We start from the raw sequence: 71,395 nt of genomic DNA on the forward strand, positions 1-71,395 counted from the left end.
GGCCCCTTTATGGGCTGGAAGGCCACAATAAGGCCTCCCCAGAGCCTTCTCTTCTCCAGGCTGAACAACCCCAACTCTCTCACCCTTTCCTCACAGTAGAGGGGCTCCAGCCCTCAGATCATCTTCGTGGCCCTCCTCTGGACCCGCTCCAACAGCTCCATGTCCTTCTTATACTGGGGACTCTAGAGCTGGAGGCGGTACTCCAGGTGGGGTCTCACGAGAGTGGAGGAGAGGAGCACAATCACTTCCCCGACCTGTTGGCCACACTTCTGATGCAGCCCAGGATACGGTGTGCCTTCTTGGCTGCGATCATACATTGCCAGCTCGTCTTGAGCTTCTCGTCAGTCAGCACACGCAGGTCCTTCTTCTCCTCAGGGCTGCTCTACATCCATTCACCACCCAGCCCATATTTGTGCTTGGGATTGCCCTACCCAGATGTAGGACCTTGCACTTGGCCTTGTTGAACTTCATGAGGTTGGCATGGGCCCACCTCTCCAGCCTGTCCAGATCCCTCTGGATGGCATCACTCCCCTCCAGCATCTCTACCTCGCCACACAGCTTGGTATCATTGGCAAACTTGCTGAGAGTGCAGTCTATCCCACTGCCCATGTCTCCGACAAAGAGATGCGAACAGCACAGGTCCCAGTACTGACCCCTGAGGAACACTACCCATCCCTGGTCTCCACTTGGACATCGAGCCCTTGACCGCAACTCTTTGAGTGAGACCGTCCAGACAGTTCTTTATCCACCAGATGGTCAGGAAGGAACACTGTGTTGGGCAGAGTCCTGCTGCCATCAGCAGTTCTCCAAGGAGTTTGCATCGATGCATGACCAGCAGATTCCTTCCATCCACTTGCCCCAGCACCCATCCCACAGCAGTTGCATGGGGCACCTCAGCCCAGCTGTGGCTGTAGCCCCCAGCCCAGCTCTGCTGCCCAAAGGTGGCTCCTTAGCGCTCCCATCCCCAGACGGCTGCAGGGCAATGCTGGGGCTGCTCCTGCTCTCATCCCCAAGGCAAACCCCACTCCCTGAGCAGTTACAATCTCAATTTCCCCTTAAAGGGATCAGCGTGTGTTATGGTTTGAGAAACCCACAATTTATTATTATATAGAAAAGGACTTGGGAATAAAAAAGGATATCCAGGAGTTGAAGTATAAACATATTTAATAAAGTGATATTAGATAAATAACATGAATACCACTAAAGAACCAACACTGATCCCAAAACCAATACAGAATATGCAAAGATTATCCTCAGCCCATTCTGTCCGTAGAAGCTGTGCACAGCACCCCACACACACCCCTCCCACGTATTTACCGACCAGTCTATTTCTCCTTCCAGAACAGTGCAAAAGGGCTTTTATTAACAAGAATGTAACGCTCCACTGTGATTCGGAGACAAACTGAAACAGGACAACTGCCCCACAGCCACACAGAACACGTTCCCGGGAAGGGCACAAGACAGGGACCCCGCGATGCTGCAGCTGCTCCGCGGCAGGAAAAGAAGGTTCAGCCCAGCTCCCGAGTCTCTGCCGCCGCAGCAGCAGCTTTGGGCTCCCCCACCGCGGCTGCGCAAGACTCGGCAGCTCTCGGCGAAGGTCTTACGGTTTCTGGCTGGTCTTGGCACAGCCATCTTGCGCCGGCATCGTCTGCAGACGGGACAGCTGAAAGAGGCAAAAGGCCGAGCTCAGACAAGCCCACGCGCTTGGGCCCATGCGGAGCTCCACGGTAGCAGCTGTCGGGGAAGACGCACCCTCTGACGCCGGCCCCGACAAACACTTGGTCCTCCTGGAATGGAAGTCACAGGTTCCCAGAGTCACCCTCACCTGAGCTCACATTACCAACAAGTCCAGTTGCTTTCTGGCACACCATTCACACTGACAACACCCAGACCTTACGAGGAGACCCTTCCTCCTCCTCACCTGGTTCTGCAACTCAGCTACTCAACGACTGCACTGTGCGTTGAAGTCCTCCTGTGAAGGAAAGGTGAGGATTTCTTTTCAGTCTCCACTCTGGTCAGGGCCACTGTCTGTCTTCAACTTCTGTGAGGTATACCCTGGGGGCTGCTGCCACTGGCATTTCCCATCCTTCCTCCGTACGGCCAGAGCTGTCTCCACCAAGGAAGGGTCTGTTCTCACCTGGCTGGAAGCAGGCATCTCGTGCTGCTCAGCCTCAGCGAGAGAAACTCCACCTGCATCTGGCAGCGACCGACCTCTGCAAAGTCTCTTCAGTCTCCTCCGCTCACGCTCCACCTGCACGTTGCATAGCAGAAAGGGTCACAGAAACCTGCCACCAAACGACGAGCAAAGGCACCTCTGGACATCAGGGCAAGGAGCTGTCTGCTCACAGACTCTTCATTGCACCCCACAACACTGGGGGCAAAGAGCAAGCCAAGTAGCCTATGGAAGAGAAAGAGCAAGAGGAGCCCCTTCCTGACACAAGAGCGCCAAGTGTGTGTGTGTACGGGGACCCTGGGGCAAGAAGGGGGGTACCGCAGTGAAGGTGCATCTGCGAAGGCAACGGGGTGCCAGGAGAGAGGGAAAAGACAAAAGTGTGCGTCCACGGGGGAAAGGGGCAGAGGGAAGGAAACAAGCAGAGGACTCCAAAGTGCTGTCGGTGGAAAAGCGGTGTCTTCCAGGGGACCGGGAGCCTTTGCAGAGGCAGCAAAAGCCTGTTTTACCTCCTCAAGAGTCCTCCTCAGGTCAGCGTTGTAGATCTTCAGCTCCGTCTTCTCCAGGTCCAGCTCTGCAACTGCTCGCTCCAGACATTCCACCCGCTCCGACAGGAGTCTCTTCTCCGAGGGCCATGGTAGCTGCTGCCCTTCTGCAATAGGCTGCTGGGAATTCAGAGGGGACATCACGTGAGCTGGTGCCACAGAAAGGTTAGAAGGGCCACAATCGACACATCTCGGGGAGTGACCGGACTCAGGAATGGACAGTGTTACGTCCCAAAACAACACACTCCCTTCCTAGGGGCCCTCCTCCTCATCACCCTGGAGAAATTGTGGACCTTGGAGTTGTTTATTCTGGACTCGCTGCCTGCTAGTTTTGTTTAACGTCCCCCATTCTCTTCAGAGAGAGACCGGAAACATTCATTTCCTATTCCACCACTTCACGGTTTTACAAAGGTCTGCAGTATTTCCAGCTCCCTCTCTCAGCCATTCTTGTCCATCTTCAAGACTTCCACATTTACAGGTTCCTCTTAGGGAAACTATTTAACACCTTTGGTCATCCTTTTGACCTCCACTGTATACTCTCGTGCCCATAGTTCCACTCTCTGTCCTTGGACAAACAACCATGCAGGATGTGGGTCAAGCACGTATTTCTGCAGTCATAAAATACTCTGGGTTTGTTCTCCCTTCCCTTTACCCGTTACATCATCACTACAGAACTGCTCTTTGAAAAAAAGCACGTTATCAGCCAAGCCCTGTGCGCTGCTCTGAACCTACTCAAGAGGCACCTCCCCTCTCGGGGGTTTCTGGATGAGCTGCTCCTTGAAGCAATCTCTGACAGCCTCTATAAGTAGCCTTGATATCAGCACCATACCCATCTATACGGCTGCAACTGCATTGCCCCATCTAACGCTGTTGCATACCTGATCGAGATGGATGCAACTGAAATCTCCCATTGTTTTCACACTTCCTGCCCTTGTCACTTCTCTGCTTCCCATCAACAGAACACAATACCTGTCATCATCCGTATCAGGCTGGTAGTAATATTTCTCAAGTAATGCAGAAGTGTATAATGCCTAAATACAGTATTTCCTTAGCAGCATTATTTATACACCCATATACTAACAAAATGCTAAAAGTACGGGCAGGGTCCCAGGCAAGTTTGCAGGACGGGCTGTTGCAGCAGTTCTGCCAGCAGTACCCGGGTCAGATGTTGGAGAAATCCACACAAATTTGCCTCTGTGCTTTTTGGACTGCGGCACAAGTTAGTGCTGGATTCCCAATGAAGCCTTCAGCCTCACCAGGAAATGGTACGAATACCATTCCTTTAATACCCTGGAAAAGCTGTACCTCAGAGGTACATCCTCTAAGTATCCTCTAAGCACCAGCACTGTTGCTGCCCTTCAGCCGTCCTTACAAAGTTCTACTCTGTTTACTACATGAGTTTGCTCAGCTCTGCCCTTTCCTTTCCATGCCAATCCCTAACCATGACACGGTGGTTCAGCTTGCCGAGAGAGGAGAGAACCCATTCCCCACCCCCAACTTTGGCATTCCTGTTAATCTCAACAGCAGCTCTGCAGTTCTTTCCGTAGTTCTGGGCTTGACAGACCACAGTCGAGCAGGGGGATGGTCTCTGGCCGGAGCTCTGCAGATAGGCAAGCCTGCTGCCTGCAGTGGGGTTTCTTTGGCCAAGCAGGTCAGGTATTTACGGGAATATACATTCCCATATCTTGATGGGAAAGACCTTTAGAATCCTTCACAAACTTTGTAGTATAGTGACGATCAGTCACAGTGCCTACCTGAAGATGGAACCGGTCCCTGTCCCTCTCGGAAACCATACTCTGCAGGATGGCGATTTCTTCCCTCAGAGTCCCGTTGGCCGTTTCGCTCTTGGAAAGGGCACCAGTCAGTGCTTGTGCCTTCTCCTTCCATTCCATTTCTCTGCTTTCCGTCTGCTTCAAAACCACAATCACACGCTCCACTGCTTCCCGCTCATCTGCCAGTTGCTGGGTGAGCTCCTTCTGCCTTTGCAAGAGACCCTCTCTCTCCTGGAGAACTCTCCTCTTCTCCGCTTCCTCTTCCTCCCATTTTTGGAGTTTCTGGAGTTGTTTCTTTAGCGTCTCGTCGTCACCTTTCCATCGCAAAGCTGACATCAATTGTTTCAGGAGTTCACTCTGCCTCCTCAGCTCTTGTTCCCTCCTTGCCAGAGTCTTCTCTAAAGACCTGACTGTCTCTCTGGGACTCAATCTCTTCATCCTTCTTGGTCAGAGTCTGCTGAAGAAGTTTTAGCTCCCAATCCTGTTTTTCTTTAACTGCTTGCAGCCTGTCTCATTCATGCTGAAAAACAGGGAGGAAAAGACTCAAAAATTCCACCTACCTATCTTTGGGTTTCATCCCAAATCTGAACTCTCTCTTAGCTTTTTCCTCTTTCCGTCTCAAAAGCACATTCCTTCAGCCACTTCTTTCTGCTTTGCTCCCCAGCTCTGCTGCCACTGGAACCCCTCCTTCCTCTTGCTCGGCTCTGGAGCTTACCAGGCTCTGGGCTTTCAGGGCCTGCAGTAGTCCTCGCCTCCTCGGACCCAGGACTTGGGGTTTCTCTCCTTCCTCCTGCCCCTCACTCGCATACCTGCCTCTCCCAGCTTACGGCCACTTGCCAACCGCCTCTTCTTGCAACCTCCCCCACTCCTCACACTCACCTGCCCCTTCTCTTGCTGCTCTTTCACCTCCTGCCTGAGCTGCTCCACCTGCTGGTACGCTTCTCGCAGCTCTCCCTCCCTTTGCCGCAGCCTCTCTAACACAGCACTCTTCTCACGCTCCTTTTCCAGCAGGACCTGCACAAAACACACAGAAGACAGGTTGGAACTTCCCATACAAAATCTGGGTGCCGAGACCCAAAGACGCGTGGGCTCACGCCTTCTCCAAGCACTCCGCTGCTGGTCCCCTCGCCCCTCATCTGCCCCCTTGGAGACACCGCTTCCTAAGGGAGACTGGCAGGATAAACACGGTCCATCCACCCTCCGTCTGGGACTCAATCTCCCACAAACTCTTAGTCATCTAACAGGAAAATGTGTGGCTTTTCTCAAGTGTCTCGCCTTGCTGGTGAGGGTTTCTCTCCTGTTCTGCTGCATCCTTCTTATGTGGCTTCCTATGAGAGATCTCATTCCCGGTCCCAGACATAGCCCTGCTCACCTTTCTCCTCACCAAATTCCACACAGAAAACACAGAGGGCATGCTCCACGCAGCCCCATATCCAGCCATCTCCCACAGCTCCAGCCTTGCAAAAAAACATGCAAGTTCTCCTTTCACACTCTTCAAACACCAGCCTCTCACCTTGGATCACCTCCCTGGCCTGCGTGACTGTGTGCAGCTGCATTTCCAGCTACTCCTGGCCATCTCCAGCTGCGATAAGCGCTGCTGAGCCGCAAACAGGCGGGATTCCAGGGTCTCCTTCACTGACCTGCAAATGGCCAAGAGGGAGAGAAAGGAGGTTCTTGCTCCTGACACCCACAGGGAGGTTCTCCAGGAAGAAGCAGTTCCAGATCCCCACCCCTGCCTACGGAAAATGGCTCACACAGAAACTCTTACACAGAAAGCCCGTTTCTGCCATTTCTGCCACAGCAATGCAGCCCCTCCAAGGCAGTGCCCAGTCTTTCCTTAAAATCTCATGCTTGGAGCAGCACTGCTGAGAAACCACAACTCCATTTTATAGGAACCAGAAGTATCAGAGAGGAGAAACACCTATCCTTCTCTTTAAACTGATGCGACTTCCAGACAAAAACTGGGGCTGAACATTTCAGCACAGCCCAATAATGGACCAAACAGAATTCAGCTGCATCAACTAAGAGAAGGTGCAGCACGGAAGAAGCAGCAGCTCTCAAGAAACACACTGCGTCCAAATGGTGTCTATCAGCCTGGCTAACAACCTGCTTGGGAGCAGCAACGTAAAAGTCCAGAAGTGTGACAAACAATCTCTGAAACGAAACACCATTTGTACAGCTCTGCCACTTCAGGAGTCTTCTAGAAAACATCTAAGCAGAGGACAAACGTCTCCATATTTTTTCATTTTCATTTTCTTTTTTTCCCTTTTTTCTTTCTTTTTTTTTTCTTTCTGGAAAAGCAGAACTTGTCACATTTGATCTCAGAAAGCTGATACAGCAGAAGCACAGAAGTTCATTCCTTCCCTGTACAACCTCCCTGTGGGGTCTGTGTCTAACAGCAGGGGGTAAGGCATACAGGACCCAGATGGCAGTGAGGGGCAAGAACCCCTGAAGACTGGAGAGCATTCAAAAGTGCTTTCCCTGCTGCTGGTGTGACCGACTCTCGGGCCTGCACCATGCTTAACACAAGGTAGGTCCGAAACAGAAGGCCCTCCAGATTTTCAGCACGAGCCTCAAGTTTCACACTAAAGGGCAGTGTCCTAATCACAACATCTCCATGCCATAGCCCTGAATTCTGAAGATCCTAGGAATGTGTGATGGGGCATAACCATGAGCCCGAGGCTCAGGAGAGCTTTGCCAGCTTTAGCTGGCAGAAAATAACCTCCAAATCATGGCATAGTTTCTTTTCGGTTTGAGATTCTTCCATTTTCAGTCCATGGAAGTGAAAACCTCCGAAAAGCACACAGGAGGCAGTAAAATCTCGTGGAATGATTACCACTGTCATCTCTGCAGACACTACACCCTGCCCTGCCCAGGGTCTCCTCCCTGCCTTTACCTGGCCTCTGCCAGCTGCTCGGAAAGGCCTTGTCTGTCCCGCTCCGTGGCTGCCAGTCGCACCTCTAGGGCAGCCTTCTCACGCACCAGCAAGTCCTTCTCTTGGCACACCTCGGCCAGTGCCTGCCCTTGGCCAGAGGACTCCTGCCGCAACTGCTCCAGGCCACTGCTCGCCCACTCTAGCTGGCCACAAGCTGGAAAGCGGGAGAAAATACAGTGAGAGAACACATTGGTAGCACAACAAATAGATTATTTTAAGTCTCCCTTGGCTTAATGCTGCAAAGGCATTGGCCAAGGAGTGTTCACAGGGTCACAGACTCCTCTCACAGAGCATGATGAACTTCTTAAATCCCTTCAGGGTCCATCAAACACATGTCCCTTGTTATTCCTTGTTCTGAAGCATCAATGAGTCTGAACATCTCACTTCTGCAGATCCTTGTCATCTCGGATTATTTCTATGCCTCCCTCCGGCGGGACTAATACCTCACTCACGGACTCCACTTGACAAAGCAAGATGGAACAGAAGCCACACTTGTTTCGAAATAAGGATTGTGCCCACGATTACCTGGGACATGGACCGCTCTAAGGACCATGCAAAGCTTGGGGTATGTGGGGTGGGTGGGGAAGGTTCCCTGAATGAGATCTTGACTTTGGGAATGATACCTACTGAAAGAAAGGGCTGAGGTTCTTCTGGGAATGCCCTCCTGAGCTGTGAGCTACAAGAGACTGTAAGAGCTACAAGTAGGAGCTGCAGTGCCTCCATTGGAGCATCTCCCTTCTTCCCTCAGCTGTGCTTTTCACTGCAACCTCAGCCATCAACTCCAGGCAGTCCAGCAGGAACTAGAGAAAGTATCTGAGCTAAAACCAGGGCTAAATCTCTGGCTCAGAAAGAGCTCAGACCATAAACAGTTCACTTTAAAATCACTGCTTCTTGGAGATGTTTGCCTCTCCTGGAAGTTTCCCCTTCGCTGCTTTGACCAGTAATGCTCCTCCTTGGCACAAGGCAACCTCTGGGTACCTGGTGCCTAAGCCCTGGATGCAGGTGCCATTTCTCAGTTCTCCTACTGGTGTGGGATCTGGAAAAAATCCCATGTACTCAGGCACAGTGGCTGCTGTGAAACAAATGGGGACCAAGGGTGACCTGTTGGAAGGGGGACAGCTGAAGCTGATGCCACAGGTAATCTTGGAGCTCAAACACTACTAAGCACTGGATTGGGGATGAAAGCAAAACTGGATTTGGGGTGAAAGCAGGAGCAGGGTGGGTACCGGGTAACTGCTGTATCCCATTGAAGCAACACAGACATTTCGATGTCAGGAAGTACACAGAGGCATGACAGGGACTTGGAAGAAGGAACACTACTATGGAGATAGATTCCCACTGCTCCTCGTTTCTGTAGGGTAACAAAGCTCGGCAGTGCGGGGCTCACACCATAACGTTGTGTTCAATTGAGGCAGCAGCCTGGGTGTGGAACGAGCGCGCTGCCTGCCCGGACTAGGGACCAGGAGGTGTCAAAATCTCCCCTTTAAGGTGCCAGACCAAATCCAGAAGGAGCCTCAGATACCACTTCTGTGGAGTTATTGGGCTCCAGGTGTTCCACAGGCACGTAACACTACGGGACATGCACTTCCCCGTGTTACCCTCTTGCAGGTACAATGATGGTGTCTCATGCCTGTGTGCGGAAGACTTGGTTAAAGCAGTGCCCTTTGGTTCCCCCACTGCTCCCCTCCCGCTGTGCTCAGACCTGCTCCCTGCAGAGCTGCTGCTGACTCCACGAATGTGACTCACCGGGGTGAAGCCACCAGGCTGGCTTCTCGCTCTGCTGGCTGCGTGGTGGCAGGGAAGCAGTAACCACAGGGTGAAAGTGCCAGTGTCGGGGCAGCGGGCAGCCCGCTCCCCCACTCAGCTCAAGAACACTCCGAAGGGCTGGGAATGTCACCACGTCAAAGCCAAACCGCACCTGGGACAGAGCAACTGAGAGACGGACGTGCCCAGGCGGTTGTGTAAACAGCTCTTCTTTCTTTCTGGACAATTAAAACGTTTGCCTTACTGCACTGCTGTTAGCGCTTCGGTGGGGGGTTGTTAATGGGTGCCCAGCTCAGCCCCCCGCGCTCAGCCCCCCGGGCCGGGGCAGACGGAGGCAGGGCTGCGCTCACTGCCGGCTGTGTGGCATGGCAAGGAGCAGAATAAACCGTGCAAGTTTTAACAGCTCTAGTGTGCGCTGTGTGTGGGAGGGGGGACTGGGGGTGAGTGGGGGGCTCTGGGAGGCACCGAGAGGCGCTTGGAGGGGTTGTGAGGGGACTTGAAAGCGAACACAGGGGCCAGGAAGGAAAACGAGTGGCCCTGGGGCATGCCAAAATGCAAACACCTCTGAGGGACACTGAAACCCGCTCCAGTTTTAGGATGCGCCAGTTCTCCACAGCTCAGCCCCACAGCGGTGTGACTAAAGCAGAGGATGGGTAGCTGGGGCTATCTGGGGGCTCGCCATTTTACAGCCCTCTCTTCCCCAAAGCGGAAAGTAATTCACCCGTGAGGAGGGAGACGATGCTGACAGGAGATGGCAGGACTCAGCAGCAGCACCGTCCTCTGTCCCCAGCAGCTGAATTTGTTCCTGTGACTGTGCCCTGGGCCACACTCCCGGCTACCCACTGCCCCCCCCCAGCTAGGTCCATCTGGGTGTCCCGGGGAGCAGGACCCAAAGCTGGACTCAGAAGTGGTCCTGAGGAGAGGTAATGGTGGGACTGAGGAAGAGCAGGGGCAGGGACAGGGACAGGGACAGGAGCCGGGCAGGGGATGAGGCAGGGACAAGAGAAGGACAGGGACAGGGACAGTGCAGGGGAAGGGGCAATGGCAGGAGCAAGGACAGGGAAAAGGGAAGGGCAGAAACAGGAATGGGGAAGGGCAGATGCCAGGGACGGGGCAGTGTGGGGGTGGGGGCAGTGACAGGGATAAAGACAGGAACAGGGCAGGGGCAGTGCAGTGGCAGTCACAGTGCCGAGGGCCCGGCCGGGCAATGGGCAGGGACAGGGACAGGGACAGGGACAGGGACAGGGACAGGGACAGGGACAGGGACAGGGACAGACTCGGGGGCAGGAGCAGGGTCAAGGGCAAGGCAGGGGCTGGGACAGGGACAGGGACAGGGGCTGGGTAAATGACAGGGACAGGGACAGAAGCACTGGTATGAGCAGGGGAATGAAAAGGGCAGGGGCAGGGAGCGATGTTGGGCAGGGGCAGGGAAAGGGAGAGGGGCAGGGGCAATGATGGCCACCCTGTGGCTGCTCAGGCTGGGCGCTCCGTCCTGGCTCCTGAGCAGGGGCTGAGTCCCAGGGGAGGCTTTTGGGGCCACCAGGACCTCCCGGCCATGCTGGGCACCAGGAGTACAACGCTTCCAGCTGCCAACATGTGGTCACCGCTGCCACTAGAGTCTGGTGGGGACAGCGGAGCTGGCACCCATGCACCGGTGGACAGTCAGGACTGATGGGGCTGCAATGGTCCCTGCCATGGCAGTGAGGAGCAACCCCAATAATGCCTGCAGTGGGGCCAGGGCCTGGGCAGGCCATTGTGGCCATCATGCCACCATGCGGGGCACGCAGAAACACCTGTGTTGGCATAAAAGTGATGTTGTTATGGTTGGGCCCACAGGTTCATGGCCATGCTGGCTGCTTTTTGGCGAGAGGCCACCAGCGGTAAGGGGACACACCGGGGCACCACAGCCCCTCCCTGGTTTGCAGGGCAAACCGGGCCCTGAGGCACGGGGATGCCTCAGCTGGGGCTTCCCTCCTCCTGCAGCCACCGAGCCCTGGATCTCCCAGGGGTGCAGCTCCCCCGACCACAGGACGCCAACCCCAGCTGTCCCTCCCAGCGTGAGGGACATGTGCCACCATGTCCGCTGGGCAGGTGTCAGCAGTTGCCACAACCATTGCAACAGTCATGTTGCAAAAAGCATCACCGGCACAACCTGCCTGTTGATCCCAAAACAACACCCTACCCCCTGCCTGTGGCCTCGGGCTCCCCGCTTGGTGACCCAGAGCCCAGCCCAGGCAGCAGCCTGGGTGTGAAGGAGGTGATGGCCATGGGCCACCCGACGCCTGGCTGGAGGGGGATGCCTGCCCACCCATCTCAGTCCCACGCATGTCCCGGTTCTGCAAGGGCACATGTCCTGGACCCCCACAAGCCAGGGCAGGCTGCTGGCACCCCCACCCAGCCGTGTCACGCACAGGCAGCCAAGGAGGGGCCAGCGCGGGTGAACATTAACCCCGGGGCAGTGTCAAGGGCTCCCTGGCAGTGCGGCTCCCAGCACCTGCAGGCCTGTGATGAGGGGGCTCCGTGCCCGCTACCACCTTCTGGTAGGTCCGGCATGGTGTGGTGGGGTCCCACGTGACAGCAGGGGCGCTGGGAACAAGCAAGGGGCTGGGGAGGTGCGGAGGGTGACAGGCACGCTCAGGACCTGCCCCTTTAGCCCTGCTGCACCCTGAGGGCCAGGACACCTCCTGCTGCATGAGCATGGGGCTGCCCTCGTTTGACCCTCTCATCCCCTCAGGTGTTTCCTGCCCATCCCCACCAGCAGCAGGGACCCGCTGCCCACCCACCCTTGGGCGGGGGCTGCACCCACAGCCACCCTAAGCATGTGGCCAGCTGAGACACTTGTCACCAGCTGCCATTGGGAGGGACCAAGGCACATCCCTGGCCCTACACGTGCTGCGGCACCAGCCTGGCTCTGGGCAAGGAGGGGTGATCACGGCCAGGCTTCACCCCTTCTGCTGGGGCTGATGTTGGGCTGAGGTTGTGGAAGCATCCCCTGCTTTCTCTTCCTCCTCCTCACCGCCTCTTCTCCCCTGGGCAGCCCCACACCTTTGAACTTCCGTGTGCAGTGGTGGCATGGCCTGACAGGGTGCCAGGGTACGGCATGGCACTGCATGGCACGGCAGGGCTGTCAGCAGCTGCGCTGGAGCCATCAAGCACCCATCCTTGCACCTTTGGGCCCCTTCGCCAGCCCCTGGATGCAGGGTGGGAGCTGCTTCCTCAGGGATGCTGCTTCCTCAGTGCCACAGGGATGCTCACCTCCACCTGTCCCCAGCCCAAGGAGGACAAGGAGCTGCCCGTGGGCTGTGGGGAGCCGGCCAACGAGGTGCAGCGGGGCTGGGAGGGAGCCCCGGCAGCAGCCCCGGCCCTGGAGGAGCCATGCAGGCTGGTGCTGAGCACGCCGAGCAGCGTCCTGCGGGATGAGGAGATCCAGGAGGTGAGGGACCCTCCTGCCAGCACGGGGACACCATCCTCACCTTTCCTGCACCATGCGTCCACGGCCGCTGCCCTGCCAGGAACTGGTCCAGTGCGAGGCCAGATGGGTGACATCCCCCTGTCCTCAGGGACAGCCACCTCAGCAGCACCTCTTGGGGGTGCTGGGGGGAGGATGCTCAGGGAGACAGCTCAGCAAGGGTCTTAGGGTGAGGATGCTTGGGGGGAGCATCCTGGGAGGCTGCTGGGGGCCGGGAGCTTGAGGAGACCCCTCAGAAGCATGCTTGAGGGAGGGGGGGATGCTTGGGGACACCTTTTGGGAGGATGCTCAGGTGGGAGGAGGTCTCTTGAGAGGACACTTGGAGGGGGAGGGTTCTTTCAGAGATTTCTTGGGGCGATGCTTGGGGTGGGGGAGAGGATGCCGCTTGGGAAGAGCTCCTGGGGGGATGCTTGGGGCGGGGGCAGAAGCAGCCTGCCAGCCCCGACTGAGCCCGCTCTGCCCCAGCTGGGCCCCCACCTGCCCCCCCGGCTGACCCAGCAGCCCTGGCGCCTGCTGTACTGCACTGGACGGGACGGCTTCAGCCTGCAGACACCGTACCGCTGTGGGGGCCAGATGGGCTCCCCGGCCCTGCTGCTCATCAGGGACACGGAGGCACAGGTATGGCCGGGCCCCCCCAGCCCCGCTGCCCCACAGCACTGGGGCCAGCGAGCCTGGTGTCCCCCCGGGGCTGGCCACGGCCTTGCTGCTGCCAGCAGGATGGGGGATGCGTTCCGGCGTCGGGGAGCCCCACCGAGCACTGCGGCATGGGACTTCCCCCTCTCTGTCCCCCCCAGGCCTTCAGTGCCTTCTCTGCCACCACCATTCACTGCTGCAATGGCTTCTACGGGACAGGGGAGACCTTCCTCTTCTCCTTCTCCTCGGAGCTGAAGGTGGGGGCCGCAGGCTGCCAGCTGTGGGGTTCCATGGGGTGGGGGGGGAACCTGGGAACCAGCCACACCAGGGGGTCCCCAAGGTGCTGGGGAGGGGTCTGGGGCGATGGTCTAGGCTGACATGACCACACTTGGGTGAAGCGGCCGGGGGACCCTGCCTGGGGCCCCTGTAGTCCCACAGGCTCATCCCAGCTTGGGGGGTGTCAGGGAAGGGGACCCTGCCCAGCCGGGTGTCACGAGGGAACCTCCACGTGCCAGGGTGGTCACAGCCTGGCCTCGGTGGGACATGGAGGCAGCTCAGGCACATCTGGCTGCACCAGTGGGGGTCTGTGTGTGTGATGGGGCTGGTGGCATCAATGGGTGGCAGCTGTCCTCTGGTGGGGCAGGCCCCAAGGCTTGGCCAGATCTTCCTCTGGAGAAGCAGGACACAGTGGGGACAGGCAAAGCCAGCTTTGCTCAGCAGTCCCCTGCTGTCCCTCGCAGGACAGCGACAAGGATGGAGACAGGGGTGCTGTGCCCCAGCCTGCAGTCCCAGCTGACTGCTGTCCCCATGCAGGTGTTCAGGTGGATGGGCAGGAACAACTTCTTCATGAAAGGGGATGTGAACCTGCTGATGGTCGGTGGAGGCAGGTAGGAGCCGTGCCAGCAGCTTTAGCAGCCCACGGGGTCCCCAGGCCTCATAGCGCTTGGGGCCACGATCCGAGCCCAGGCTACCTCATGGAGCTGGGTCTGGATGTGTGCCGGTGGTTTGAAGCCAAAAACAGCAGTGGAGGTTGTCCAGCAACACTGGACCTGACCCTGCTGGCGGCAGGCCTGCCCGCTCCCTGCCTGCAGGCAAGGTGGCAGCCCCAGGGGTGGCTGCTGGTCATGTCTTGTCCCCATTTTGCCCAGTCCTTTTGCCTGGCATCCTCAGCAGGAGGGCACCCAGGAGTGAGAACAGGGAGCTGGCTCGGGAGATCTCCAGGCATGGAGGAGGCAGGAGAGGGGACCCTCAGCCACTGGCACCTTCCCAGTGGTAGATTTGGGCTGTGGCTGGATGGAGACCTGCACCACAGGGGCAGCCACCCCTGCTAGACCTTCGACAATGAGACCCTCTCGACCCGGCAGGAGTTCTGCGTCCAGGATCTGGAGGTGTGGGGCCTGGCCTGACGCCGCAGCCCACACCTGGGACCAAAGGTGGCATCGGTGGGGGCACTTTGGTACCAATGTCTGGTGCACAGCTGTTCCCTGCCAGCATCTGCCGAGCCTGCTGGATGGTACACAGCCTCACCCCTGCCTCCCTCCACCCTGTCCCCACCAACATCTCCATTTCCTAAGCCAACAGCCAGTGGGGGCAGCATGACGGGGACAGGCTGCAGGGGGATCTCAGCCCACCGCAGTGCTGTTGTCACCATGTCAGGGTCCCCAGGCTGGCTGCAGGACAGCTACCCACCCCCCCCCACGCCAGCATCGAGCACGCTGCCTGGCCAGGACAATGCTGAGCCACCCCAGGAGGAGGGCGCATGGCAGGGCCAAGCACTGCAGGGGCCCCAGGTGGAGGAGCAAGCTCTGAGAGCAGCATGATGCCAGGAGCACCAAGCAAGCCCAGGCAGCCTCTGCCCCACAGGCCACGGCCCCCAGGGGTGGCACGGGCAGGTGATACAGTCATCAATAAACAGGCAGAGCTGTGCTCCCAGCCTTGTCCTTGTGGTGGAAGAGACAAACAGCACCATGAAGTTGTGCAAAGCGAGTGGTGGGGAGCAGACTGTGCCCTGTCCCAGCCCGGTGCTGCATGCCCACAGCAAGCTCGGGAGGTTGGCCTGGGCACTGTGGGGACCCATCCCCCCTCTGCCAGAGTCCACACTCTCTGTGGGCTTCCTCCTCAGGGGCATCCAGGCTACACTGGGCATCTCGCCCCAACCTGCTCCCAGTGGGGAGGGGATGACATGAGCCCTCCTGGGGCCTCTTCCCACCCACAGCTCCACAACCTGCAGCCTCTCACATGGCTTCATCTCATTCCTGGATGCCGGGACAGCTCTCCTCCTCCTCCTCCACCATCCACCATTCCTGTCCAAGCAGCAGGACTGGTCCTACATGTGGGGTTCAAGGCCAGGGTGGGTGGCCCAAGGGTTTCCACAGGAGGAAAAGGGCTTGCCTGGTTTGGCCACATTTGATTTATTTATTTAGGGCCCATGGCCAGGCACTGAGCTGAAGCATCACCCCATGACTTCACCCACTGTCAGCTCCTACCCTAATCCTGCAATTTTATGAAGCCTGGACCCCACCAAGCCCCAGGCTGCAGTACTTTACACACGCCCCCACGCATACCTGCGTTGAACCTCACCAGCCATTTCCCATCTGATTCCGTCTCGCACAGCCCTATGGAGAAGCTCCGTGGCTGGCTTCTCTCTCCTCATGCTATTTGACTACTCGTTCCCTTTCCAAAGTCATTTACTGATTTGGTGAGCAGCTCCAGCGATGACCCTCCATTGCAAGAGCGGACACCGTCCTCCTGCTTCCCACTGGCTCACATCCCACCCAAGCCTCGCTGCCTGCTCCCCTCTCCAGGGCAGAAATTGCCCCAGACATGGCACCCAGCATGGCCCCGCTGGGCAGCAGGGCCTGGGGAGCACCTGATGGACGTCAGGAGCTGCCACCTCCTCCAGCTGCTCCAGTCCAGGACCCTCCTGCCCAGCCACTAGAGCCCACTGTCTACCCAAGGTGCCTCTGGAGGGCAGCATGACCCTCTGCCATATCAGCAACTCCCCCCACTTAGTGTCATCTGCAAACTTGCAGAGGGTGGACCCTGTCCCATCATCCAGATCAGTAATGAAGACTACTGCGACAGGACCCAGTACTGACCCCTGGGGTACACCAACTGACCTCCAACTAGATTTTGTGCCACTGATCAACCACCCTTTGGGCCTAGCCCAGTTTTCAGCCCAGCCCCTGTCTGCTCATTCAGACCATGCTTCCACAGCTTATTGAGGGAGACAATACCCACTGCTCTCCCCTCAGCTCCCAGGCCAGGCACTTCACCCTAGAAGGTGGTCAGGGTGGTCCAGCATGACTTCACTTTTCCTTTTCTGCCTACACAAGAGTTGGAGCAGCACCTAACATCACCCCGGGCACTTTAAGTATGCTTAAGTCGCAGGCCTGCCTGCTCTGCCCAGGCACGGCAATGGCCGGGTGGCTGCAGTTTCACTGCAAGGGAGGAGGAGAGGTTGGATCCTCTGTCCTGGCACAACATCCCCACCCCTGTCCCCGTGGTCCCTGACAGCCCAGCTGGCTCCACTGCCGTCACCACTGACACCGCACTTGAGTAAACATAAATGAAGAAACCATCTCCCCAAGCTGGAAGACCTGCACATCCACGGAGCAGCGTTCGTCCTTTAGAAATACATTTGGCTGTTTATAAGTAAGCAGTAAGACCATTTTTAATAAAGTTCATACACTGCAATTCCTTAAAAAGAATAGTAAAATCATTGCTTATAAATTTATTCTTAATTCAGAGAGGCTCAGATTAACATGTTTGAGAAAAAAAAAAAAATGGTCTCAGAACTTAACATTAAGTACGAATTTTTGCTTAAACATAAGAAAAAGATATTTCCCAAGTATAAAGTGCACCTTTTATAACAGATTCAAAACAAACCCAAGCAACAATAACAAAATTACATTATTCTGAACAATACTTGATTTTATGCAGGTAAGGAAGGATAAATGCTTTCGCTCTATGATGTTGTTTCTTGAAGCAGAATAATAAGTTCTTTAAAAAGCTTTTAAAGAGGTCGCAACCCCTTCTAATAGATATCTGGTACACCTGCAGATCTGAAATGCTGCTAAAGGTACAAACAGCAGAGGTTGTGCCACATCACCTTTAGACACACGAGCACAGGTACATAAGAAAGCAGCAGAGCGCAAAATGACTGCTGGTTATTTCAACAACTGAAATTTGAGTAAGCATGTGAATACTCACTGTCCTTCCCTCTGCCTAACAGCTACCATTTCCCATGATAAAAAGGGCAAAGGAAACATAATCGGATACAAAGAGTTCTGCAGTTCTCTCACAGTGACTTCCCATTGTGTTAGTTTCCAGAAACTAACCTCATTACCCACACTTGGTTGTCAAAATTGAATGCTGAACTTTTCTTTCCCCATTTCAGATATAAAAATCCAAAGCTCATTCCAATTTCTGAGCATTGCTGAACCTTTTGCTTTGCAATTTTAGTTTTGACGGTGGGATTTTTCAAGCTTTTATGTTTTATTTAATGAAAGCAGCCTTCTTCTTAGACCTGAGTAAGAGATGAGAGGAAAAATCTCTTCCTCATTCACTTTTTTCAACTGACATTTGGCAATCCTCACATTAGTACTCCCAGTAAGGGAAAAATGTGAGAACCCTTATAGTTCTACAAGGGGGAGAAAAATTAGACAGTAACAGCAATCAGAGATCTAGGAGAAACAGGGAAGGGATACAAGAATGGAAGAGTTCCTGAAGAGCCTGTCTACCTAGTACAGTGTAATGCAGCAACAAGGTGCACTTGGTGCAAGAACGAGCAGAGCCAATGCAGCATCCTGCTGGGACTCATGAACCGTGCCAAGAACTGTGTGCACGTCCACTCACCTCCACAAACATTCAGGTAGCTCTGCTCTCCTGCAAGCGCTCAAACAGTGGACGTTTCGAGCAGTTTTTGCAGTTCAGTGTAACGGTAAAAATATAACATTCAATGTATCATAAATACACTATAAAACAAGTAAAGGCTGCATGGCACTGCAATGCATTGTTACTTCAATAAAAATTGTGGTCACACTCGTAGCAAGAGGCCTGCATCTTATCAGCTTTCTGAATACCAGAAAGGTAACCTTTGGTTATTAAAAGATTCTCCTGTCCCCTACCTTTTATTTTTTTAAATTAAATTCGTTTTGCTATTTTTGAAGATGCCATCAATGGTTATTTCAAAGTTCTACTACCTCACTGCATTTTCAGAAGCATACTTACTCCTCTGTTCCTCAGGTACTGAAAAAAAACAACCCAAAACGACAAAAACCTGAGCTGGAAGTTTTTCTGCTAGCTCATGCAATATCACAATCATAAGAAGGGATCAGGACTAGAAGGAACAGTAACGTGCCTTCAGCACTTCTTGTAATAACGATGAATTGCAATTTTTAAAGTTACTCTTGCTACAGAGTGTCAATACATTCAAAAATAAATGAGAATTGAATTTGTTCTGCTGTAATAAGTTGTTAATTTTTTTAAAAGTCCATTTGCAATATGCACTTTAAGTACCTACATTAAAACATACTGTATTGTAAAATGCATGTCTGCATTGTTCTATACATTTTTAGAGTCCAGACAACTGGCTTTTAAAAGAGTTGCTGCTCAGTTTTACTCATCTTCTGAAGAAGCAGACTGAATAGTGCAAAAGTAAAAGTGTTACTTATCAAAAGGAAGTCTTTGTTTGCACCTGGGTTCGGAAGCTGTCCTGTGTTCATCATCTCTCATGTTATTCCAGCTTTTCTTCATTGGAGTTAGATGAGGGGCAACCACATCACTGTCCTATTATTAAAAGTCAGGAAACATTAATGATAGTACATTCCGTTTTGATTTCTGTCTTAAAGCAGGGGAAATGCAGCTCAGTATCAGACTTAATAGAAAAAAATAAATGCAAGGTCCTAGAAGCATAGCAAATTAACGAACACTGAAGATATCCCTGAGATGGAAACTGCTGTAGTCAGTGGTAGCATGTGGTGGGGAGAAGAGAAGAGGAAAAAAAAAAAAAAAAAAAAAAAAAGTCCCCCACATACCTGAGAAGCTTTCACCTTTGACAGTTCATCTCTTCCTAAATTGTTACCAGCAAATCCAGGAAGACCAGTGGGCTTGTGTTTTGCTCATTGGTATATGAACCAGAAACATTATTCTAATTGTTTCCTCTGAATTTGCCACAGGATCTCCTCTAAAACTGTTGCAATCTACCAGGTACAGGCACTTGGATGTGCCTTTCACTGTCTTAAGGTACTTAACGTTAAGTAACTGGTATGGCCGAAGGCAGCGGTGCTTATCCTTGTCAGATAGATACCTTAATCTAGTGGTCAGGCACTGCAAACACAGACAAGAGAGCAATAAGCTCTCTAAGCTTAGAAATAAGCTGGTGAGACACACGCTGCTAGGTTCTGCGACATGCCAGGGCCTGTGAGACGCGTATACCGGAAACAGGAGGATATGCTTACAGGAGACAATGCTCTACAAGCTACAAGCAGAGAAAGCTTGTTGCTCAATCTGTTTGTGAAAAGCCTTGTGGGATGGGGCCTGAAGAGCAGAGCCCTGAGCACTGCTCAATTAACAAGCGGGGATGTGTTAGAACTTGTAGGCCATAAACCTTGGGAAACTTGACAAAAGGTACAACACTGAGATAAGCAAGCTCCAGCCCCCCTGCCAATTTTTTACTGAGAAAAAACTTACTGCTTCCCTATAACGATGGATGCACTGGAAGTATCAGCACAGAGTAATTTTTTTTAGATGAAGGCACCCACCTTCCTGCAAGGGGGATGCGATGGGAATGCTGTATTACACATCAGCAGTTTACAGCTATGATTGTTACAGTCTTCACCACCAGGAGAATGCAGAAGGAATGCAAAGCAAGATATAGGGACTCAGGTTCTGCTTTAGGTTCTCCATTTTACTTCCCAGTTCAGCTCTGACGTTGTTCTCAGAACAAAACGTCAGATGAACATACCCTCTTCCTTCCTCACAGCTGGAAACTTGCATGTTCTGAGAGTTAGCAGGAAAGGGAAACAGAGAGCAGGTAAGGCCTTCCAAGCACTCAGACTACGGACTAGTTGCCCAGAGAGTAGAGATTTGCAATCTTGTTCCCACAGATACTTTCACTCTAACCCAGAGCAAATGGACTGACAGTGAATCTCCTGAGGGGGAGAGTGAGTTTAACAGCTGGTGAACAGGGAAGGAAAGGAGGGAGAGCAATAGAAGAACTGATCTGAGCCTTTATATTAGGAAACCTGCATCCATGAACTAGTGAGTGTCTGTGTGGAGTGGACACTCACTTTGTTATAAAAACATGACGTTTCAAATTACGTAAGTTAAATCAATGCAAATCCATCACTATTTTAGTGAAACCAAAGCACGCCCAGATGCGAGCTGCAATAAAACCAGAAGTTTGGTTAGTGTGACCTAAATGCCAAGTTTTTTTTAATGAAAGAGCAAGCTTATGGACAAAGGTGAACAGTGCTAAGAATAAGAAAAATAACACCTGAATTTGTTACCTGTGGTTTGGTGAAATCCTTCTCTATACACCACTGAATAAAATACTGTTTTGCAGCTGAAACAATATCTGGATCCTGACTTCTGCAGTAAACCCGGATAACCTGCTCTGCAAACCTCATGGGTAAAAGCTTTGAAACCTTTGGAATAAAAAAAAAATAAGCTTTAGTATTTCTTGGAATTCAGAGTCCACTGAACTTCAGTTTTTTCATCTGAATACAAATCTAAGGCAGTAAAAAAACATCCCACTACAATCCACGAGCTTTACCGAAATCAGCTGTATTTCTTCCTAAGACTCCCAGTGTATTCAAGTTAAATACTGCTCATATGCAAAGCCTGTCGGGGCTCCAGACTGCTGTAGTACAACACACACTGAAGACCTGCAAGGCCATGGATACCACAACCTCTCCACAACTCTCTTCCAGAACTACTGCAAGAACTACTATGAAGGACTCTAATCACTTTCATCACAAGCTGTGAAGAAGATGCCCTTCAGAAGGGCAGTTGAGGAAAACAAAAGACTACCTGTTCTTTACTGATCTTGACTGCCTTGGAAGGATCAGCCTTGCAATAGAAGAGAACATTATCAATGGGATTCTGTTCTTTCATTCCATAATCCATATTGACAACCTTGCATGCAAAACAAAGAAAACGGCATTTGTTAATGTTTGTCGTTAGTTTTCTCACCATAAATACAAAAGGATCACTATACTTCTGTAAATGCCACTAATCAAATAGAACAGTAATTAATACATGATTACTTAATAAAACAATCTGGTATTTGCATTTCTTATCTTTTCTTCCACCACCTTTTGCTCTGAAGCTGACAAGTAAGTATTCGCATTTACACCAACCAGTTCCCAGTTGTGCTCTGAAACGCTCCAGTTTCAAACAGTGGAAGCATGCTGGTCCCCTGCCAGCCTGTGCCTCCCCAAAACACACAGCCTATGGAGGCAGTAGGAGAGCTTACAATTTTAAACATGAAGTTTAGACAACATTATTTACATCTGCTTGGTACACCAACAGTTTTGTGGTCAGCAGGGAGGAGCCCACTTCCCCATGACTTCAATTTGTGGGACACGGAAAACACAGTCAACTCTGCAGCAGTGGTTGCCAGACTGCTGACTTTACCACACATATGCTAAAACCCAAAGGTTTCCTTTCTGCTTCTTTTCAGAGTGAGGACAGTCATGGGAGAATACATTTGTCACTGGGAGCAGAATTGCCCGAAGGACAGCCCAGTGAAGCTGCCCGAAGCGTCTGCCCCAGGGCCCTCCCAGCCACAGCAAACCTCCCCCAGGGGAAGCTTGCTGCTCTCAGAGCCTTGAGCTGAGCAGCTTGGACGGCAGGCAACCCCGTGATTTTGTTTTTTCACTTTGCAGTGTATTGAAGCATTATCTCCAATTTTCACTACGGTATACAAGGCCCTCTGTGATTGAGAAGTTTTTACTCTGAATCAACTCTGACAGATATTTACATCAATTATGAAATCTTCAGCCTTTAGCTCCACATCTGGAGGATCCTTTTCTGGCTTGGAATTAGCAATGCTTTCTGCCAGGCTATTATTCTGAAAAAAAGACAGTAACTGATTACATTTATGCACCATCAGTCTAGACCAAGGCAACAAAATGCATGACAGAATATGTCACTAAAGTAAAGCTTTCATTTCTTCATGGCTTGACAGACTCTTCTTGCAGCAATCTGGTTGTTTGAATCCTTGTATACCTTAGCCATAAGTTTTCTACCAGTTTTTAGAAACAAAACAAGCTTCTATAATTGAGAAGACCCAAATACTGCCAGCCTCTGGGGGAAGAGTTTTACAGCTGATGACAATAACAAAGCAGGGGTTGGGGGTGAGGGTGGGGAAGAGAGAGAGAGAGAGAGAGAGAGTGTCCCCATCAAGGATGTTGAAGTCTTCACAAAAGCAGAAAATAACTATCTTCAAGCAATTGTTTTACTAATACAAATATTTTGCAATTAAGTTCCTCAAAGCTGAATAAGAAATGTTTTTAATGAAGTTTTGTTTTTTTTTTTAATGAAGGGCTGCAGTATCTCACCCTCTAATAAAGCTTTTGTATCTATACATTGAAACATATATAAAAAAAAACAAAACAACACACACGAGACAGAAGATGAGTAATGTCATTGATCACTACAAAAAAAAAAAAAAAAGCAAACAGCAGCAGCAAGCTCCTAGGCAAACTTTGGAAGGGATGGCGACCTACTTCAAAGGCTGAACCCACAAGGGGGTTTTGTCTGGTTTTGGACCTGAGAGAATATGCCCCGCCTATAGCTAGGCTAAAGCCAAATAGAGGAACGCGGTGTGACAGAGAGCAGTTGCTCGTGGAAATGTCTATGTTCTCATTAAAAGGCTGGGGCTGAGCAGGACAGAGAAGGTTGCCTCTTTACCTCTGTCCAGGGCTACTACGTTCTGGGGAAGATGCAAGATTTGATGAAGCAAGATTTCCTGGGATCAACTGAGCCTACTGGGATCCCGGAAAGCTTTGAGTGCAGCACAGAGCAGCCAGAAGACAGGTCCAGAAGGGAATGAGTTTAACCAGCAGCACTTTTTATGCTGCCGATTTGTCCATTGCAAAGATGAGAAGACTGCCAAGAAGAGCAGGGCAATCACACAAATTGCCAAGGTGATTTGTTAGGTGGTTTGTTGCAACTCAAGAAGCCAAGGAAAGATTCAGGCTGAGAGCAAGCCTAGAGGAAAGAACTGCTGGGAGGCAACCAGCAGGAGGCAGCCTGTTTATAAGCTATTCTATTTCTATTCTGTATCAGAATGAATGCTTTCTCCTTTTTTTGTTGTTGTTTGCTTGCCTTTTTTTTTTTTTTTTTTTTTTTTTTTTTTTTTTAAGTTAACTCTTCCAGTTTGCACTAACTGGAAACTTAGCTTTGAATTTAAGAACTCTAGCTATTTGGGATGTGTTCCTGGCTCTGGGATCACAAAACTGGACCGGGCTTTGAGCAACCCATTCTAGTTGAAGATGTCCCTGCTCACTGCAGGAAAGGTTGGACTAGATGGCCTTTAAAGGTCCCTTCCAAGTCAAACGATTCTGTGATTCTAAACATCACATCACTGCAGTCTCCGAAGGAGCAGAACACACACAGCTATGTCTTGTCTAGCCACTGCTCACCTCCAGCACTTCAGAGGAAGCTGAGCCTCCAACACTCCTGCAACAGGCAACTCCTGCAGTACAGGGGGAAAAATTCTCCCTCAGTCCCTCAGCTGAGCATCAGAAGCTGCAAAGCACTGCCTGGATATAATCATGGCACCAACAGTGACCCAGTCTCCCTTCACAACACCACACTGGATATCTCAAGACTCAACGCCTCCGGATGGACTTTTGAAGTGAGTTTTTCTTTTCATTAATCAAGCTTCTAAAAGAAACTGTTTTAAAGAGGAACACATGCCATTCACTCTCCTGCCCATCTCCCTGTCTGTTAGGCTATCTATCCTGAACTTCTCAGAAGGGCAGAAACTTGACGGTCCATGTACAACCATTTCACCTTGTGCTGACCTTTGTCTGAAGATGTTTTCCTTCCTCCTATTTCCTACTTTTTAATACAGAATCTCTTAAGGCTGCTTTTCCTTAGACAAAGAACACAAGCAAATCTTCTCTTCAAACAAATAGATGAACAGAGCAGTAAGACATCTATCTAGTAGTCCTTCTCTAACCTTTTTCTTTAAAAGAGCTGAATTATTTTCTGAATTATTTTTATTGAAGCTTTACAGATACAGTCAGCCACTTCTGGAAATCTGGCATGGAAAATTTTAAGCAAAAATGGCTGAAATTAAGATATAATTAACTGATGATTTGATAACATGGTACAGAACATTACAAGAAAACCTGAGCTGTCTGAAGTAACGTCAGCTCTAACATAACATTATTTCAAAATAAGACAACAGCAGTTAAACTGATGTCTGACGACAAGTGCTTTGAAAAGCAAACACTAGAAAAAAATACATGTATGCTTACGCTAAGTATAGAATTTAATACCAAGAAATTGGAGGTTATTGTCACTTTGATATTTGTTCTCAAAATAAAGCACATTAATTACAATTCAAAGCAAAAGTGTTCCTTATTATTTTGAAATTGTAACCAACACAAGATGATAGTAATAATCTTCTCAATCACTGGACTATAACAGCTTTTTATGCAATTTTGTATTTTTCAGAAAACAGTTTTTTCTCGAAATATTTCTGCAATAATCAACTTCTGAATTGCCATATCTTGCCGTTCTCCCGGCTGTTTGTAGATAAAACTCTTCCCAGTTTCCTATAGCATGTTTCACAGCTCAGCTACGTAAAGACAGGAGAACTTTTGACACTATTTTTGAATAGCAGTTAAGCAAAAAAAAAGTAAACAACAGAACAAACAAAACCCACACAGAGATAAAGGAAAAAAAGATGGTCAGCAACTTAAGAGAACATTTTTACAGGGACAGAATTCAGAATCTTCCACCAATGGACATTACCTGTACAACTTCCCTCATTGTTTCAGGTTGAGTCTCTCCTAAAAACTTGTATAATTCACGCCGTTCTATTTTACGCAAAATTTCTTGTGCCTCCTTCAGTTCTGAACAACTTGAGTGCAGAATCTCCAAGTAGATATTATCTGCCAAAGTTGCATTGAATTTTAAGTATGTCAAAATCCAGTGTCACAGCAAAATGCATGTACAGGGACAAAGGTTAAAGCAACAAGAAAACCTGCTGGTTCAGGGAAGACACTCACTTTCAGAGAATGACTGAACATACTAAGCCTGGCAACTGAGAAGTCACAATATCATCTTGGTTATCATCAGATTCGTAACAGATGTTGACAGAAAAACTAGCTCAATTCTCACCCTTGCAACAAGCTTTATTATTTCACTGGAAAGTTGCTTCCTATTCTTATTTAGCCAATCTTGTTCAGCAGAATATCCTAAACCCCAGCACTAACTGGCTCAGGGACAAGGGTACTCCATCTTGTACAAGAATAAAGTATTTCCGTTAAACCTTCAGAATTTCTCAGACTTTGGACGCTAGTGTCAAAGTCCCCCCTCCTGTCTCCACATGACAGTGAAGTACAGCGTGTTCCTCACCATCAGTACAAGCAGCAAGACACAGGTTTCTTTTCACGTGGCTTCAGAGCAGAAAGGTTGTTTCTGGCTGTCCTAAAGAAACTGCTGCTGTCGGGATGCTGCTCACCTGTCACAATCAACACAGCTGCACTCCGTATCTATTCCCATTTCCCAGGTCCTCCAGGACTGCAACTGCCTTAAGAAGCTCCCAACACACTCCAGAACCAAGCTATGAGCCATGTACCAAAACAGACTTAACTGAGGGTTGTTTTTCTGGACAAAGTCAATCAAAGTCAGGAACCTCTCCACAAGGAACAATGGACTAGGTCTCTTCAGACTGACAGAAGAGATAACGCAGGGAAAATAAAAAGCCCATGAACACATCCATTTTGCAAAAGTGACAAGGAATGGTTTGCTGTCTCATCCTTTACTAAAACTAGGATTTGCTGTCAAATCAGGAGTCAATAAATTAAAAATTAACGGTGGTTCTTCACCCCTCATGGAAGAAAGCTAGGGAACTTTCTGTTGATAAACCTCTGCAAGGTTCTGCATTTGCAAAGATCCAAGAGGGAAGTGGACAGTTTCACAGAAGCATCACTTATCATTGACTACTGAAAACAAGTCTATTGTCTTCTCAGAAGCCCCCAGCTACAATCACCAGATGCAGGGAAGGGAGTGCCTTGGTTTAAGAGAACATCCTTCGTGGTCCACTGTTACATCTGATGTTGGCATACTCCTCGCATCACTCTCCCTGCTGTTCAACTCTCCTTGTTGAGAACAGCACAACCCCGGCAAGCAGCTCCTTGCTGCGACAGACTGCAAGAGGCTGGGACAGTCCTGGTACCCTTGCCCTGAGCTGTGCTCCTCACCAGGTACCACAGGTCAGCAGGCAGTTACAACAGGACCCTGATGCTAACTTGCTAGCACAACTGATCTTGCAGTCCAGACAGCCCCCAGGGAACAGATCCCAGCCCACAAAGAATTTAATCTCAGTTCTTGCCTTTCGGCCCAGCCTTCCACAGCCCAAAACTGCAATTCATGCTCTCCAATCACTACTGCCACTCAGCACCAGCTGCTTCTCCCCTGGGGCAGAGGTATGGAAGTGTCAGAGGGGCCAGGCAGCTCCTCATCTCAGCACTCTATGCAGCCCCTTTACCTGCTCAACGCAGCAGGTCTATGGTCAGGCTAAATTTTGCTGTGGCAGATGGAGGATTGCCAGTGCAAAGACTTTAGCATGACACAGGTTAAGGCACACAGGATCCTCTGCAACAGTGCTCTCAAGTCTCTGTCACCTTGTCCATGGACCAAAGATAGGAATTCTTGAGTCTCTCTGTTGGCAAGCCAAGGCTTGGTGATGGAAACTCAGGAAAGTTGTCTTGCACTGCGGAAAGATGCCTTGGGAGTCCTCGTGAGCTGTAGCTCACAGGCACTGCAAGAGCAGGCAACACTTGGGAGCAATCTTCAGCAGGGTCTGCAGCATCCTCTACCCTGCAGTCAGTCAACCACAAACTCCTCAGTGCAGCAGGGTCTGCCTTGCCCACACTGGCCTCCATCCGCACGCTGCGCCAAGCTGGTAAGGGCATGCCGCAGCACTGAACACCAACCAGAGGAACGCTGGTGTGCCCCACAGAGGAGACCAGACGAAGCAGACAAAACCAAGATGCCATGGTGGTGTGAAGCCATGGAACTACATAACAACACAACTCAAGCCACTTTCCGTGAATTCAGTAATTTCTCCGTGTTTCCTCTTCAGAGCACTGAGCCAGACCTTGACAAGTGGCTGCCAGCACTTGTTTGCTTCACTCTGTAACCATGCTGGAGTTCCCTCACATGTCTTCAAGCAGGTTGCTGCTCTGTGTACTTAACCCTGCGAGAACCATTCTCATAAGCTCTTATCCAAGTAACCAGAAACTTTCAGCATTAAACTAAATTGTCCATATATTCTCTTTTCTTCTGTTATATTTGAAAGCAGGGTAGCAATGTCTCAAACAAATCAAATGAGACCACATGAGAGCCCTTTGAAACCTGCCTTGGGGTTAGTTTCACGCTGCAACACACACAGAGTACCTGCTGTAGCTAGACCTTAGAGCTGACTTACATCCCTCTTGTGACCAGTGCAACAAACTCAGGGCATAGACAGGACCTCCTGACAGCACCGCTTGCGATAATCTGAATTTGAATGTTTGCGGAACATAAGAAGTTTGTGCTTTTCTCTCTCTCCCTCCCTCCATAAAAGTAATTTAAACTAAAAAGTCTTGCTCTCCACGCAAGATATAAGAGCACAGAGATTGGACGGTCCCGGTCTGCCCCACCACCTGTGCAGAAAAGCAGTACTTGAGCAGTCATGGGCAAGGACCCAGCTGAACAAACAACATTCTAAGAGGTATTCATGTTCTTTTGCTTTAAAAAAAAAATAAACTCAAGAGTTCATACCAGTTAGCTTAGTGTAGGCTTCCATGTCCTCAATTGCTGTAGAAATCTGGTACAGTTTTCCTCCAGAGCCTTCTATTTTAAAAAATTTGTCTGCTTTTTGAAGGGCTTCTGTAATCCTAGTTTGAGACAAAATTAAGAATTAAAGAAAGCATCATTTTGGAACACCTTATTGCTCAAGAATCAAAAAAAGAAATGCATTAGTATGTTATAGAGGACAATAGATGAAACTACACCCCAAGCACACAGCAGACCCTGATTGCACTGCAGTATGTCCTATCTCCATACTGTCATTGCACATTTCAACAGTCGTTCCATTTACCGAAAACAGGTTCAGATCAGACCTTAACCTTCTTTCTATGAACAAGCAAGTACACTTTGTTCTGCTTCAGACTGTGAGCTTAACATTGCTTAGACGATTGCAGAACCCTGCAAGACAGTAACATGGTCACTCAGCTGCAGTGAGGCTGCCTCTTAGATGACTATATCGTTTTACAGACTCTTTGCTCCAGGAGTTAACAGAGAGAATACAAAGCATTCTAAAGGTAAAGCATCATGAACATGTGGTGTTTTCAGGTAGGAAAAACTGATGTTCTAAAGATCAAGTTCTTCCAGAGTTCCCTGTACTTCTTGCTGTCATTTCCAGCTCATTTGGATAGGCTGCTATAAACCAAGAACTGCTTGGAGAGCTTGATGTAAACCAAGAACTAAATTCCTTGGCAGTTTTGTTCCTCACACGTAGGTACTGTGAAACCTTGGCATTTTTAGTCTTGAGTTTTAGAGGATCACTAAACCAGAAGCTGAAGCTTATGAAGTGATAGCAGTCATGAATCACTCTTGTACTATGTAATCCTCTGCATTCTTTTTTCCCCAAACTCAGCAGACGGTTACTCAGCAGCCAAGATACTACTGAAGAAGTATATGGGGATTACTAGTATTTCTGCTTTTCAAGAAAAGTAAAAAGAATAATTCTATAGGGAAACTTCTATAGACACCAACAAGAGAGGTACAAATGCAGGTAACCAGCTGAGTTGGTCCTGAACAATTCCTTGTGGCATTACATAAACACAAAGTCAGGCCTCAGCTGAGCTACAGTAAGCTTACTTGTACTTGTTCTTTTACTCTGTCAGTAATCTTGCTCTATTAACCAAGCAGTTTGAGCTAAGTGGTCTCTAAGTTGTAGATAAAGATTTGACTTCAGCTATCACCAGTTAAAACAGCATAAGCACTTCTGGTCCTACGCTTCTTCAGGGCTTTAGTAAGTTTCCGCTAATTGAATTTCATGTGGAAAGATGTTGTTGTTTTCCTCTTTTTTTTTTTGGTAATCATAGCCTCTGTGATACTCTAAGCACTGAGCCTTGCCACAAGAATTGGGTTATATAGCCCAGGGGCTTTTATCGTATGTCACATCTTATTGATTATCTGAATATTCCAAATGGATAAACAGTTTCAAGAATTTAAAAATAAATGGTATGCAAGAAAAAGAAAGTATAGTACTTGCATTATTTCAATGATGTTGCCAATCTTATGCTGGTACGCTCGCCGGTGCAGGCAATTCCGTGTGTGGAACATATCATACAAATTCCCAACTTCCTGAATCAAAAAAATCCAATCATCTTTTACTTTTGACATTGTCTCAATTGGAAAACTAAAACAATCAAGGAATCAGATGATTTGCCTCCTTCTATTTGCAACATAGAGCAGAATGGTTATTCTCCACAATTTACAAATTTTGAAGCAGACTCAGGCTGCCACAGGAGAGCAGAGACCCCAGGCAGCCTGGGCAGAGAAGAGGACCTCTTGCTCCTTTAGCAGCCCCTTGCCAAAGCCACATTCAACTCGTGCTCAGAAGACCTGGAGCAGGATCACACACAGCTGATGGTTTTGCAGAGTCTCCCCTGGAAGGACCCACCACAAGCCCTTTCAAACAGAGGCTTTCTCTGTCCCTCCCTTCCTTAAACCAGTTGCTTCTGAGAACAGTTCTCAGAGCAGCAACTACTTCTTCCTCTCTTGGGCTCAAAAAAAGCGTCCGACAGGCAACACCAGCATCCCCCTGCCATCCAGAGAGCAGCTGTACCACGCTGCCCGAGGTAGGCTTTGCCATGCCCCATGCGTTCTCAGTGTGTTGCTATACCTCGCACGCATTTTGCTGCTGAGCGTTCCCTCTGTTCACACACACTGCTTACCTTGTCACGGGTACAGATATGCTTCTGGTTTTTTACTTCACAGACCCGAGTGAATTTAAGTAATCGCTTATAATCAAAATTATTCTGGATTCCTAGGTGATGGCAGTCCCTAAAAATATTCCACAGAGAGTGTTTAACAATGAGATCATACTTGTACATACAGTAGCATTGTTTCAGTAGGAATTAGTAATAAAAACAAAAACCATAAGATTTGTACCTTGCAAAATAATCCCACTTGTCAACGTCAATGCCATTTTTTTTGTTAGCTACTATCTCATATAAGAAACTTTTATCCTTTTGTCGACCACGGTAAGGCCACTAACAACAGGGGAGCCGAGAAGAAAAAAAAAAAAAAAAAATCAGAAACAGTAAGAAATTAAAGTGTGCAAACATTGTCAGTACAATTATTTAAAGACAGTAGGAATACATTTTGACTTTGCCTGTGATAAACTTTTAACACTGAGGTAGCAAAGAACACAAAGACAATAAAAGGGCTTTCAGAAGCTGTCAGGCATTAGAAATCCAGAGCTACTAGGGTTTAAGCAGCTGACTTCCCAGAATATTAGAAAGAATAAAAACCTTGTGTACAAGTATTCCATTTTCCATTCTACTAAACTGAAATGCCAAAAAAAAAAAAAAAGCATAGTAACAAAGAGGGGAAAAGGCTGGAATCATTTAATCCTCAGGGAATTAGTTAAACCCACAAACACATCACTGTCTTGCAGTCTTCTGCAATCAACTATACGGCTTCATAGAACAAAGTTTTAAAACAATTATTTAGATGTTTAAACAAAAATTGTTTAAACAGCCAGCTACTTAAATTCCTAACCCACAAGGGATAATTCAGCCATGAGGCAAACAGCGCCAAAATAGTAAGATGCAGGTTGCACATAAACATTATTTTCTTGAAAATTTAATGATTGTTCAGCTAAACAAAAAATGCCATAAAGTGGCCTTGAAATTCTGAAGGCAGAAAACAAATATACAAATAGATAAATGGTTTTCATGGTGTCTGCATTACAGAAATATTAAGATTTATATGAATAAGAATAGAAACGTGTGTAAGCAGCAGGAAGTGAGCACATCATGGATAAAAACATCCTGTGCTGATCACAAAGAGCTCTGCTACTGGGACAATGTTCAGGATGTGGTTTATGTTCAATAAATAAACAACCTGTTGTTCATGTCAGGACCAGAAGGCCTGCGACGTGATAGCATCACAGCACAGACGCCTCGTCAGCAGAGGAGCCTGTACTCTGGTGAGACCACCACAGTACAAATGTCTGCCAGTGGAAGATCCTGCAGCCTAACACTAGAAGGGTGGCAAGAAGGCTGCCAGGTATCATGCATGGCACTCCTTTTCCTGTTATCCTGCTGGAAAACGGGCATAGAATCCAAACAAGAAAAATCAGGCATTGGGTAAGAACCTGGCACAAGATCAATGGAAGTGGCGGGCAGCAAAATTTGCGTGTAAATAAGTGCGAGTGGGTGGGTAAAAACTGACTTGCTGACTTTGTAAATGAATATCCCCTTCCTATAATGTCTTAGACTGAATTCCCTATGTTTGTCATCAGAGTACTGGAGTACACAAGGTAGAGCCACACACTACTAGAGCAGAAAATAATGGGTAAGTGCTAACATTTGTGGGTGGCTTGTTTGGGACAACATACAAATTCTGATTAAGACCAGACTGTCAGGACAGATCTCTAACTGATGGGTCCTTAATTCTGGTAGCAACTGAATGGGTGTCCTTGAAGAGATGACAAGAACTGTAAAGTTTAAAGCGAGGCGAGAAGATTTAATTCTTTCATAGAGTTGCAATAATTAATAATCACAATCTCTTCTTCATGGCCCCTTGAGGCAACACATTTCTTCAAGTCTTATCACGGAATCACAGAGTTTTCAGAGTTGGAAGGGACCTCTGGAGATCATCTAGTCCAACTCCCCTGCCAAAGCAGCATTGCCCGGAGCACATTACTCAGGACTGCATCCAGGCGGGTCTTGAAAATCTCCAGAGAAGGGGACTCCACAACCTCCCTGGGCAGCCTGTGCCAGTGCTCTGTCACCCTCACCGTAAAGAAGTATTTCCGTGTATTTGAACGGAACTTCCTATGTTCCAACTTGTGCCCATTGCCCCTCTTCAATGGATCCCAGTGACAGGACAAGAGCCTGGCTCCATCCTCCTTCAGCCCACCCTTTAGATACTTGTAAGCATTAATAAGGTCTCCCCTCAGCCTTCTCTTCTCCAGGCTAAAGAGTCCCAGCGCTCTCAGCCTTTCCTCATAAGGGAGATGCTCCAATCCCTTAATCATCTTAGTTGCCCTTCGCTGGACTCGCTCCAGCAGTTCCCTGTCCCTCTTGAACTGGGGAGCCCAAAATCGGACACAGTATTCCAGTTGTGGCCTCACCAGTGCAGAGTAGTGGGGGAGAATGACCTCCTTCAACCTACTGGCCACACTCTTCCCTATGCAGCCCAGGATTCCATTGGCCTTTTTGGCAAATCCCTGACTCTGTGTTGTTACTGCAATAAATCCCAACATTTTGCTACTGTCATCAAAGCTGATGCAGCTCTGGCACTTGGGCCACACTTGCAATGCTCATTGCCTCATCTCTGCCAGTTCTCAGTTTTGTTATCCTTTATCAGCTTGTTACCCTAAACTATCTCCATGTTTTCTTCACAGGGCCACCTGGAAACAGGACCTCCCATTACCCCCGCCTTCAGGTATCCAGTAAATAGGCTGCTATCCCAACCCGGTCATTTAAGGGTTGCATTAAGAATTCAGTTCTACCAACCTAGTTTCAGTGAAGTAAGTTCATTAAATACAAATAACATTCTTATGTTTTCCTCTAATCTGAAGACTGACGTAAGAACTTCTCAGGAAGATATAAGTACATAACACAGTGAAGCTACCACCTCCTGCCAGCACTGTAAGAAATAAACACTACTCTTCTCTAGCATCTCTTGTACCAGCATTCTCAGAATTTCATGGGGGTAAAAATAAATAATAAAACACAGAAGAAGCAAAAATTATCTTCTCTTGCAGTAAAATTAAAGACATTTATTGGGATAACCACAGAAGCAATACACTGACTCACCGATTTCTCACAAGCGGTTTCATCTACAGGCCCTCCTATTTGTTCCTTGATGAAGTTCATATCTTCTTCCAGGACAAGACCATACGACTTCATGACTTCTTCTAGTTTATTGGAAGTGATCAGATGCTCAAACATTTCAACAGAAGCAGTTTCATGCTGTGAAAAAACACCTAAATGTCACATTACAAATTTTAAGCATCTTTCCTGCAGCGTCACAGCTTTCTCCTAACCTGGCAGCACAGCCTGCCACCTGGGCACGGTGGTGGGAAAGTGCAGCTCTTGGGTGATTTTCTGTTCATTTTGTATCTAACCAAAGAGGAAATCACCCTGTCTACAGAATCCAGAAACACACTCTTCAGCAGAGCACTGCTAATTTTGTATTTTAACAAACAGCAGTAAGACAGTTACAATACCAAGACAAAATAAGCCATTCTGCTGTGCAGAAGATTACTAAGCTGATTTTGCCTAGTAATTATAAGCAGAGAGAGGCCCGAAAGGACTGTGTTACATTTCATTCACAGCAACAGCCCTTGAAACCCTGTTTAAAGTTTCTGAAAGTTTGAATTCCAAACACTGTATTAATCTTTCTGGCCTTGAATTAAAATCTTAAACTGGAAATGAAGCTCCCGTTGCTATTTTGCATCTGTAAAATATATTCCAAAGAAAGCTCGCAACAGGCATTTTAAGGCCCAATGCTGGCTTCAAATGATCAGTGCAGTCCTAACGAATTCTGCCTCTTCAGAGTCACACTATAGGCATTGACAAGACCAAGACATTTCATTTCTCCTCTGTGTCACCCAGTGTGACATCTGCAAGAAGAGGACATGCATACACAAATGGATCTCATGAAAGTACAAAGGACTTCAAGAGCTTTTGCACTTTCAGGGAGGAGATGCTTGTGACAACCATCTCCCCACACCTCTTTCTGCTTTGCTAGCAAGGCTGCATCTGCTCACGGTCACGCTGAGGGGGCTGACATTCCCCAAACAAACAGTTAAAGAGAACAACAAGGAAATCATCACAAGATTAGAAGACAACATTCTGTTTTTTAATTATGCCATCAAAATGATGCAATAAGGAAAGGCTAGATTATCAATCACCATATTCTCACAAGCACTGGCAATCTTTAAAGATTAATTATTATCATAGAATCACAGAATGGTTTAGGTTGGAAGGGACCTTGAAGATCATCTAGTTCCGACCCCCCTGTTGAAGGATGGGACACCTCCCACCAGACCAGGCTGCTCAAAGCCCCCGTCCAACCTGGCCTTGAACACCTCCAGGGATGGGGCAGCCACAGGCTCTCTGGGCAACCTGCGCCAGGGTCTCAGCACCCTCAGAGTGAAAAATTTCTCTTAATAGCTATTCTACATCTCCCCTCTGCCAGTTTGAAGCCATTACCTCGTCTTATCGCTACATACCCTTGTAAAAAGTCCCTCTCCAGCCTTCTTGTAGGCCCCCTTTAGGGACTGGAAGGTGCTCTAAGTTCTCCCTGGAGCCTCCTTTCTCCAGGCTGAACAACCCCAACTCTCTCACCCTTTCCTCATAAGAGAGGTGCTCCAGCCTGTTCTCCCTTTAAAAATTTCATTTTTCTATTTTTACTTGAATAGCAAAAAGCCTACCTTCCATTTCAAATCTGGACGAGTAAGTGGAATAAATCTTCCATCAAACATGTGTGAAAATGGCCCGTGACCTTAAAAATAAAGATTACACAGGTTTAATCTGAGACTTGGTTGTCCATAAAAATACTTTGAGGAAGCTAAGGATCTGGATTCTCTTGTATTTGACTTGATCTTGACATCACCTATGAGAAAGGTTCAGCTACAGTGAGTACACTTGCCTAAAGACACTTAAAGTACTGCTGCACTTAATGCCAGTTCCATTACTAACACCACAGGCAAGTACTGCAGTAACACTGAGTACATTAATTACTATGTGCCAGCTCTGAAGAAAATAAGTAGTTATAAAATCATCGTAACAATTATTGAAAACGCCAATAATTTTCACTCTGGAATGTCTTAAGATACCTGAAGACATCACAGAAGGAATCAGACACCTCTGCCACTGAGGGCAGAGCTCTAAACACCATCCGGAAACAAGACAAAAAAACCTAGCTAAAAGTGGTTATAAATTCACAAGTGCAGTTGCCTCCACAGATGTGCTCCAGACCAAAAAAGGACAGATAAATCCTCTCTCAGAATATGGTGATGCAATGAGCAGTGCAAAACTGCTCTCATGTTCTGATCTCACAGCCAGCTTTTCATCCAGGTTAGCTTTCAAAGAGCAACAAGCTGTCTCAAGTGTTACTCACCCAAATCATGACAAAGCCCAGCAATTTCTACGCAGAGGATATCTCGCTGGGTTATATCCAGTTCAGGTTGTCTCTCCTTCAGTGCACGAACCAGACATCCTGCTAGGTAGCCCACCCTGTTGAAAAAAAAAAAAAAAAAAAAAAAAAGAAAAGGAAAGTGAATCTAGTAGTGTTTTAGGCTGAACAGAAAAAGAGCAGTTCAACTATTCTATTTCACTCCATTAAGTCACGGCCCTTGTCTGAGAGGTAGCACACAACAAATACTCAAACCCTAACCTATGAGAGAATCAGAGAAACAAACCATTTCCTGTAGTAGAGTTTTAGTCATCAGTAACACATTTGAAAGTAAAAAAGCATGAGATACCAAGCCCAGAACAGGAAGACAACAGCAACTTGCAGTGTTTCATAGAACACAACCATGGAGTAACTGTGTAAGCCAACAGCAGTGCATCACTGACAGCATGCATCTTGAAGCACCACAGCTTACACATCATTCTTTGACTTCCAGTCAGTGCAACTGCAAGGTCCGCAACAGTCACCAAAGCATTTTGTTCTTCTTTCAAATTGTTATTTTAATAATAGCTTATTATAATTATTTCTCTTCCTTTAATTCATTTTAGATTTGATATTTAATTTCTGTTCTCATAATAGGAAAACAGCAGGAACAAACATACGGCGCATACTCCTATAAACTGTTTATGAGCTCTACACCAGCTTCCTTTTCTACTTGCCTCAATAGCCCCCCTTTCAGAACATCTTAAAGAAAGATGAGGTTTTATATGACAAGGTAGTATCTTTTATTAGACCATATTTTACTGTTTGGTGGGGTTTTTTTACTAGACCAATAAGCACACAAAGCTCACTTCTATTTTAACACTATAGAAATCTTCAAAATTCTATACAAGTTGAGAACAACTGTCCTAAGTTTAACTATAGAGACTAATTGAACTGTTTAAAAGAAAATGCTGGAGTTTTCAGACTCCTGCTGTGAAAGCTTTGCTTACATCCGTCACATTTTTGCCTTTTCAGGTTTACCAGATGCAATCAATTCCAGCTTGCCTCACTGATTTGACCCTTTTGCAATAGCCATTTGCATCTTGTTAGTGTCACAGAGCAGGGGCAGAAACCAGACTTACTTCACAGTATTTCAGCACCAACAAAAGCAACTTTAGGCTGGACAGATCACCTGAATAGCTTAATTTCTCTGCAACTTGGGATATACCTTTAAAACAACCTTAAATTTGTCATTAATCAGCTTCTCTATGGAGTGTGAACGACCTAGCAACACTCTGGGAATCCTCATGTCCATCATCTGTTACTGTTTAACGTATATTACAGCTAATAGCCTGACAATCTGCAACCACTTGCATAAAGAATAACTACAAATGCAAACATTACAGATAAAATGGATTTTAGCTGTGATACAACAGTCTGGCAAGTCATTTATAGCAGCCCCAGCACCCTTCCCAGGTTTATGCTTTAAAACTCAAATTTTGACCAGGGAGAACATAAAGCACTCACAGTTTTTAATTAACATGATTCTTAGAAGAGAAGGGGTGGGGGAGGAAATCTAACATTGATCCATCCTGCAGGTTTCTTTATCTGTCTTTATTTAACAAAGTTCAAGGGAACAGCCCGTAATCATGCAGGATATCTAGGAACCTTTGAGACAAAAAAAATGCTACCATAGCAGTTTTCACCCAAGCTCAAAGACAGCAATGCCCCTCGGACTGCGCTCCACGTTAATGGAACCAAATTCAGGGAAATCCAAATGCAAGACATCATCACCTTACCCTATAGAGTGTTCAAAGCGGTTGTGAGAGGCTCCGGGAAAAACAAAGTAAGTGCCACCCAGCTGCTTAATGTATCGGAGGCGCTGAAACTGAGGCGTGTCAATGATACGAACAAGAAGGGGATGTATTTCAATGTGCCCATGAATAGGATCGTTAAAAACCTATAAAAGCCAAACAATAGAGTAATTAACTTTTAAACATTTCTTTTGAACAGAAACAGGCACCAAGGTAGGTAAAGGATATCTAGAATGGTCAAGTATTTGGTAAGAGAAGGTGATATTTTTGGTTTTGTGCTGCAAAACAGCCATACCATACCTAGCCTATATCAAGATTTATCTTGAAGAACTACTTAAGCATGACATCAAAAAATACAAAGCTGTGTATTTCAGAGGTAAAGGGAATTAAAGTCAAAATATCTAAAAGTGTTATCTGCACCTGCGTAATTCCAAAACTTAACACTTGAGAAAACTGCTGTCTCTATCAATCTGCTATTCCAATTAAAGCAGGATACTGCAACACATGTCTGAGCTATCCAATAAGAAGTGTTTAGTTTGACGTTGTTCATGTTTTTAAAAATCAAGTGAAATTTAGCAGAGTGGAAATTACGATTCGTACCTTTTTCATAAAACAAAATGCAAAACCCAAGACAACTGAAATATGAAAGAACTACTCTCTGATCATCTGATCACATGTATTTAGAGACATCCGAGTAACTACAGTGACTTACTGGAGAAGATAAAAACACACAGTTAATCCTTGCCTCAAAACAGCGGATAAAACCATTTCATCACACATATATCTTGGTAAAATATTGAGGCAAACAAGGTTTTCCTGTGTTCCCTCTACTCTCAGGCACTGAGCTGACAGGGCTCTAGCAGACTACTAAGGAATGCCTGCAGCCACAGCCCCAGTTAAACCAACATACACCACTGTGAAAAACTGTTGGACCTGGCAAACTGGAAGTGAGGAGTCTGTTAACCCAGGCCTGGGGCTAAACTAATAAAAAAAAAACACAACCAAAAACCACACAAACAAGAGGAGGCTCTAGACAAAGAAAGATTTGAAAGGGGAGCTTCTTAACACATTTCAAACAGCTCATGTGCTCATTCAATCTCTCACAACCGCCAGGTGCCCACATCAAGCTCTTAGCTGATGATTTTAACAATTTTCCTGGTTAACGTGGTTTTTCAAAGACCGCCCCGCCATCGAGAAGAGCTCTGCAAAGGAAAGGCACCACCGCAGCACCAGCTGGCACCACCAAGCCAAAAGGAGGGAAGGCCCTGGAACAGTGGGGCCCTGGAAGCAGTGTCCTCCCCATGCGCACTGGGGCTACCTTCATTACGTCCACGTGCTGCTGTCTCAGTTTGTTCAGGCACTCCAGAACTTTCAGTCTCTCAGCTGGGAGGCTAGAAAGGAAAAAAAAAAGACATTGAAAGCAATTTGCAATGCATTTCGATTTTCAGTACATATGGAATTACTTGTAGAAGTTCATATTAGTCTGATATTCATTGACTCTTACCAAAATACTTATTTCTGCAGCTTTTTCAGAAAAATATTGAAAGCATTTATCCTTCTAAAGTCAAGCAGTAAAGGAAGAGAATGAATAGGTACAGAAGTTGTCTGTAAAGCAGTGTAAGTGCATCTCCCGCTTATACAGAATAGAGAAACACCAGGAAATAAATAAACTTTCTGTTAAAGTTTACATACCTCCCTGGAAGTATTTAAGGGTTGTGTAGATATACTGCTTAGAGACATGGTTTTAGTGGTGGGCTTGTCAGTGTTAGGTTAAGGATTGGACTAGATGATCTTACAGGTCTTTTCCAATCTAGGAGATTCTGCGATTCTGTAATACTATAAAATGTCAACTATCAGCAAAAAATACGCATACGATGTCTGAGCTGCTGGTGAGCCCTTTTTGTTTTAACTACTTTGTATCCCTGTCCCTAACAGGGAGTTCCTGAGCTGCAGCCTCTTCTGCTCACAGACTGTCACCAGTCTTTAGCTACCCCCACTCTCAGGCAAAGTGAAAAGCACTGGAGGTGATGCTCAGACCAGCATGTTACTTCACACCCCAAGGAGCTCAGTCTGTAGGAACAGTCACAAACCCCCAGATACTTACAAGGGAGCTCCTGAAAGAACCCACTGTTTGCAGGGCAACAGAAAGCAGCTAACACTGAGGACCTGCATCTGCCCATCCTTCTTGCTCTCTGCTAAGAGAAGATGAACTTTGGTGTGGTGGAACAGCCAAGGAACTCTTCTGCAGCCAGCAAACCAGCAGCTTGTACACACCTATCCTTATACTCCCAGGAAAAACAACTGCAACTGCTCTTTGAGGTCTGTCCTGAAAATGGGACCAAGAATATTCAACTGCTGCTTTTAAGAAACGCGTAACCTTTCTGATCATGGTATGGCTAGCTCAGGCAGGACTCACGCTTAGGCTGGTAACCAAGTACCTCCACCACCATCCTCAAAAACAGTTCAGGGATGGTAAATTCACAAGTGATCCGCTTCCAGCCATCTACATTCATTTTACTTCTGTGGAGAAGTTCTCTCTCCAGACACTTACCTAACATGCAGAACCACACCTGGACTGGAGCATTTTTGCTCTAGCAGACTTGAAAAATTAAAACCTAAACTTGATGTACAGAGATGACCCCCCTGTTCTTAATTGAAGCTGAGGTCTTCAGTGGGTATCACTTCAAAGCACGCTAATAACAGACATCAAACATCACAAGTGTGTTTTTGAACAAGCTGTAATGCTGCAAGAGGCACAGTAGCTCCACCACACAGTACTGTAGACAGTAGTAACAGTTGCCCAAAAAGACACTCTGGGTCACACAAAGTACCCGAGGTAGGACTTCGTGACATCTTTGAGAAGGTGAGGGAGTACAAAGCAGCACCCAGCATTAACCGAGAGACAGCACTGCTGAGGGCACAGCCTGTGGGTTTGAAGAACTTGATTATACTTTTAAATGCCACAAAAATTCAGGAGTGGGGAAAAAATTAACTGGAAAATAGTCAGGTGTGTAAGGAGGAAGTTGTGTGGGCATCTACCATCTTGAGAATTTACCAATGACTGCAACTACAGGAACAGCAAAGAAAGGACACCTCTGCACTACTGACAATACAGTTTATTATACAGCTGCCTGTGCAAACGTTGTCCACAAAGAGCATAGCCTAGTGTGCTGCTTTGCTCAAGAAACTCACCTCCAACAGGGCTGAATTAAGCAGTGCTAACACAGCCCTCTGCACTGTATCATACACCTGCTGCAGTCGCTCCTGGGACGGACCAGCACTGCATATGGATGAGAAAGCAACAAAAGGAATAGGCCCGGCCAGGGAGGCTGGGAAGTCCCCACCTGACATGCCACATCAGTGGCCTGTGTGCCTTGTTGTCTTGCACTGCCTCCAGGAACACTACTCCCCATTTTGGGTTTGGCCTCCAGATGACAAAGCATGTACAGTCCTGGCATGACTGATTACCTGAATGTTGCAACAGAGAAAGCTCTCTATCCTTCTTCAGATAGAAAACAACAGCAGGGGGTTTTCACCTGGTGTCTACATGGTAAGACTGCCTCAACCAAGAGATTACACACAAATCCCATGTTAGTGCTGTGGTTTTCCAGGACTCTGCAGGCATATTTCCTCCAGCAGCCAAAGCAGCAATACTGCTGGCTGTCTTCGAAAGCCTGAGAACTGACGTTTCCCCATCCACTCCCCTCCACCCCTCCCTGCTTTGCCCACACCCTCTCTCATGACACAGGTGACAAGGATGAGAAAACCCCTTTCCTGCACCCATTAGGAACTTAACTACTTGAGAGAAGGTCAGACAGCCCGCCCTACTCACCATCCATACTTAACACACAGCATGCCGCACACCACACAGAACATCCACTTCCAGGAACATGAGAACCCACGGGAAACCCATAGCACTGCCTCCAAGCCCCTGTTGTCCTGAGCTCTCGCCTCTGAATGTCCAGGAATGGCAGGGAACTAAATATATACATTCATTACTGGCTTGTCACACAGAAATGATGAAAGTTACCATAGGACACAGTGTGCAGTGGAAAGATGCATGCAAAGGGATCATTCTTTAGTGCAAAGTTGAAATGTCTGAAGAAAGCAGAAGGCTCTAGCAATTTCTCATCCAACGCACATTTTCAGCTTAACAAAAATAAGACATCAGATCTCACCAAAGGAAACCCGTGTAAAAGAAGAACCACGAGCATGTCAGCCCATATCCCCAGCTCCATACCAATTCTCCATACCCAACTGAGAGCTCTTCACAGCCATTTGATTCCATCGCCTGTACCACACGCTTACAGGGGCTTCCTTGCTACCCAGTCCTGCCTATAAACACTCAGCACTGACAGAGCCTGAGGAGCCTCAGAGCAGCCTGCAGATGTCCAGTGTGTCCTAGCATCCATATGGGCATCTGATGCTCAGACAGCCAGCAATGTACTAAAAGCAAGCAGCCTCCTGGTAGTCTCCAAATAGAAAACTATACATCTGCTTGTTATTTCAATTAGACAGTTACCTTATACTTCAGAAACAAATACAGCCTTTAGCTGCCTTCCTCATGATACCACACCATTTCTATCTGTATGTTTCAAACAGCTGCAGTTAAAACCCTTCTTCCAAAAAGAAAAAAAAAACAAACAAACAAACAAAACACAAACCTTAATGACTCCTAGGAACATCTTACCTCCTCCAAAGCGCAACCCTTCTACCTTGTTGTCTTGACTCGAACCAGCTCTTTCTCTACCGAGGGCCACACCCAAACACCTCCTCTTTCAATTCACGCTTCACAAGCTGCGAGCGCAGCCAGGATGTGTCGATATAATAGAGAACAGAATGCCAGAACAGTCTGGGTTGGAAGGGACCTTAAAGATAATCTAGTTCCCACCCCCTTGCCCTGGGCAGGGACATCTCCCACTACACCAGTTTGCTCAAAGTCCTGTCCAACCTGGCCTTGAACACCTCCAGGGATGGGGCAGCCACAGCTTCTCTGAGTGACTTGAGCCAGTGCCTCATCACCCTCACAGAATAGAATTTCTTCCTAATATCTAATCTAAATCTCTTCTCTTTCAGTTTAAAACCATTCCCCCTCATCCTATGGGGCCCTTCATCCTCAGCATGGTGTTAGCTCTGACCAGTTTTCAGCCAAGGAGCCAACCTGCACACCAAAGTACTCAAAACTCCCCACAGACAAGACAAGCACAGGTCTGCACTCTGTGCTCCTGACAGATAACCACACTCCAAACTGCCTTAGGGCCACTAACCACAACATTAGCAATTAGCTTGAGTGGAACAGATAGGTTTTGAAAGAAATTTGGAGGAAACAGTGTAAACAAGGTCAGCAGAGGAGTAAAGAAGAGACATTCAAAGATTAAAAAGCACCAGGAAGTATGTGGTGAGCAAGCAGGCTCACATCCCAGGAGAGGTGAGCAAAACTGACCCCAGAGGGGCAGAAAAAAAGGCAGCAGGGGCCCTTCAGGCACAAAGGACGACAGGAGGCATTTATACTCTCTTGTTTCAGAAAAGCAAGAAAGTATATTCACCACCAGAAAAATCACAAGGTTTTTTGGACCAGTCATTTCCCTCACTGCTGGGAACAATCATTTACATGCTTTAAGACAGCATTCAGTTTTCCTGTACTCGTGGCTGGGAGGTGACTGCTACCAGGCTGGGAGGAAGACTTTGCCAGACTGCCGCTCCCCACCACCAAGTGCTGGGACAACTCACAGTGGCCACTGATATCTGCCTCTCACCCAAAGGGCCTTATTCTGTCAGGACAGACAACAAAATCTCTTTTCCATAACATTCCACCCTATCATAGCAGGCGTAACAAAGTGCAAAGTCCCAGCAACTGTTGCAAGATTAAAATATCAATGCCTGGGATTTGTCTCAGGGAAATGGGTAAAACTCAGCCTCCACAAAGCAGCACCTACTGGTTATTTTAAAAGTTGTTAGCATTGCTGTTACTAGAATCAGACCAGCATTAACTTTAGGCTGAAAAGAAAGTTCTCATCAAAAACCCCCGAGTTTACATGGCTGCTCCTATTAACACTTAAAAGGTTACTAAGCCACTAGTGGTATTTTCATTACAGCTTTTTAAATGTTTGGGGTTTTTTGCTTCTCACGGTTACTGGGCAACCAACTTCTACGCTCTGGCTGGCGCTGGCTGTGCTGGGATCAGCCGGAGAACAGGTAAACTGTTCTGGAGGATCCGAGATCAGCCACTGAGCCCGTTCCATCGCATACGCCCGCTCCGACTGTCCTTCAAGCTCTTGGGCATCTCGGGTGGAAGCGGGATGAAGCCACACAGTTGGGTCCTGGAACGCCTTTCTCCCCGTGTTGGCCGTTGCGGACGGGACCTTGCCGGGCAGCAGCCCCCGCCACTGCCGCAGGGACCCCACCGCGGGGAAGCCCCACACCAAACACCTGTTCTAAAGGAAAAACCGTTCCCGAGGGCGGTGGGGAACCCCCCAGTGCCCGGTCGGCACCGGAGGACCCGCGGGCTCGCCCAGACAGGGCGCGGGCCGCCCGAGGGGGCCGAGAGCCGGGGCCGCCTCCCACCGCCCCTTCACCCCGAGGGCCTCCCGCGGCCGGGCCCGCGGGGGCGGCTCTCACCAGACGCGAGTGACCTCGAGGGCGCAGGCCGGCAGGTCCAGCAACATGCTCCCGGTGACTCCACTCTCTGCGGGGGTAAGCACAGCGTCAGCGGCGGGGCCCGGCCGCCCCGGGGGGCTGCCCGGCCCCGGCCCGCCGTTACCTCGGAAGCGGCGCAGCAGGCTGGGCTCGCCCACGCCGCAGCGCGAGAGGTGCTGGCAGAGCCGCTCCGTGTCCCACAGCCGCGGGTCGCAGCGGTCGCCCTCCGCCACCGGGCCGGGGGGGCCTTCGGGGGGGCCTTCGGGGGGGCCCTCGGGCCGCGCCCGCTTGGCGGGAGCCGCTCCCCACCCCGCCGCCGGGCTCCCCATCCCGCCGCCGCGCAGGCGCAGCCGCGGCGCCCGCTCCTCTCAGCCCGGCTCGGCCGTGACGTCAGCGCCCAGCGGGCGGGAAGCGCCGCGCAGGGCGGCCCCTCAGGGCGGGGACGGGCCGTGGTTCGCCGCAGCGTCGGAGCCGGCTGGGGGGAATTTGGAAAGCAAACCGCAGGCAGAATTCCCCGGGAGACCTGCACCCTCCTGCCCGCACACACCCCGCGGCGGCAGCCCCGCCACCTCCCTCACGCCGCCCGACCCTCCCTGCCGGCACCCCGGGGCACCCGCAAAGTGTCCACGCTGGAGAGGTGACCTGTTCCTGCGGAGGCCGTCTCTCCTCCATCCCACATAGGAGGCTGCTTTCTGAAACCAGCCGTTTTTCACCCAAAAGCATAGATGGTGCCCAAGGAGGCGTGGAACAGGCTGAGCTGCTGGAGCGATGCTCCCGCAGCAGCCGGTTACTGTGAGGGATTCAGGCGTAAATATGTGGGAACCAGCACCGGTTCATCACCCCGAATCCCAGCTCAGTCACAGACATCAGCCTCCACAAGGGTGCTCCCAAAAGACACAACACCACAACGCTATTGCCCTCAGATCGTGCCTGCAGACAGTGCTGCTGAAGACACCCAAACCCAACTTTTTCAGGGTCTCGCTCCCAAGATGTCACAGACAGTGAAACCAGATGCACCCCAGCTGCCAGACTCTCAGCTCCTCTCAGCTGTGAGGGCCAGACACCGCAGCTGACACAAAGACACGCATGCTGTTTTCCAGATATCACATCCACAAGTAATGTCCCAACATCCACGAAAACAGCTCTGCTGCAAAAGGCCTCTGTGTGCCACAAAGGCCCCAGAAGGAGCCTGAGACTTTGGCTCCCAAATACAGCCCACACAGTGCACAACTGGCAAAATCCCCGCTGCCTCCATCCGTCCCTGACAGCCTTCTCAGAGGGGCGCCCGCCACATGTGAAGCTCACACCTCGGTGCCCCAATGGACGGGGTATTTGTACCAGCACAGCTTTTGGGGGAGCCCACTCACCTGCTCCTGGCCACCTCACAGACTGCAGGTGTGCCAGGCACCCCCTCCTCATGGACAGCCCACTGCTCTGCTGCCGTCACCAGCACCAACAAGGATGTCCCAGGAGATCCAGACCCCCGTACGCCTGAGGCCCCTCCACACTTCAGCGGTTCTGTGTTGCACAGCACAAGCTGGCTTACTGCAGTGCTGCAGGGACACCCCCGTGGGAAGGTTACATGTTATCCCTCAGCAGTATGCACACACGCCTTGGGTTGGCTTTGGCAAGGTTTTGGTAGCAGGGGTGGCCTCTCTGAGAAGACACCAGAAGCTGCCCTGCTCCAGCTGGCTCCAAGACAAACCCACTGCAGCACAGCTGCAGCTGGGAGAGAAAGGGGGGAAGAAATGTGTGAAACAGCCCTGCAGGCACTAAGGTCAGTGAAAGGAGGAGGAGGCACTCCAGGTGCTGGAGCAGAGCCCTGCGACCCATGCAGAAGACCATGGTGAGGCAGGCTGTCCCCCTGCAGCACCTGCATTTGCCCTTAAAGAAGCTGCAGCCCAGGGAGACCCCACCCAGGAGCAGGCTCCTGGCAGGAGCTGTAGCGCATGGAGGGGACCGCACGTGAGGAGGAAGGAGTGGCAGAGACGAAGCATTACAAATTGACTCCAACTGCCATTCCCCATCCCCCTGCGCTGCTTGTGGAGTGAGGAAATGGAAAGTCAAGTGTGAAGTTGAGCCTCGGAAGAAGGGGAGGGTGGGGGGAAGGTGATTTTAGTTTTGGTTTTGTGTCTCATTATCCTACTCTACTTTTAATTGACAATAAATAAAATTAATCTCCCCCAATTCCAGTCTTTTGCCCATGACTGTAATTGGTGAGTGATCTCCTCATCCTTATCTTGACCCATGAGCTTTTTCATCGTATTTTCTGCCCCCAGCCTGCTGAGGAGGCAGAGTGGCACCTGGCAGCCAGCCAAGATCAAACCACCACAACACATTTCTGGGAATTGCTATGTTGTCATCAGGCATTTCAGAGACGAAGAGAAAAAAAAAGAAAAAAAAAAAAAGAAGAAATCATCATCTTAATAACAAAGCAGAGCTAATGTGTTCTGCTGTCATGCTACAGTAATTTGCTTTTGTAATAAAATATTCTGCTTTCTTGTTAGGAAAGTGCACTTGATGCTCACTGCCTGTTTTTCATTTGGCTGAGCATCTCTCTCCATCCCCTGTGGGTCTTTTCAAGATTTCCATCAGCACTCTGCCCTGCCGTTTCATCTGAAACGAAACTGGCTGGGAGCTCATCCCACCCATTTACAGGAAACGCTTCTCTTCTTGGAAGGAACCTTAGGAGACAAGAACAGGCCATATCCATTAAGGATCTCAACTGTATAAAATAGCCTCGCATCTTCATTTCCCCTTTCCCAGACTGAAGTGACACCCAAATGTTACTGGTACTTGTCCTTTTAAGGAATAATTCATCACTTGACCATGCTGTACCTCTACCAGTACCAAAAACTGCCCTGTAGAGCTCAATACCCAGATTGTACCTAAAGAGTTTTTGGGGAGGGGAAGGAGTTTAAGGACATTCATCCTATCCACAGGCCCAATACATCTGGAGTGCTCGTAAAAAAAAACCCAAACCAAAACAAAAAACATTCAGGAGGGATGTCATTGCATTTGTGGCCTGAGACGAGCAAGGGAAGCGGGAGGCATACCCTGAAACTGCAGGACATCCATCCTGGAACAGTGCAAAACCTGCTGATATTACACTACCAGATGGACATGTAACGTAGGAACAGGGTGGAGGGTTACCAGCCTCACCCCACCCGTAGGAAGAAAAGGAAAATACTACACTAGGCAGGTTGTTGTTCTGAGAGCAAAGAGTCCCCAGTAACCAAACAAAGCACATGAAAAAGGGTGAGGGAGGAAGAGGTGTTTGCTGGGCTTTGTGCTGGTTTGTGTGCGGTAGAAGCAGTCTGATCGCCCTCCTGGCCCCTGTGCGCACGGGAACCCCGGGTTCTGCTCCAGGTGTGTAGCTTGGTGCAGAAACCCAAAATGAATCCAGCAGGAGCCCCTGTGATGACAAACACAAAGCAAGGCACATGCTAAAAGTCGGGATGAAGAGGGATTATTCCTGTATAGGGTTTTTTTTTGTTTGTTTGTTTTTGTTTTTTCACTTTGCATTCCTAGCAGCACTTTCCTGGTTTTGTCGGCCTCTGTGGAGCAGTACTACAAACCCGCTGCGGGAAGGCTGCGCTGCCCAGGAACTAAAGTTTGCAGGACAGCCATCCATGACTTGGCACCAGTTCCTTCCACGGCCTCATCTGCTTGAGCCTTGTATTTATACGTTAACTAGCCAAAATTCTTGTGACTAAACTCTTGCAAAGCTGTTTTCCTCTTACTGGGAACCATGATAGATGACACCTGAGAGAGGACACTTGCAGCAGAGCTACTGCAGCTGCAGCTCCCTGGGTCTGAGCTGAGAGGCAGGACCTGATTTGGGGAGTGCTGCCGTGGAGGGCACATGCAGGGTAGACCCTTAAGCCAAAGGCTCCCCTTACTCAGGAGTATGAACCTTCGCCCCGTGCCCACCAGTTCTGCCCACCTTCCAAGCTGAGAGGGAACAGGGCAGCCGCTGCAGGTAGGTTGGGAACTGCAAGCACATTCCGCCTCTGATGCACCTGCTGTCTAACGCGCTTCTGGGCACTCGAGGAAGTTCAAAAGTAAAGTTTTATGAGTTTGTCATCATGTTCATCTGACACCTGTTTTTCAAGAACTGCTACTTGAGTGGTGAGGTATATGCTTATTGTAAACTTTGGAGATTACAGTAAACTAATTTTCTTTGGTCTTGAGACAGATCTAGACATGTTCAGCTTCTTTCACCTGAGATCCCAGCACTTCTTATACACTTGCATTCCTTCACAGCACCTCCTTTTGTGTCCCCAGTTTTGGTTCTTACTGCTCCTCGGGTATCAAACAACAAAAAACCCCTCCATGAGTCACAGGACAGGAACCCAAGAAGAGTATTTCCTAACAGGAAACTACAGAGAAAAATCAGTTTCAATTCCCCACACTGCTTAATTGCACTCTAACCACAATTAGGCCACATGTTACTAAAACGCTTGGGATGTGGCAACCTAATATTACCATATTGCTTATAGGTGAAGTAATGGCAGATTTATGGTGCTCCCGGTGGTGTTAAAGGAAAGGTTATTAAACCTTTAATCCTCTGACTCTCTGAAAAACTGACCTGTAGTAAACATGGAAGCTCTGAAGCCACTTCAACAGCATTAAGGAGGTGGTATTTTCAGTTGGAGAATTACTGAAAAATCCATCTGGCTGGGGAAAAACAGCCCTAGCAGATAGCACCAGTTTGCAAAGACTTGGATCCAATCACCTCATTTCTCGCTTCACGCTGCCCATGATGCTTTCCCCTCACTGGCAGTCTGATCCGCAAAAGGGAGTTTACCAAGAGAAAAGCCAGTTGCATTTTCACAGCTCTGCCCCACAACATCCTTTAGGGTCGGTAACCACAGTTTAACAGCCTTTGAAAAGGAAAGCTCTGGTGGCAAAAAAAAAAAAAAAAAAAAAAAAGCAGCATTACAATCTGCACAAATCAGCCTACTTTTATCAACAAAACCAGTGTGAAGCCAGCTGGTGCCAATCCCCACCTGTCCCAAGGCAGCTCTGAACACCCCAGTCCACCTGCGAGGAAGCCACCAGGACCGTGGCGCTGGTGTGGAATAATTACTAAAATGATCAAAAATACAGCATTGTTCACACATTAAGGAAAGGTATAAAATCAAAAGGTTTCTAGGGTAGAATACAGCCGCAGCTGGTATGCGAAGAATCCACTACATCTGCGATTCCCTGTACAATATTGCTTGCAGAGCAATGGGGGGGGGGGGAGTGGGGTGGAGATTCCACAGCCAAACGCTGTGGTAATTCAGCAAACATGGGAACAAGATGGTCCTATGGAACTGATAAACTGCATACTTATTACCCTGAGCCAACAGGTTGTCGAATTTTGATGAAATGCTGTCCTTTGTGCAAACTTTGCTCATTATAATGTCATAATACCAAAACACACCTCCATCCCAAAGGCTACCCGCCTCCAAGGTGTAACCACTCCTCCTTGAGTCTGCGCCCTGAATTTTTTGTCAACTGTAGCTTTAAATGAGAGGCGAGATAATTTTATGTCAATCATAATAAAGGTATTTATGACTAGAGTCACTCAAACTCTACCTGAAGGTAAAAAAATAGTATAAAAATAGCCCAAGAAAGGGGGAATATTAGGGAAGACACCGTCGTGAACAAGTCGAGGAGGACTCCATCAAAGACTGATCCCAGAAGTCAAGGCAGTCGACGGGCTGAGCCTCTCTTCTCCCCCATAAGGATGCTTGTGGGTAAGATTCGAACACTTAGCCATACCAAGCGCTTCCCCTGGAAACTTAGAAATCGCTATAGAGTTGTTTTATAACTTAGCGCATTTGTAACCAAGCTATATTGCCAGCATCTTTAGTATTCGCACGTGTTTTGCAGACAGTCACTATCGCCAGCAATCCAAAAGAACTTGTGCATCTGTTGCTCAAATAAACTGCACTGTGTAGACAGCTCATCATTTGGGTTTCTCACTGAACGCAACCAAAGAGCGGCTGTTAGTTCATGAGCACGACTGGGCTGAAGGTGCAGTCTGCTATTAGTGTATCCAGAATCAATAACAGTTTGATATATATTCAACGCGCCTGGGCTGATAGTGGTGAACTGGGCATCACTCAGAATTTAAACCTAGCAGCACCTCGCCTCCCACCTCGGTAAGGAGTGTTAGAACGCAAGGGGGTTTGTTGATTTTCTGCCAAATCTACTTTGCCCCTTAATGCAACAGCTGGGAGCCATCAACCAGGAGCCCAGGGCAAGTGTGAGAGCTCACCTGTGCTGGAGTCAACCTCCCTCTCCAGGCACAGCACCTACCGCTTCAGGATCTTCTCCTTTTCAGTGTTTTTCTGTTCCTTCATGTAATGTATTACTCACCTTCTTCTCCCAGAAACCACATCTGACTGAAGCGCAAACAAAACAAAATAATAAAAAAAAAAGGAAACTTCAGATAGATTGCATGAAAGATGAGGAATTGAAACTGGAAAAATCCCAAAGGGATTTGAGGGAGCAATAAAAACAAGTAACATCTTTGACATTACAGAAAATGCAGGCAGAAGGCATTGTTTAATGAATTACTACAGAAAGACCACAGGAAATACAGCAACACGAGTTAAAATACTTTTAATTGTTTATTATAAAATACATATTTACAGATGAAGGCACTTTGAAACCATTACAAAGTGTCCACATAAGCCATTATTTTGCTGTTGAACAAGTCCAAAAATATTTTTTCTATCATCACCTAAAAAGGTGACACAACTGGATGCAGTTCAGGTTTTAATACATTCATTTTTCTAATGAAAAAAACCCCACTACACCTAATGACAACTAATAAGGATTTTAGCACCAGCTTGCTACAGTTTCTGAGACTGCAGTAATGGCGCGGTGAGCAGACATGCAAAGAGAGATCTGCACATGATGTTGCACTAAAACCGAATCAACTCATCACACAACACGCCTGAAAGACTCGCGCTGGTAAGCTGGCGGCATCTCTCCCATCCAGAAGGGCTGCCATCCTCCACGCAAACAAAGCAGACTCTGCCGAAAGCTAAATCAAGATTCCCCGTTTCCCCCGCAACACAGGAGGCTATTAGGGACATTGATATAGCTGTAACAGCATTGATGAGCAGATCAGGACAGAACGGTTGTTTCTCCTGGACGTTTTATCTCAAGATCAGAAGACATATTAAAAATTGAATAAAATTAAAGAAACCGAACAAAGAATCTACACAAAACCTAGTCCACCGTGTGGCATTTCCTCATACTGCAGCTGGCTACAGTCAAACCTTTCAGAAATAAGCACCTTTTCTGGAAAGTAAAAAAAAAACCCAACCCAAATATTTGAGTAGTTAATAATTCAAAAAGAAATTAGAGTCTGTAAACTTTCTACTCACTGCTGAGTAGGGTCCCTGCACATAAACACTTTTAAATACTTTTTTCCTCCATCGCTGCTGGCCTGATTCATTAGCTGAGACTGCCTGAAATCATCACAGCGTCCTTCCCTGGAACCGCGGTACAGCAGATCTTGCAGCATATGCTAAACAAACCAAACAATGAAGCAAACAAGTCCTATGCAATCATTCAATCTTCTTTTCCTCATTCAATATACACAAACTGAAAAATACAGTGCTGAGAAGTTTCTCTATGGCTCTAATCTTAAATGCAGTTATGAAATAAGATCAAGCTACTGATTTACAGTAATGAATAAACCTTGACTTTTCTCCATTTTGGTAAAATAAGCCCTACCAAATCCCTCAGTGTTAAAAAACTTAGTTACAAGAATTGGTTGCTGGAATTGACACACTTCCAATGAATCCAAGCCTTTAATAGCTATAAAACCCCCATATATACAAACATGCCTTATCTGATGGGCGTACATTCAGTGTAGATACTACACAAGAGGCTAAAGATCTTCAGGAAAAAAATAAAATGAAGAAACACAATTTGTGAAACAAATTTGTGCATGTGAACAGCTGTAAGACGGCCAAAGCCCCAGCTGTTTTTCAACTGTAACCAGCTTGTACTTCTTCATGGGTGAGCTGCAAGAGGTATGAACAGCTTGTACAGCAGGGCTGCTGTCAGGCTCCCAAGGGGAAAGGAGCAAGGGAACCATATCTCCATGCTTTATCACATGTCAGTGTCCAATTTAAGTCTCCGCTATTTGTACTTTTTGATTACTGCCTTTGTTATTGCAAAAGCTGTCCGTTCCGCATCGTAACATACACTGTTACTGACATTCTGACAGGAGATGGAACACAGCACAAATCATACAGTTCAAAACCGCTCAGCTCTTTCTGAGGCTAAAGGATCAATTTGTTCTCCACTCCAGTTACCCCACAGTAAAATTATGCATAAAATTCCATATTCTTTTAAAATAAGGCACTTTTAAAGTTTCTTCCCCAAATTCCAAAAGCTTGAGGAAACTTGACTGATTTCACTCATTTCCTTATCATTCTTATTCCAAAAATAAAACCAATATTACTAGAAGCTGAGTCACAGTCCGAACTCAGGATGCTCTAAATTAGGCTTGAGAACATCCAATATGGCTTTCTACAGATGACTCCTTTGCTAAAACAGCTCCAACAGAGTAATTTATAGCACAGCGTGGCCTTTGGGAATGAAGATCACCACCACTTCTCATTCTCTGGTGTTCACTACCTAACCCTTGCTTTTTGCATCCTGTGGAAGTCAGGTAAACGTTCAATGTTAAAGAAACTTGGCAGTTGTCTGTATACAAAAGCAAGAAATAAATAAAAAGCGCAACAGCCTTATCTGACTCCAGAGCTTTTAGATCCCAGAGAGAACCGGCAGTTTTAATGATTTGCTCTTTCACTGACAACATCCTGGAGACGTTTAAGTAGAACGTCATCATTTTCCTGGCAGAGTCGCTTCGTAGGAGATTCAGTGTCACTATCAATTGTTATTGCTCGTTTCTTACTCCTGTGTTCACCTTGTTTTATCATATTGTTGATGTCCTTCAAACTCTGCGATCAAGATAAAAAAAATCATGAGTTACTACAACTCCATTTCAAACTTGCTCTGGTTTTCAGTTACCTGAGAACACAAAGTTATTCTGAACCTCTCTGCTGAGCGAGTGATGGATTCTACATGAAGAATTCCACCCTTCACCACAAACTGAGAGACTAGCTCAATGAAATCTCAACACATCCTAATGAGGAGATTAATTAAACCTCTCTCAAATTGACCCCTTTCAACCTTTTTGCCTTCTACCTTGGAAGGGCTCCCGTTAAATTTATAGAGTAGTGCAGTCCGAGGTGTCAAGCAGGCACCGTTCTTGTGAGGTGAAACATAAACAGAGTGCTGTTGGGAGATCCGTCGAGGCGATGCTGGCTGTTGCTTAATGTTGGGGAACGGAGACAAGGGAGGGGCTTCCATCTGTAAGAGAGAACAAATTTGGATAGGAGCTGAATCAGAAGATATTTAAGAGCAGGAACTTCACAGAAGGAAAAATTAATACACTTCCGGGTCTTCTTTAGAAGATTTTATCCTGTAACAGTTAAACAACAGATCAAGTATCCACCAAACAATGGAACAAATTTATTTTCCAGATGCTCCACAGGCATCTTGTTTGGTTTTAGAAAGAAGAGAGCAGCTTGGCGCTGTTTGGAGACTGAATACTAAAAACTGCTGTAACAAAGACAGGCAAGTTGTTGGGTGCAGGGATGATGCCTTCCAAGGGGCAAAATAAATGGGACACCATTACAGGGGATATCCTAATCTTCTCCTAGGAGGGAGAGGATTTTAGTACTGCTTCACCAAGGTCCCTCTGCCTGGGGGTGCTGCATCCCCCAGCATCCCAGTGCCCATCGCCCCCCAGCATGGCCAGCACAAGCACCCAGCGGTGCCAAGGGGAGGGCTGAGGCGATCTGTGGGGCCGGGCAGAAAGCCGGTGCTGTGCACGGACCCCCTCCATACTGGGGAGGCTCTTGCCCTCACTGCTGGCATGACTTTACCCAGTGACACAAACGGGGCAGCCAGTGCTGGTGTGACGGGCTGGTAGATGTCGGGGCTCCCCCATACAACACACCACCTTCCAGGGGCTGCCTTAGCCAGAAGGTTTCCCAGATTCTGCGCTTGTTTTTCCTCACTGCAGCGTCTCCCAGGGACCATCTCCTGCCAAGTGATTTACCAAGCAGCAGAGGGGAGGGGATGGAGCCAAGCTCCATCACAGGTAGGGAGCCATTTATACCAGTGCCACATTAAAGTGTTTCGCAAGGCCAGGCTGGACGGGGCTTTGAGCGACCTGGTCTAGTGGGAGGTGTCCCTGCCCAGGACAGGGGGGGTGGAACTAGATAAGATCTTTAAGGTCTGTTCCAACCCAAACCATTCTATGATTCTGTTACTTGAGCAAATGGGAGTTGCATCGATATAAAAAAAGCTAAAATCGGGGTTGTAAACTGAACTGCATCTCCATTTGTCCTCTTAAAAAGCTGTTAAAGCCCATCTTCATACCATCACTTAGAACTATCTGACTTCTGTAACCACACCAGGTGAATAACAGAACAAAATCAACATGTTTAACTGTCAGGAAAAATGACTCCGTCATATTATTATATAGAGCAAAATTCCAAAATACTTTACTTACTACATGATCCTGGTTCATGATATCGTACTTCAGTGCAAAAGATTTCACTCTTCCTACGTAGACGGCGTTGTAAAATTTAATAAGATCTCCTCTCTCCTCCGTTCCTGACTCACTGGAGTTCTCTGCTGCAGATGGCCCCAAGGAACTGCCAGTTTTCACAGACGAATCTAACAATAAGAGAGCGCTTCAGATTTCAGAGACACAGTATCAGCAAACTGAGCACTTCAGATTCAAACTTAAAATATCCTGCTGACAAGAACTCATCCATAAATTGACTTGTTAATGAGATGAATTAAAGCAATGTGTTTCAGACAGGGGCAGGGTATGCTGTAGGTGGTTATGAACATTAGGAGGAGCTACAAACCACTGCTAGCAGGCTAGGGGATTACGGCTAAACAGGCCAACAGAAATCTTTATTCCAAACTTGGAAATAACTGTAGCAAGAATATCGTAGCACAATTGACCCCCTTCCCCATGCTTATTTTGGGTAGTGGTACAAAGCCATTTGTTGCTCTTAAAACTAAGTTCTAAGCAGTCTGACAGCTCACAGCTTTTAGCTTCTGTGAAAGTTTCTAGTGATCAGCTGGCAAAGAATAGCTTCGTGCTCAACTCCTGCCTGCTGCAAGGAAGCCTTGGCACCATTTGTTCAGGCGTATTATGAAATGGCTGTCCAGTGGAAAAAGCTGCAGCCACACAGCAAGTACATTTCTGTTAATGTTCTCTCTCCGCCAATTAAGCCAGACCGCAACTGGATACAACCTTCTATATTTCATCCTCCGGACTGTTTACTGCCAAGTAGAACAGGGCAACACAGGATAAAGCTTCTTGCATTCAGTGCACTATGAGACAAACATCAAAAGCTCTAGCTGATACCCGTAAGTATAACTCCTTAATGTGTCTGCCTTGTGCCACAGCGCAGGCACATGTTCCTGTAAGGTGGCATCAAAACAGCAGGAGCCAATACTTGATAAAGGAGACACAAGTCTATTAACTGAAGAGAAAGTCTGGTAGGAAAAGCAACTGAAGAACTTTGTAACCAAACGCATTTGTTTGACAAAGCACCAGAGCCACTTCAGATGCTCTATGACATCCAAGAACAGTCAAGCTGCTAGACAGGATGCTGAACCTACAGGAGATCAGCACTTTCCTGGACCCCAGTGGAAACCTCAAAAGGCTTTTAAAAAAATTAATACTCGTTCAAGCAGCTGAATCCCACCCACGGTGGGAATTTACTACACGGAACAGTATTCTAAATTTCTGCATGTGTCCTGGCTGCAGATCTGCTCTGCTCATGGGTTCCCACATGGGCTTGTGATCTCTTGGCTTCCTGACATGTCACTAAATGGGCATGGCACAAGTTTCATGCTTTTCTGAAATACTATTCTTGTCCCTCTTCTCCTCTAACCCGGAGCAAAGAAAGTATCAACTATTTAAAAGAAACCTGAATATAAGAAAGTGGTGGTCTTAGAGTCACCATTGTTATTTTTCCGAAACAAGTTCTCCCTATTTGAGCCTTCAGGATAGGTGATATTAAGAAAAAAAACCTGTCATAATATTCCAGGTACTGTTCACCTTTCTTTGTTAGCTGGTGTCGCTGTCCAAGAAGAACTACAATATCACTGACACACTAAGGAAACACTTCAATCTTGAGCAACCAAATTTGAGGAAAGAAAATGAGACTTTTTTTCATATAGGAAGCGTATTTTCCATATCTAAAACACAGGAGGGCTACTGACAAGATGAATTCTTTTCCAACAATACATTTATTTTTCTTTAATACATTTAAAACTTTAAAATTCACTTTACTTCTCCTTATTACTCAACAATTCGGTTCTTTAAAAGCACACAAGTACATTTTTAAAAACAGCAGCTTACTTTACTGTACCTACCTTCTGTCATCTCCACATCTTGGTTTGCGTTTTTGTCCAATAGGACATCAGTAGAAATATTTCTCAACAAGACACTCCTATAAACCTAGAGGACACCAGGGAAAAAACACTCTTGTCAAGGAAAACAAAGACGTCAGAAGACTAGATGAAATCCATGTGAATAAGAATGAATGTAACACTGAAGAGGACTTGACTTTGCCTTTATCAGCATAACCATTTGAAAAAGCACCGCTGTCTGAGATTTACAAAAAGGAAAGGCAATACTATTTACTTACATGGCTGTTGGCTTGCGGCTGATTTCTGTAACTTTTCATTATGTCCTGAAAAGTTCTTTCCTCTTTGGTTACCTGGAAAAGAAAAGGTTATTGAAGACCAAGTGCAAGCAGCAAGGTTGAATAGACCTGAGCAGCCCAATTAGCTTCCATTAACTTTTTCATCAGCATTTTACTACGAATTAGTTCTGGTGACGAGAATATGAAAAAACAAGCATTTGTCTTGCTCAGGCACTACTTGTTTCTTAGTTACTAAAGCCTTTTGTTGCTTACGAATTATTCTTTTTCCGACTTTTCTTCTAGTGACACTAAAAGTTAAAGTGAAATACTAAGTCAAAAATGTATTTGTAAATTTGAAAACTGGACCCCTTAGCTTTTCTCAATGGAGAGTGAGGAAATCTTGAACAAAACCCTAGGCAGATATATACACATGTGCAATTTCAGCTTTCTCTTGTACTTCAAAATAGCTCATTTCTTAAAGGACTTTGTTTTTCAGCCATGCATCTGGAATTTTAAGAGCAGAAGAGCAACATCTTTGTAGTAGGAGCCAGGAGAGAATGCATCAAGGTCTCTGGCTAAAATGTCAGGTCTCACATTGCACTGGAGACAGCACTCAGAAGACTATTTAAAAAAAAAAAAAACCAACCAACCAACCAACCGACAAACTACATGATAAAATACGGAGCACTGACTATTCGATGGTTTTGCTTTCCTACAGCTGTTGGTATCAATGTCAAACGAGCCTAAGCTATGCTACAGTTACTAAGAGCACAGGTAGTCACAATTTCAACATCAGTTTTCCTCCACAGACAGTGCTCCTCTTCATTTGTCTTTCCTCTAGAAAAGGTAACCCATGCCCAATATCTTAGATGAACCTGGCTTACTTTCACTTTCCTGAGTCTGTGTCCAAATCAGACTTGATGGCCATTGTAACCATCAGCTCTCAGGTCTGAGTCAAATCAATACTCCAGTTTCATAATCCAACTATATAACACCTAAAACCAATGGTGGCAAATTGAGTAAGAAATTATGAAGTACAAGTAACAGGCAAACAGCTCAATTCTTCAGCCTGAAGCTTCAAAAGCTAGGAGGATTTTTGTGGAATAGGAATTTTTCATCCATACATAAGGTTGTGAGCTCCTGCATATTTTTGCACCAGCATAATTTTGTAACTGTAATGGCGTTTTTAGTTCGGATTACACAGATCAGGAAGATGATGAACAAGATAGAAAACACAAATATGGGGCAATGAGACCTCACACTGCTTTGTGACCAGCGCTTATTGTAATTGCGCTCAGGACGAGAAGAAAAATCCTCCCTTAACCAACTGGCTGGTTGGTGGGAACTTTTAAGATTACACAAGAGAAGGAAAAAGTATACTGGGACTTCACTTCTTGGAAGGACTTCTCCTTTTCCTTCCCTCCAGTAATATCACATGAATAAAGCAATCAAATTGTAAACTGCGGTCTCAATTTACATTTTAAATTGACATAAAATTCCTTGAATTTCTTAAAACTACATGTTACCTTTGCCATGATATAAAAGGCACAGAGAAGGAGCTGGTCCAAATGTCTGTCCTTCATTAGATCAGCACAATGAACCAATGTGAATTCAAAGCATGTCCATATCTTTCTGCGCAAGTCATTGGAAACATCCAATTTTAAGCACAGATCACGCAAGCGTACACTTGCCAGATGATAAACCTGCAAGAAAAAGACACAGTGACAAGTCAAGCCAAACAAGCTTAGCCTAGTCTGCAAAAACAAAGGTCCTCAAAGCAGGGCTGTTCTATATTTGAATCGTTCGTTTCTGCAAAATTCCCCCCTGCGCCCAAGACAATGTCATCAAAGACTACGTTGTCATCTCTGTTCAAATGTCGGCTCTCTCTTGCTTATGGGAAATCTGCTTAAAAACATTACGAGTATAGCTTCTTTACTGTATCACTCATTCGCTATAATGGAACACTTAGAACAAGCATAAAGAAGGGGCGTACTTCAATTATGTTTAAGTATAATCTTAGATTAGCAAACTGACAGATTTTTTTTTTTCTTTTCGATTACTAAAAAAATCTGTCTCAAACCCCAAAATAACTATCAAGTGCAACAATAAATTCCATTTATTACAGAAACTCTCACTTCATGGGTAGTAATTAGATACATTCTTTAAGTTAGAAAGCAGAACGAGTTCATTTCCTTTTCACTTGCTCTACTGAACAGGAACATGAAAGGAAAGTAGGGAAAAACTCTCACTTTGAATATGATGATCACTGTAACCAGAAGGCCAAAATTTAAAGACAAATTTAAGTGAAGATTCTAGTTCTCCTTCATAACTAAGAGGAATATGTTCCCTACACATGTTTGTCAAACACATGGCTACGGCTGCAGTATTATTCCCCAGCTGAGAGTAAAGCTTCCAAAATGCAGTCCAAGCTGGCTATTCAATTCTTAATGCGTTCTCAGAGAGAGACAGACTGCCACTATCAAAGTTAAAGAACCAATAGTTCAGACACAGGATGTGCCTTACAAGTGTTTCCAAGAATTAGTTTCTGTATTAAGATCTTAAAGATTGTTCAACGTAGAATTCTGTAGATTTAAAATATAGATACCCTAAAAGGGGAAAACCCCTGAAAATACCTCCTGTAGTCAGAAAATAACAGAAAAAAAATCTAATATTTTTTAGAGATTAATTCAGGCATATATTCTTTGCAGGCACTTAGGCATTACCCCTGCCCCCTCCAAAGACCTCTCACGCGCTCCCACGTTAGAAATCAAAGCAACTACAAACAAGTAATCTGAAGTTTCTCTGAAGCACAATCAGTTCTTAACTTATCCCTTAAACCCTTAGTTATTTCAAGAAGTTTTCTTTCTAGAGACTTTTCGATAGCGTGTTATTTATCACTGCTTTCTGAGGCCCCATACAAGCAAGATCAGCACTACTGGGGAGACCTCAGAAAATTGCAAATCTCCAGATGCAGGACCCGAAACAGTGCAGTTTTGAATGAGAGAGGCACAGGAGAATAATCTCATTTCTGATATGTCTAACCCTTGCAAGTGTGGCAGGCAGTAAAAATAGACAAGAGAAGTAAAAACTACCGATACTTCTTAGGTAGTTATTTATAGAAGCTGCTAATTAAAAGAAAAAAAAAAACATGAAACATCTCATGGGTAGAGGAAGGGAGAAAATTGGCTTCTCTGCAACACTTGACATCTTTTCCCTTCTCCTCCCCAGTACATAAGAACTGCTCATGCCAAAGGAGAGGTACATGAATACTGACAGGTAACGAAAACTGCACGAGGAGACAAGTTTCAGCACGGCCACAAACAGAAGCCAAGTATGACTTCCTTGGACAAACACTTACCTTTCTGTAAAACAGGGCCAAGGATCCTGTTTTCTTTGGTTTGCTCGCTGATGACAGGTGCGTTTCGTGTGCTGGATTCACCTGAGGGTGGCAGGGAGCCTGAGCCTCCATTTTACATGGCTGACCCAAATTCATGGAAATGGGTATCAATGTGATCCCACCCATTTCATTTGCAATACCTGGAAGTGATATACACATCCAGAAGTAAACTGTTTGCTCTCCTCATGTTGCAGAGTTAAATTGCAAATCAGAAATTAATTCACAAACGTTTCATACTAAAAACATCTCATCCTTCCGCACTGCTAAAAAGCTTCTTTGTCCATCAGAGTCTTAAGAAGTGATTAAAAATTACATTCCTGGTAATGCTTAAAGGAAGAACATAAATGTGAACGATCATTTCCAAAACTATCTGAAAGTACAAAGTTTACAAGAAATCATAATTTCTGTAGTCAGCGTTCCACTCTTTTGGGGAAGGTGGGCATTTACCCCCTTTTTTTTTTTGTATTATTCTGTAATACTGACAGCACGTTGTATACAGTCCTCATTTGTTTCCTCAGTAGTCAAATTCTCTTGCTGAAAGTCTCCTTGAACATGAAAAGTGGAGTTTTCTTTCTTTTCATCTTTATCTATAGACCCAGTTTTTAAATTAAAAAAGGCTATAAAACTCGTTTGTCATGTATCATTTTCAGACATATTTGAGCATCACCCAACTTCAACAAAAAAAAAAAATCCCCCACTATTTCGCTAACATTAATATGTAGTGCTTATCCAGAAATCCCGGAGACCAAACTTAAGACAAAGAGTAGTAAATCATTATTGGAGCTGAGAACCAAAGCATCGCTTAGTCTGTGGTGAGGTGTAACTGGAAGAAGCAAGAACTCCACAACTTTGTTTGCAAGAAGGAATCCTCAGGATGCTTGTCAGATATCAGATGTCTCCACAGAAGGAGATGTCAGTATAAACTTAAGCTTTTTTTTTTTTTTTTAATGATAAAGTGATACATGTTCTTTTAAAAAAAGAAAAAGTGATACATGTTCAAGATGTTTTGCTTGCTCTTAAAATCTGCTTAGACCAACCGTACATTTAGTAGAGCAAAAGAATGAGAAAAATTCATACCATGCAGCGGGATAGTAACCTTCTGTCCCATTTTTCCTGGTACTGTAGTGGTTGTCATGGTCAGTACTGTTTGACCAGGAGAAACGGACACATTTTCAGCAGCAATGCTTGATGCTGGAGCAATTGTCAACTTAGTTCCTTCAGTTAAAATTTTTTCCATCTGCATTTCTTTGGGGCTGTCATCTCCAAAGAGCCTTCTCTTGGCACTTCCAGCTGTAGGAGAACTGTAGCGCTCATGAACAGAGATTGGTGACAACGGCTGCATGTCTAGTGTGCAAAGGAGGAAAACAAAGCAACCTGAAGAGGAGCAGCTTAATAGGAATACTTCTCCACAGGAGGGGAAAAGGCTTAACTTCAAACTACAAAACTGGAGCACAAGAAATCACTTCTAGTTAAGAACTAATCTCACAGTTCACTGTTCCTAGGCGATACGAACAAGGATTACAGATACTCACTCCAGTCTGCTTAGCAGATTAGTAATATTTGCAAGTGCTATTCCTCTGAACACATTCCTCTACAGGAACACTGAGCACATTCCCTGGATATGCCATTTTCTGTATATTCTGGCTTTTAAACTCTCTCTGAACTCACCCCAGCCAAAAGCCTCCACCCTCATCCACCCCTGGTTCCTCTCAGGCTTTTCTGTTGCTTTCAAACATTTGCTCCCACAGTAAGACTGAAGTACACAATATTAATTTAAGGCTTTTTGCATTTCTGCTGATGTCTGCTAGCCACTTGCTAGGATACCAGTGACAGGAGTTTCCCATTTCCCACGAAGCAGAAACCTTCTGGACAACTGACCCGGTAAGACTGGTTTGAGCCCTTACTTCTAACTCTGCCAGGATGGTTTTCTTGGTACCAGGGGCAAATAAACATTTCCAGTCCCCATCATCTTCCATCTGAAGTTAGGGGGAGTGTTTGGTACCAGATTCTTATATACAAGATAAAGTCTCACACAGCCCTACCCATATATAAGACACCATCTCCAAGTTGCCTTCCCTTCCATCAAACAACTAGCCGTAACATCCACAGCAACTGCTTAGACATCTCTTTCCTAATGAGTATTTAAAAAACAAAAAAACAAACAGTCTTGTAACGCAATTTGCCAAACAAACACAAAAGGAGACAACATCACACCACCGATCAGTCCACAGCGCACCAGCAAGAACCTACGGACTATTGGTTGGGATACAACAAAAGCAGCAATTCCTAACTAGGGAAGTTCAGAAAACCAACAGCAGTGCTGCCACTGCCTCGTCACCCTCACTGTCACGAGGCAACTCTGTGTGATACCCAGGAATCTGCGAAGAGCAAGGCAGTAGTTCTTCAGAGGAAGGAATACTGCAGACAACGTATTGTCCTTTCCTTCTGTAGGGAGGAGGAATAAGTACAACTCTGTCATTCCATTTAAAAATGTCACCTAAAATCTGGAAAGATCTGAACAGCAAAAGGACAACAATCCATCAGATGATAGCCCACCCAGAGTAGGGTAACCCTTGCATCAAAACAGCAGCAAAACCTGCTCCAGGTCAGAAGTGACGCATTATCCTGAATGTCTGCTGCCAGTAAGACACAGCAATGGTTTGACTGGACTCATCTAGATTTTCCCCTGATCAAATAAGAGGCTTCACAATTCTGAATGCTTAATTCACATTCAAGATTGCTTTTTGCAATTATAAAATCTAAACCCCCTCTCCCCAAATTCACACATTCAAATAACATCAGAAACCTTGAACATACCCCGTCTTAAACTCCCACCAAGATCCGTCCGAACCTCTTTCACTCGAGGATGAATTATAGGAGATATGGGCATCATAGGCAAATGCCCAAGGCCACTTCCTCCATTGCTTGCTTCGAAATTACTGGGAAATATTACCTGAGAACGAAGAAATGTCAGTGTAAGATAACAAATAGATTTTCTTTCTTTGTGTTGATCTATTAATAGAATATTTTCTGCAGCAGTTGTCTCACTTGAGTGGTTTTCTGTATAAAACCCCCCAAATTTTTGGTTTTAAAAAGGAAGACAGTCAGTCTCACCCCTGTGGCCGGCAGGATCATGGAGCAGATCCTCCTGGAAACTATGCAAACGTAGAAAATAAGGAGGTGACTGGTGACAGCCAACATAGCTTTATTAAGGGCAAATTGTGTGGAGACCAGTGACAAGTGGTGTTCCTCAGGGGTTGGTACTGGGACCACTGCTCTTTAACATCTTTGTAGGCTTCATGGACAGTGGGATGGGGTGCACCCTCAGCAAGTTTGCCAACAACACCAAGCCGTGAGGTGTGGTTGACACGCTGGAGGGGAGGGATGCCATCCAGAGGGACCTGGACAGGCCGAAGAGGTGGGCCCATGCCAACCTCACGAAGTTCAACAAGGCCAAGTGCAAGGTCCTACATCTGGGTCAGGGCAATCCCAAGCACAAATACAGGCTCAGCAGGGAATGGATCAAGAGCAGCCCTGAGGAGGACTTGAGGGTGTTGGCTGATGAGAACTCACATGACCCAACAAAACATGCTCACAGCCCAGAAAGCCACCCGCATCCTGGGCTGCACCCCAGCAACGTGGCCAGCAGGGCGAGGGAGGGGACTGTGCCCCTCTGCTGCACTCTGCTCTGGGGAGACCCCCCCCGCAGTGCTGCCTCCAGCTCAGGGGGTCTCAACATAAGGAGGACATGGAGCTGTTGGAGCAGGGCCAGAGGAGGCCACAAAGATGCTGTGAGTGCTGGAGCCCCTCTGCTGGGAGGACAGGCTGGGAGAGTTGGGGTTGTTCAGCCTGGAGAAGAGAAGGCTCCGCAGAGACCTTAGAGCCCCTTCCAGTGCCTAAAGGGGCTCCAGGAAAGCTGGGGAGGGACTCTTGATCAGGGAGGGGAGCCATGGGACGAGGGGGAATGGTTTTAAATTGAAAGGGGAGATTTAGATGAAATATTAGGAAGAAATTCTGTACTGCGAGGGTGGTGAGGCACCAGCCCAGGCTGCCCAGAGAAGCTGTGGCTGCCCCATCCCTGGAGGTGTTCAAGGCCAGGTTGGACGGGGCTTGGAGCAACCTGGGCTGGGGGGAGGTGTCCCTGCCCAGGGCAGGGGGGTGGGAAGTAGACGATCTTTAAGGTCCCTTCCAACTCTAACCATTCTGTGATTCTAAGAAAAACAACAGTAAGAAAAAGAACATGAATTTCCTAATAAGAGGAAAACAGGTAACATACTTCTTCACAGGTTGGGACCTTGTTTTCTGAGGCTTGGAGGGCACTCCAGAGTGCTGAGTCCCGAGTCCAGGCAAGACTCTCAAGAATTTGTTCCTCAATGCTGTTGAGGTGCTTCACCATGTCTCTGGAAAGTCCTTCCTCAGACCGAATCAGTACTTCAATTACCTAACAGTAACAAGAAACACACACAAAAGCAAAACCATATCGTTCATGCTTACCACTATCAAACCATTATTCATTTCAGGCTCCTGTTTGAAACTTCTCTTCAACACAGAATGCTCCAGCCTCCTCCTCACATCTTAATCTTCCCCAACCCTCTTCTGGTCCCTCTTTTTTTAACCCCTCTTTCCCAAAGGCAATCCAGGAGTTGGAAAAGGACAGCAGATTTCCCATCAGTGCAGAATAACCCACTCCCAGTGGTATGGTTTTTTTAAGGCCCTCTCTCACCGTCACTGTGTACAGAATGAAAGCACTAAGCACACACAGCGCTCATGCAGCACGTGCATGCGTATCTAGGAAGACATAAGCAAGTTTGTCTGCTTAGGCTGCAAGTGTGAGAGCCCAGCATTTAAGCTTTCCCTCCTTTCAAACAAGCAGCCCATAATGAAAATGGCTGAAAACCACTGCTTTAAAATTTCTGTTAAGAAAAGGTGAGAATCCTTAACATGTACAGATCTGGGTTGAAAAGAGTTGAAAGGGCTCTTGAAATAGCAGACTCCACCCCTGTGCTCCAACTCAAGATCCACTTTACTTATGTTATTTCTGACAGAGGAATCTCAGTCTGTTTTTCTAAAGCTCCAGAGATGGAATTGCCATAAAACTTCCCTGGAGGACTTACTGATGTGTTTACTTATTTATACGACAGAAACTAAGCTCCCAAAGAACACAGTTACAAATGGCACAAGTGAAATAACAAATATTGGCTGTCTCGTGTGAAGTCTTTGTGATGGCAATTTTTTTTTTTTCCAAGTAAGAGTGACGCAAGAACATACACTGAATAGCAAAGAAAATTCAAATCAAATGCAAATCTTTTCCACAAAGCTGGATCTGCACCAGCGCATCTGGTATTGACATATGTAGGCTACCAACAGCCACAGCAATATTGGCAGATTTGTTTCAGTTTCACTACTGCTCAAAATCTGAGGATTAAAGAAGGAAGAAGGGAGAACAGAATCTAAAACAGCTTTCCCAAAGGGTTCAATTTTTTTTTGGTTGTTATCATCAAAACAGAACTACTTCTGATTTATTCAGGACTAACAGCAGTAAGCTGTTAGGTATCTAGTAAAAACAGGAGGCATACGGATACATGGTAAAAGGATCAAACGAGTCGAAGAGCAGAAATGACATTGGAGGCAGGGGAGAATGAGGTTAACAAAAAAAAAAACCAGCAAAAATTGAGAACACCCAGAAAAAGAGATTTTATCTTCTGTTATATAAAACAAAAGAGAGAAGAAAATTAAACAAAGCAAGCCTGTGATAAGTAGTAGTAGCCAAAGGCAACAAAAAATATTATTGCTATTTTATGACTAATAAGCAGAACTATAGCTTGCAGTCAATAAATATGATCAAAATATACACTTGAATGCTTTAGTCTACTAAAAGTCTGTATATATTAAGAACTAAAAGTTGATCAACAGCATGTTACAGTTAAGCACCATTTACAAAATGGTTTTCTTGCTTGAAATTTCAGCTTCAACTCCAGCATTACACATTCCAGGTAATATATTTAAGGACAGCCAGACTTTAGAATAAGCATATTACACATTAACATCAGTCCTTCTGCTACCTGATTACCTAGGAAGGAAGAGCATCATCCTTTAAGACTGTACCATGCCATTTTTAATACAGATCCAGTCTTAAGACAGTATTTATTTACCTTATAGAAATAGAACGGCCTGAGGCCAAGAACTTCGATGATCCAGGGAAAGGTACGAGGTGAGCTATATGCGAAAAGCACGATCTCCAAGCAGCATGCCATGAGAGAACGGTGAAAGACATCTTGTTCCAAGAGAGCCTAAAGAGATTACAGAAAATGTCAATGGTCTGAGGTTTGGGAAACAGAAGTTTGAATTTTTTGGCACTAATACTACCTAGATTATTGCTGGAGAGAATAGCTACTGCTTTTTTCCGACTTCCCCATTTTACAGGGAAGGTTAGATTGGTAAAGACTAGAAGTAGACTAACAGTGCCAAACCAATTACATTTTTTATACTATGGCCAAATGAATTGGCCTCCTTACTGTGAATCACAAAGCACAGCAAATGCATTGCTGTCTAAAATGAAGTACTGATATTGTTAATTAGATAAAGAGGAGAATAACAGTTATCTGTCCATGAAGTCATGATGCTAAAAGGCAACACCAATTAAGATGGTTAGTTATGCCAGAATTATACCATTTTTAATAGCAGTAAAAACTACATTTAGGCACCTCCCATATATTTCCCCTTTTTTAATATTAACAGTATACACAGACTGCTTTACTGCACACTGCTCTGTTCTGGAACTGTCTCAAGAGAAACCTCTAGAGAGGGTAACAAAAAGTTGTTCTCCTTGTTTGCCGGTTCTTTACTTACAGTCATATCCTTCCCATGTAGTCTTCGTGTTTCTTGCACCATTATAGTCTCCAAGATTTTATAGTACAAGATCTCTGCCAGTTTTAATCTGTTTACAGCAAAATCTGAAATTTAAAACCAAAGATGAAGAAGCCCAATGCCATTTGCACAAATGGTGTTAAGACTAAATTGACCAGTTCTTGTCCTTCTCTAAGAAAATGGTGCATATGTGCATATGTATAGACTTTGCAAATCAAAAAAGTACATTCAGAAATCCACAGGAACAACATGAAATTCCAGAAATGTTTTAAAGAATATTAATTTAATATTTCTAGTGATGTAATTTTGCAGACAGTTGTAAAAATAGTTTTCCTATTTGTATTGTTTCCTTTACATTTTAAATCTAAGAAAAATGCAAGTTCACAATTTTTGTTAAGAGGTGCTATAGTTTCAATGCTCTCTTGGTTACCCCATTTTGAACTGCAAATTCGGTCTTACTCTGTAATAAAGATTTTTTCTTTCCAGTGTTCTGTTTGACAGCAACAGTTTTCTGTTTGGATACGTACTGGGTTAAAAACAGCTCCACTGCATTAAACACTTAAACGATAGTATATCTATGCATGCCATTTGCCCTAGTTTAATATTTTGAAACATCCCATGCATTGCACATCCATACCTATATGAGATCCTGGCTGCTCATCTGTTGATTGAGTGTAGCTGCGACAGAACGTCTCACCTATTTCTTTCACTCTGCTCAGAATGCTTTCCATAGGGCTGCGTGCACAAGACCTGAAGCAGAACCCAAAGAGAAAGCCTCGTTTGTAAAAATAAATATCCAGTTTCAAAAAAACCTCAAAAAACAAACAAAAAAATACCACGCAAATAAAAAGAAGAGAGGCTAGTTATAATGAGCTTTCCTCATCAGGCAATAACATGTATTACCATAGAGAACAGAAGAAAACATGCAGCAATATTGTTTCCTTTTTTCCTTTCCTAACAGAGTTAAGAGAGGATATGCAGATTTTGGAACAAATGCAGGAGAAAACAAGAGCTACAGCAGCACACTCAGGAGAAAAGCATACGTGCTAGGAGCAAGGCAGTAGGAAGGATGCTACAACAGGCAACCAAACAACCAAATGCATCCATGACACCACACAAACCAGGTTTGAGGGAGTACAGGAAAGCTTTCGAAGTGAAGAGGCAGCATCTTTCCAAAAATACCTTATTTACTAGCAAGGCAGAAAGAAACTGATGAACTCCACACAGTCATTATCATAAAAAGAGGCCCGAGAATCTCTCTGTCTGGAGGTGCTCTTTCCGACTGCTGCCAGATTTCCCAGCAATTCTGTACTAGAGGACAGTGGCTGGTGTATAGTGACTAGTGTCAAATTAAGACACTAAACTATTTTGAAAAGCTAGCACTGAAATAAACTGAGGTTTCACTGAACAAAGCCTTCTAATAAATTTCATAGTTATATTTCCAAGGAACTTTAATTTGAAATAGAAAGTATTCAAAAGCAGAGAATATTACACACAGTCCAAAACACAGTTCTTTCCTCTTCTCCCAAACAGACAGTACATATCCTAGTGCTGGCTGAACTCAAGTCCAAGATGAGCAAAGTACTCAACACATTTCTTGTCAGAGGTTTACTCGATTCTTTTCTCCATTTTAATATTTACATCTTTTTTGACAGACTGGTTTATTACTTGAACAAACACATTTTCTATTAGATATTGCAGACACATTAATGTTTTAATTGTGCAAAATAAGTAATATCAAGCAGCCCTTAAAAAAAACAATCAAAGAAAGATTCAAAATAGAAATGCATCTTGCTAGGCATTTGTAAACTTATAAGAACAAGTGCTAGGAAAACTTTCAAAATATATGTAACTTCAAAGATGAGAACTAAAAGTAATACATTTCACCTATTTATGAAGGTTGCTTTAAAAATAAAGTTACTTTTGCACTTCAAATATTAAGTGCTAATACTAAATGTACATTCTGATTAACAAAAAATATCTGGAGACCTTACACTGTATTAGAGCAAGGCCTTAATTTGCATGGATGTTAGGCAAACACCCAACAGCTTTACAGGTATTTACTATTAAATTATTCCTTTTTATGAGCTATTACTGATAAGCATATGAGTATAAACAAAATAGTTTATGCACCAGCATTTTCACATGCATTTCACTACAGCCAGTGTGCAGTCATGCATCCAGGAGCCAAAAGTATAGGTTGACTTATACAATTGGGACTCTGTCCCAGAACTGGTGATGATGAAAGACCAGAGTGGTGTTCAGTACTCACTGACTACGATTTCTCACTATCACACAGCAGCTAGATGGGCTGAGCGAGAGATTGTTGGCTAGGAACACTCTAACTCCTGCTGGGACACCTGCCCTAGGACCGACATCACGGCTCCGGGAGGAAACTGATGAGCTGATGCACACTCTGGGAACGGCCACCAGAACAACTAGAGAATTGGAAAACATGACTGCTGCTATACAAGAGATCGGCATCGACAATAATCAGGGTCACTGCTAGGCTTATATATATGCTACAAAGTTAGATTAAAATATCCTGAAGTTGTACGAAGGAGAAATGGGGAGCCTTTAGGCTGCTTTTAGTCTTACCTTCCCAACTCTTTACGGCAAAGATTATAACTTGTTCACTGTAACATTCCCTTCCTCCACCAAAGCCTCTGCCAACATAGTGACCATATTTTTAATTAAGCCACACTTATTTAAAATTAAAAAGTCCCCAACAACTAAACAGGAAGTATTTGGCTTTCAATCAGACAAACAGCTAAATTAACATTAGCAAAGACTGAAGCTGTGTTAATACCATGGTGGTGACAAGTTGGAGCGGGTGTGTGTGTGTTCAGCTACCCTTCTCCAAAGATGAGATCATTTAGAAAACAGCTCTTTCAACCAGAAATAATACAGAAACACAGACAGAAATATTCTGCACCAAACAAAACGTCAAATGTGAGCAAGAAAGCAGTCACAAGCATGAAAAGCTGAGTTTCCATTTGTATGAGAGCAGCTGCAGTGGAGGAACTTACTCAAAAATAGTTATAAGTTGTTCACTTGGTGCATTTTTCAATCCAGCCACAATGTTCTGCAACCGGCTCACGCTTTGCGTTGCTGAAGCGACAGGAGTGATGACAGCTTCTTTTTCTCGTAGGTATCTTCTTCCAGTCAGTGGAGTTGAAGGTGCAAATGACCTTTTCTGTCAGACAGAGAAAAATAATAAATAAAATCAGTCAACAGAACTGTTCCAAAAACCTTTCGAATGAGCACCTCCCGCAAAGTCTCTCCAAAGATTAGTATGCTACCTGAAGGCTGCCATCAAACCTGAGATCTCAGAAGTGACTAAAAATTAGTTAAAGTTTTCCCAGGACTCCATAAATACAAAATACAACAAATCTTCAGGCAGTCTAAAATTAACCCAAAGGGTTTTTTTTTAAATAAAATATAGGAAAATGAGACTTTACATCTTAAAGCCTGTAAATTTTTAAGCTCACTTGGATATTGAAAAATACAGGGCAAAAAAGAGAAAGCATACGCTTCCAGTCAGAGTCCCTGCCTGCGTTTGCTGGGTGACACAAGGAGTACGTAGTAGAGCTGCCTCGGAGAGGGTCTCCGGAAAACGTTCTTTGGGAAACGTGGTCCTGGTGGACCTAGAGCCTCCCCTTACCCAGAGGGGGATGGAGCACTGAGCAGGTGGAGCTGTGTCGACTGCACTCACCTATTTGTATCGTGCGTTCGGGCAGGGATGCAATAAAATATTTGGTTTTGAATTATTAGAACAGACTACATTTTGAAGATACAAGGCAAATAATGAGGAAAGGTTAAGCCAGCAATCAGTATGCATAAATAGTAATGAGGTCATTATCATACTAGAGAAACTGAAGTTCAAATTTGACAAACTCATTCCAAACCCCTGTCTTTAATTTGCCTGAACATGAGATACACTTTTAATGGAGAGAAAAAGCTAAGCCATACAATTAATTTATGCCAGCACTAGCACCTTGTAATAAGTATTCTTATTTTTTAATTGACATGT

General features: G+C 46.3%; 3 protein-coding genes across 3 annotated transcripts in view; 1 reads left to right on the top strand and 2 right to left on the bottom strand.

Annotated features, from left to right (window-relative positions):
• Positions 1 to 12,433: 12,433 nt before the first annotated feature.
• TLDC2 (TBC/LysM-associated domain containing 2) lies at positions 12,434 to 14,694 on the top strand (the record flags this gene model as incomplete). The annotated part of the gene is given in 6 exon segments (XM_082491354.1): positions 12,434 to 12,619; positions 13,121 to 13,273; positions 13,450 to 13,545; positions 14,102 to 14,175; positions 14,559 to 14,616; positions 14,620 to 14,694. Coding segments are annotated over 6 exon segments (642 nt in total).
• A 2,312-nt stretch (positions 14,695 to 17,006) lies between these two features.
• Positions 17,007 to 44,663, bottom strand: SAMHD1 (SAM and HD domain containing deoxynucleoside triphosphate triphosphohydrolase 1; the record flags this gene model as incomplete). Its single annotated transcript, XM_082491205.1, has 16 exons — positions 17,007 to 19,078; positions 20,800 to 20,937; positions 21,323 to 21,427; positions 22,275 to 22,364; positions 25,283 to 25,422; positions 28,301 to 28,416; positions 29,799 to 29,890; positions 30,484 to 30,592; positions 30,701 to 30,801; positions 33,580 to 33,735; positions 35,202 to 35,272; positions 35,891 to 36,006; positions 37,684 to 37,844; positions 39,017 to 39,089; positions 44,317 to 44,383; positions 44,459 to 44,663. 16 exons carry the CDS (start codon positions 44,661 to 44,663, stop codon positions 18,956 to 18,958), a joined length of 1,863 nt encoding a protein of 620 aa, XP_082347331.1. The 3' UTR covers positions 17,007 to 18,955.
• A 7,713-nt stretch (positions 44,664 to 52,376) lies between these two features.
• The window catches only part of RBL1 (RB transcriptional corepressor like 1), a 27,032-nt gene continuing 8,013 nt past the window's right edge, over positions 52,377 to 71,395 (bottom strand). The window contains exons 9-22 of the mRNA XM_082491231.1: positions 70,392 to 70,558; positions 68,000 to 68,112; positions 67,345 to 67,448; positions 66,648 to 66,785; positions 64,772 to 64,936; positions 63,313 to 63,448; positions 61,573 to 61,839; positions 60,457 to 60,635; positions 58,625 to 58,801; positions 57,102 to 57,173; positions 56,827 to 56,911; positions 54,938 to 55,104; positions 53,563 to 53,727; positions 52,377 to 53,315 (exon numbers count right to left, since the gene is read on the bottom strand). Coding sequence (XP_082347357.1) covers positions 53,145 to 53,315; positions 53,563 to 53,727; positions 54,938 to 55,104; positions 56,827 to 56,911; positions 57,102 to 57,173; positions 58,625 to 58,801; positions 60,457 to 60,635; positions 61,573 to 61,839; positions 63,313 to 63,448; positions 64,772 to 64,936; positions 66,648 to 66,785; positions 67,345 to 67,448; positions 68,000 to 68,112; positions 70,392 to 70,558 — 2,106 coding nt within the window. The 3' untranslated portion in view covers positions 52,377 to 53,144. The remainder of the gene's footprint in view (positions 53,316 to 53,562; positions 53,728 to 54,937; positions 55,105 to 56,826; positions 56,912 to 57,101; positions 57,174 to 58,624; positions 58,802 to 60,456; positions 60,636 to 61,572; positions 61,840 to 63,312; positions 63,449 to 64,771; positions 64,937 to 66,647; positions 66,786 to 67,344; positions 67,449 to 67,999; positions 68,113 to 70,391; positions 70,559 to 71,395) is intronic.

This window comes from Vanellus vanellus (genome assembly GCF_965231255.1).
Source record: "Vanellus vanellus genome assembly, chromosome: 15".
Lineage (NCBI taxonomy): Eukaryota > Metazoa > Chordata > Aves > Charadriiformes > Charadriidae > Vanellus > Vanellus vanellus.